The sequence below is a fragment of the Larimichthys crocea genome, chromosome XVI (assembly GCF_000972845.2).
Source record: "Larimichthys crocea isolate SSNF chromosome XVI, L_crocea_2.0, whole genome shotgun sequence".
In the NCBI taxonomy this organism is placed as follows: domain Eukaryota; kingdom Metazoa; phylum Chordata; class Actinopteri; family Sciaenidae; genus Larimichthys; species Larimichthys crocea.
Window position 1 is genome coordinate 3,433,661 of NC_040026.1, and position 72,089 is coordinate 3,505,749.

Genomic DNA, 72,089 nt, shown 5'->3' on the forward strand with positions numbered 1-72,089 from the left:
TGTAGCTCAACCCAACCCTGAGACAAACCTATACAAATACCTGCAGCTCTTTATACATCCATGACATAGACAGAGAGAAGAGGAATGAGATGGAGACAGAAACTGGTCACAACGTTGATATAGAGTGAGACCCTGCAGAAAAATAATACGAAAATACAGATAGATACACACCACTACACACTTCTACTGGGTCACACATGATGACTGAGAGGATTATTCTGAGTCTATACGTTGTTTTTCATGAAAATCCTTCTCAGTGTGCCTTTAAATCCACGAGACCTAAAGGCAAAACATTTTACCAGGACTATGTCTAAGTATTATAACCCTTTAGCATTCAGAAACACAATTGCTCCTGGATCATAACAGCGTAGTTGCCATGTGCAGATAATGTAGAAAGAAATAATTGTAAAAGCTGTCTCTGGAGGTTTTACAAAATCGTCCAATTTCAGCATTCCTGTCAGACATAGGGTTCAGTCTGACGGGCTCAACAGACCAGTGTTCCACCTTCTGAAAGTTAAACCTCATCACATGCTGACTCTAAGTGTTCTGTGAGAAACACAAAAGCTGCACAGCTACAATGAGGATTCTGAAATGTGGCAACAGCTGCGATTTAGTACAAACCGCACAACAGCGACGCCATTCTTTATGCACACTTCATTGTTCTGCGAATGTGTGAGGTGTGAGTGTGCACTTATGTGTGTGTCTATACGGTCACAGTCGGAGGTGAGAGTGTAATTATGTAAATGAATGCATTTGAGGAGTGAGAGGGATGAGTCGGCCGGCAGTATCTGTCACAGTCTGTCTGTTAGTTACAGCTGAGACTCATTCAGCATGCACATGAATCAACAAAGACGGAGAGACTGCAGAGAGAGAGAGGGAAAGGAGGAGGAGAGAGGAAGGAAGGAAGAAAGGAAGGAAAGAAACTCACCTGTAAATTTCTCCTCTTATAGTTCATGTCTGTCACACACTTTTAATCAAATAAAAACAGAACAACAGACTTCTTTACATTTATAGTAGACATCTGTTTTGCAAATCACAGCCCGGCGTGCAGGTAAGTGAATAATGAATGTAAAATCCAATCAGCGAAATGAAGCTAAAGGTGTTTTACTGCCACATAAAGTGTGCGTCTTTATTCAAATGAGCCTATTAGATCATTTGAAGTAAAATGTGACCAGAATACTGCCATCGCCCCGGCTATAAAACATTATTGCTCTCGCCGTTATTATCTTCATTATGTTAATCTATCTGCCTCAATTATGACACGTGTTAGAACGAACCAGTCAGCCACTGCAATAAAAGTGCTCTGTGAAACTGTAATTAACTGTCAATAGAGAATAAATTCTCGCATTATATAATCGTGTCCCTTATTCCAGCGTTTTATTTATTATGTGCATCAACACGTGGAGGTGAGACAGTCCAGGAAAACATACGCAGAGAAAGCAGATGAATGCCACTGCCTCAGACAGAGCAAAAAAAAAGATGCATTCAGGAACGGCCGGAAACATCGTAGATTCAGATTCTATAACCAGGAAGTTGGATTTGTTGTGATGCCACAAGTTTACAATATTTTATCAATCAACTGTGACATTTTATTGAAACATTGGATAAAGGTATTCAGTGTGTGGAGACACAATATCAAATCCATCCATTATCTGTAACTGCTTATCCTCATCAGGGTCACAGTGAGGCTGAAGCCTATCCCAGCTGATTTTTGGCAAGAGTAGCGGTGCACCCTAAACAAGTCGCCAGCTGATCGCAGGGCATAATATTAAATATGGCTTTAAAAACGTTTTTAAAAATAACCCTGATTATGCTATAATGATGTCATTGTTTTTGGCTTGAGCCTGGGTTACAAACTGAGGCTATGGAGTCTAAAAGATGTGGGCTTTTGTCAGGTAGGAGCAAGCTAATAAAGATTCATCAAGTCATATAATGTGAATTGTAGGATCCAAGGTTAAAAGTTGTGAGTATCTTGGCCTCTCTTGCATCAGTTTTACTTAGTGTGTTTCTCACAGGCCAACTTTTTGGAAGTGCAATAGTAATCGCTGGAAAAGCCCTCTGAGCATCGGATAGACCACTAAAACACTGTGAAAAAGATCATGGTTGGAGTTAATAAAAGACTCAATGTTAATTAATTAGTGCAAACTATAGTCAGCGACTATTGTTGTGTGGGATTTTATTCATCAGTGGTTAAATACGCAGGACTGTGACACAACATCCAACATCCTATGTCCATAAATGGTCATTAGCCTACAGCTATCTGACTCTGCAGAAGATTCTACATTATGTACCTATATGTTATATGGGAGTGACACAGCCCTATAGAAATGACCAAAATGGGGGTGTCAATTAGCTCAGTTGGTAGAGCATGCGGCCCAGGGTTCGAATCCGACCTGCAGTCCTTTGCTACATGTCATTCCCCATCTCTCTCTGCCCACACTCCTGTCACTCTTCAGCTGTCTCTATACAATTAAAGCTTGAAAAGGCCAAAAAAATATCTTTAAACTCAACAACATACAGCTGCTCTATATCTCAAGGAGAGAAGTCAATGTCTCCATAACAATCAAAGATCTACCTCTATTCTCTACAGTGACCTTGAGACATATGTTTGACTCTGTGTTACTCCATACATGGCATGCTGGAATAGAAAATTCCCTCACACCTATGAAGAGGTAAACTGAGTGAAATCATTTGATACGATTCATAATTCTGTCAGCTTGCTTTAGAAATGATACTTATTCATCAAAAAATCATTTTCATTGTAATTTCAGAGTGTAGATCAGAGTCACACAGCTATGAGAACAAATGGAGCAGCCGGCAGGTTGAATTTCTGATATGACGGCGAGTTCCAGCCTCTAGTACAGTGGAGACTCTGAGCAATGTGCAATGTAAGGTGTATTTGTGACAGACCTTTAAAGCTAGATGAGTGTTATTTCCAAAAGATTTATTCTTCTTCAGGGGCGCCCTTTAAACTGGTGGCGGGGTCGGATGGAAGTTTCCAAGACGTAACTATGACTTGGCTGTTGGTCTGAACACTACTTACAGAAACCGTTCTCCAAATGGGACCAACAGCATCAATTATTTCAGACGAACAACTAACAAGTTCATCAATCATGGTTTGGTTTAAAATGACTACTTTAAGGTTAGGGTATAAAGAAGGTTGACTGTCAGTCTCCTCAGATGTTTTCTTGATCCATCCCTCCTAACATCCTGGTAACTTTGACTTCAGATCACCTGACTTCTGCCTTTGAGGTCTTTGTTACCTGGACATAAACTTCTGTTGACACAACTGATACTGTCATTGTTCTTTAGAGGACAGTCACCCATGTCTGAATGTGTAAAGCAGGGTGCTGCTGGTAAACGTCACAGCGCTCTGTCATCTTTCTGTGCAGAAGATAAGACTGTGAATCACATGTATGAATAAGTGCTGATAGTAGAAAAGAGAAACTGATGACTTTCTCATTGAACAAACTTTGACCTCACCCACAAGCAGACAGTCCATCACCTGAGCCCACTATGCAAACCAGCCCAACCTCCTGCAAAGATGAGACATCTCCAATATTTATCTCTGCCTCGGTTGCCCGTACAGGGCCCCCGCAAGGTCATCGCTCGTGACGAGGATCTATCTCTCCGGCCGTCCTTGGAGCCTTTCGTCTGTGGCTTTGGGGCAGAAAAGGAGTAGAAGCATTAGAGCCGGACCTCAGTGAGATATTCCAGTCACAGTGAGTCCTCCTTCTCTCCTCTGCAATTACACTGTGGATCAACCTGAAGGTGACAGAGAGGGAGCGGTTCTCAACATGCCTCGAATCAGGATAATAGGCCTGAGGATGCAGGATCAAACAGTGTGTGTGTCACATCCATGCACTGTAACCCGCTATTGATTAGCTCTTGTGCCCCTGGGAGTGACACACACACACAGTGGAGATATGTTGGATGTGATGGGAAGCAGCGCATACATCACTGATATTAATTATGATTCTAGTTTGACGTTGGGAGGAATGTGAAGGGGGCTGAAATTGAACGACCGTATTGTATTGCTTCTGGGGGTACAGAAGCATGAAACAGCTGCACTGATACAGTGTGTGTGTGTGTGTGTGTGTGTGTGTGTGTGTGTGTGTGTGTGTGTGTGTGTGTGTGTGTGCGTGTGTGTTGGGGGGTGGTGTAGGTCAGAAGAAGGGGGGGAGGGCACAGAGGAAAGAATGATGACTTTTAATCTCGGGGGACAAACGTTGGCAGTTCCTCAACAGCCTCCTTCTAACACACACACACCCTCATGTCACTCCAACACACACACCATTTTTCTCCCTCTTTTCATATCTCAAGCATGTAGTCAGAGGAAATTACTGATGGGCATCACAATGTGCTGAACATGCAGTCATACAAGCTGAGTATTTCTAATGATAAACCCAAATATTAGTGCCCCCACTCCTTCTCCTCCCCCTCCTCCTGCCCTGATAGATTTCTACACCCCTGTCTCTGATTGAAAGCTGTCCTGGCCCCCCCCGCCCCCCTACCCGACACCAGCACATATTCCCCCGATAGCAATTACACGGAGGTGGTAACTGTCTGCTTGTTGAGTGATAAACTTTTGCTGTCGGCTGTAATTCTTCCTCTGCTTTCATGAGGCGGGGTCCGCTAAGGTCCTAGATGTTACCAACCCCCTCATATTTATGCAGGAAATGTCTGCAAACCTTGTGCTGCACTGTTTGAGAAAGAAATATATGCCAATATATATGTACTGTGTTTACTTCACGTTTGCAACCTGCAGGTTTCCAACATCAGCTCCATCACTGGTCCTTCATACAGCTCTTTATTGTTGGATTTATAATCTGAATGTTCACATCTTTTTCCTATCAGAAATACATTAGAGAGATGGAAATCTTTCAGTTTATTCCATTTTTTATTTTCAATTTCGTTCCCAGATTCACTCCAACTCAACCAGACGGTCATCTGGTTTCTCCTCTCTCAAGCAGAGTTCCGTTTTCAGCTGTGTCTCAGAAATCATGTTAATGAACTACGGATTAAAAATGTAAACAGAACGCAGCTAGAAATACATTTTCTCCAGCGTGACGATGAGACGTTTTACTGAATCTATTTGTCAAAATGTTCAACACAGTATCCACTACAGAAGCAACTAGAGCATGATTCATGACTGTATGGTGAAGTGTAGACACTGTTAAATGTCAAAGTCCTGTGATCTGTGCAGAGACCATCCACTCTGATCACCTGTAAGTTCTGTGCGGTACATAAATGTGTCACTTCCTTCACTGGGAATAAAGGTTACCTTTTTGATTCCACAGACATTAAGCATTTTCTATCTAACTGACTTGATTTAAACTTAAATCTACAGTGTACAAAGTAATAACAGAGAGCCCTTAAGGCTGATTAAAAAGAGCTGTGAACAGAATGAAACTATGTGGTGCTTAACATCTGTATTCGATACAGCTGAAGAGATTTTTCTGTCGATCGGTGTAAAGTCTGCTCAAAGTCAGAAAACAAGAAAACATAAAAGACTCAGCAAGAGATTGAGGGTGTGTATTGCATTGTGGAAAATAGTCAGGCTATCTGGATGTAGTTGCTTCAAGTTAGAGTAGACATTTTATTGTTTTGTTCTGTTTTTTTTCTGCCTCTTTAGAGTCTCCAAACTTTATGTTGACTAGTTTTTATAGGTGCTCGTTGAACAGTCTAGGAAATTAAAGCCATATATATAAAACATCCGCTGGAACAAATCATTTTTATTGACCTCATCTGAAAATAAGAACTCTGCCACCTGTTTTCAGAGCTGCATGTTTCCTGGTTCCTGGTTCTGTTCTTTGCTGGTGTTGTTTTGGATCATTACGCCTTGACGCAGGTGATCTGCATCCTCCTGCTTTGTTTCAGCTGAGGTAAGTACGTTCCTGAAACACTTCAAATGGCAAGAACTGAGTGGCAACAACAGTTCATTAAAGAAAAACAACAATTTGTAATATGATTTTTTTTTTTCTGGAGAATTTTATGGAGAGAAATAAAAAAAAAAGACCAGAAACCTTGTGAGGACCACATGAGCTCCGCTGCTCCTCTCCTCTCCACTGTGACATTCGGCTGAGAAGAGGCGTGGGTGGGTGTGTGTGTGTGTGCTTGGGTGGGTGGGTGGGTGGGGGTGTATCGGGTATGGGGGGCAGCCTACAAAATGAGAGAGCCAGCAGCGCTGGAGGAGCAGATGTGAGAGGCGCACTGCACGGGCCAGATGCGCAGTGATAATTAGCAGCGGATATATTAACGGGAATAACCGGATTATGAGGAATTGAGGGTGGAGAAGTCACCAGAATCCGGTGTCATACAAGGCGAGGGATTAAGTTAGACGTCTTCAGTCTTCAGTCCTCCGGTCGCCGTTATGGGGATTGACCGGCGGCGGAGAGCATCGCTGGCTCTCACCTTGAACTTCCTCGCTTTGTTCCTGGCCGTGTCGGCTCTCACCACCAGCTACTGGTGCGAGGGGACGCGGAAAGTAGTGAAACCGTTCTGCACCGGGCCGGTCACCACCAAACAGTCGTTCTGCATCAGATTCAACAGCTCCAACATCAACGACACGCGGCTGGTGCAGTACATCTGGGAGACCGGGGAGGATAAGTACGTGATGAGGAAGTTTCACACCGGCATCTGGTTCTCCTGCGAGCAGAACATCAACATGACCGGTAAGTTTGTGAAGACACGAACCGGTGGGGCTGGTGTTCGGACCGGAGCGCAGCGGAGAGCGCGGGGCTTGTGCGCCACGGAGATGCGCCTCGATCCAGTAACTCATAAAAACATTCCTAATTCTGGTACAAATTAGAAAGAAGTAAGCTGGCTTTAGCACATAGTCAGTCTGGGCAGTAATCTCAGAAAATCATTTGAAAATTTGATTTAGAAAATCATCACAAACGCGTAATCCAGCATCTAACACCTGTCCATGCGAAGATGAAACGGGTTTTTGTGCTCCAGAAGAACATCAGAAGCAGGACTTTGAAGGAAATGTGTTAGTAAGCTGAAGATGAGGATGTCAGATTCATAAAATGTCAGATTTCTTTCTTGATTTTGTCCGAACAACAAAGCAAAACTCCCAAATATTTAGTTTAATATCGTGTAAAAGCAAGAAAAGCAGCATTTGAGGAGCTGAAACCACAGATTGTTTATTAAAAAATGCCCAAATGCATCAAAGTGATTGCTAATTAACTCACTGTCACCTGATTAATCCACTAATCATTGCATCTTAATTTTAAAAACGTGTGTGAATCCAGATGAAATGCTTCCTAAACCCTCTTCACGGCTGATGTGTGATCCTGTCACCTCCAGCATTCACTACAGTGTGTGAAAGCTGTTCAGAGCTGATTTATGGGCCAGTTCCAGATTAGCCATCTGAGAGCCCTTCCTCACACTCCAACCCCCTCTTCCCAAACTGTGAATCTAGGAATGTGCGCACCAGCCGTTTGTTCAGTTGGCACTGAAAATCCCTCCGAATATTTTGGCCGGCTACGAGCTGGATTTGAGGCGGGAGATTGTGACATCCTGGGGCAGAGCTTGTTATTTAACAAAAACAGAAAGGATCAAATGGGTTTCTCTTTTTTTCATCACAGTTTTATTTGTGACATGAAGTAAAATAGGCTCTAACCCTAATCTCTGGGAAAATGATGGGATTCAGATAACATCCTCTTCTCGCTCTTCCGTCACTGATTTCATTTCTGCTCTGTTCCAGGTGAAAACTGCAGAAGTTTCCTTTATGTTGCACCGTCAAATGAAAGAGGTAAGCACACAATTCACACACCCTCATCATTAATTCAATAGCAAGTGGAGATTCAAGGCCATCTCTGATGCAAAGGCTCATTTTGCAGGTGTTACATATAAAGCACATCATCCGATCGGATGAAAAAGTTTACACAAGCAAAACTGCTCACAGCAGGAAGACACAAACCTATTCTGAGGTCAACTGTCTCAACGTTAACGGCTGTTTTCTGACCACTCTGAGTAAGCTGCTTAGCGCTGTGGTGGCCGCTCTGTCTGAAGTGGACATTTTGGAAAAGAAGGGGAATTTAAGATATTTTGTCACTGTGATGAAATACTGGCAACCAGACAGTTGTTAGAACATCTGTCCTCCTTCAAGAGACGCACATTTTCTCCTTTTCATCTTTAAGCCCACATTAAATGTGAAGCCACATCAGCAGGCTTACTGCTGCTTACTTGTAATGACACACTGAGGCTGTGGCTCATATTATCTCTATAAACATCTATATCATCCTCTTTCTACATCTAATGTAATCAACACCAAAGCTAAATCATCCTTGTTACAGGAGTTTGGCAAAAATCTTTTGTTGGTGGTGAGGTGACGCCACAGAGCTGTTATAAGTAATAAGTAAAGTGCTGCTCTGACAAATCAATCACAGTCTCCTGCCCTCTATTCAGACCCTCAGTCCTCCTTCTGTCCTGAAACCTGCTCTTCACCCAGGCTGTCAGTGTTTAACCTGATGATCAGTCTGAGTTGTCACTTCATTATCCAGTCCGACATTGTGCTGTTTCATACAACAATAAATGAACTAGAGGTCGGTGTCAGAAAAAAAAAGTTGGCTGAAACATTTCACAGAAATTGCTAATCTTGTTGCCAAATGCTTATCTACAGTTCTTGTACTCCTAACAGTTAGTTCTTATGCAGTTCCCGTTATAACATAAGAAATGAATATGTTTCTTACTTTTGTGTATTATTTATTAATTAATTTAATATTTCAGTTTAGTATGTGTTAGCATGTTGGTCATAAAACAAGGAATTATGATGATGTTTGCTAGACGAGACGTTAAAGCAAAGTTCATAAAGACCATAAATGTCTGCGCCAAACTACTGTCAAGACATTAACACCACGAACCACAAATGTCAAATGGTGCTAGAGAAAAGTCAGGAGATCACTAAAGACATTAAGGTCTGTACACAAAGGGCGGCAACCTCTGTGGCTGTAAAGTGAAGCAAACTTGGAAGTGGCAAAAATTGCACTTCCTCAAACGTCCACTTGAGGCTGGCTACAGCACAAGTCAGTGTCCATAAGCCCCCACGTTAAAATGTCCAGCTTAACAGCAGAAATAAACATGTTTACAACCTGGTACAAAAAACAGCTTCAGTCCATTTGGCTGCTTTCATTGATGGGTGGGTGCTGTCACAAGTGACCAGGCTTCATTTAGCCTGCCCTTAGCTCCACCCATTCACCTCTTTGCCCGTTTTTAGATCAGCCTGGAGGCGGCAGAGGCAGGACTGCCAAGATAGCGGTGGTGAGAGCCACCACACTCTAAGCTTCATTACCACTCTTTAGAAACCCGTGGCTCATAGATACTATGTCCATGGCAATCCATCCATCAATTGTTGTTCACATATTTCAGTGTGGACTAAAGTGATGGAGCGACATCCAAACCAGCCAACAGGCTAAACAACAAACACTGTCATCCCTGTGCAACCCTATTCCCCCACTCTACATTCCCCTCAGAGCATCGATCTCTTTGGTTGCAGTTTCCTCTGCATGCCTCTCTGCCACATGCTGGCATCATGATTTAAATATTAGATATCAAAGCAAAACGAGAGCACTTAATTGAATCCAGTCTGAAGGCTTTGAATGTCCTCTAATATCACTTCCTTTCAGCCTCTACACTCTCCTTCTATAAATTGAATTAAAGAGATCTTTTTACTGAAAGTGAGGAATTCAATTTAGAGCAGGTAAAAAATACTTTCTTAGCTGAAGGATGTTACTTTTTTCATAATTTATACTGAGGTATTTTTGGTAACTGGCATATTACTTGTGATTAATTAACCACACGATAGCCACCTGCCCTTGGGTGATATATGCAATTACTCCACACCTTACATTTACAGGATTTTAAATCCATTGATATTTTCTCCTACCACGCACACCGAGCAGAGCCCGGCATGTTGTACGTCTCATGGTGGATCATATATCCTTTCTCTCCCTGTGAAGGTTAATGATATGGGTGACGGGGTCAATGGTCCCCCTTTCCCGACTCGTTCTCCTCCCCGTCCTCCTTCTTTTTCTGTCCCTATCCTCTCCCTTTCGACCTTGCGCACCCATATTCTTTCTCACTTCCCCACCCCCATTGCTTTTCTCTTCCAATTCCTATCACTGCAACCAGTCCATCATTCACTCAACCGTGTTCACTCCCACCCCCACAACATGAATATGTCGTCCTTCCTCTTTGCTATTCCTTTTTTTATAACCAATTCTCTCCATAGGCGTGTTGTGGCTGTGCATTGTAGCCGAGTGCCTGTACATTCTCCTCCTTGCCACCGGAGGCATCCTCATGTCGATAGAGGTGTGTCACTTTGGCAATGTCATCGACGGCCTCAAGCTCAACGCCTTCGCTGCCATCTTCACTGTGCTCTCAGGTGAGTAATGTCTTAGTTTGATTTAACAATTGGAGTTTTGTGTTGTTGAACTGAAATTATGAAATTCCCCTCACTTTTTGTGTGAGAAAATGTAAAAATTGAACAACGCTGTGACTGTGTGTATCTGGGCTTCAGACCTCTGGGTGTTTTCTTTGGCAGCAGCTGACTGACATTTTAGGGCCAATGTCTTCTTCTTTATCTACTTCTGTAGTGTTCTACTAACTGGAGAATGTCATTGCTGTGTATAATGTCCAAATCTGAAGTTTTTTAACCAGCCCACATGGGCTGTCAACTGGTTTAAGTTACAACATTCAACACTTGGGAGGACCCATCCTACTGTTAAGTTTATATTCCATTCAGAAAGTCAACTATCTTCTACCCAGAAAGTGTTGGCTAGTGAACCTACCTTGCTAATGTTTCCCAGGATGGCGAAGGAATTACCTAACCATACCCTTAACTCATCATGCCTACCTAACCTCCTCATGCCTAAACTGAACCAACCCAACCAGCGAATGCAACAAGTACAAGTACGAGTTCAGTCCTACGAAGAGAACATTGGCATCCAGAAACGCTGACAAATGACTGTCAAGACTCACAGCAGCAAGTAGTCCTGTAACCTCTGCACTCCACATGTTACCCTGTGATTCACACCCTGTGACCTTGACAACGAGCAACATACAGGCATTGAAGTAGTTAGATTAGACTATTCATCACACACAGATTTTAATGTACTCAACCCTAATCAAAGCTGCACTGGAATCAGTGTTTTTCTAGTGGTGATGGAACGGACAACAGTGCCCCTCTAATAGACCCCGTTACCCTATTACAGCTAAGTTCACTCCTCCACCAAATTGCTGTCTTGTAGTATAGCTCCACCACTGTTAACCTCTGGCAGCACATGTGGCATGTGAATGTGCCAGTTATGTGTCTACGTTTGTGTGCAGACGGATTCAAAATTGGATGTAGAATTTTTTGGATAATTTGATACTGATGATTTTGCTTATTGGATTGTTAAATGTATTGTGTTTTTGAGAAGGTGTGTGTGTGTGTGTGTGTGTGTGTGTGTGTGTGTGTGTATGGTGTGTGTATAGTTATGTGATATGAGATGAAAGTAAATTGCAGTTTAGTCATTATCAGGCAATAGGATTCATTATTTTTACATTGTTACAATTAGAGTTATGTTTTAATTTGTTTCAAAGGCATCCTTTGGAGAACACTACGTAGGTGGGTAGGTGTAGGTGGTCACTGCAGAAAAATCTAGAACATAATTTTGAGGTACAAGGTAAAAACAAAGTAGGAGGATACATTAAGGATCTATGCTAAGAAATCAATGTATATCTTTCCCAGTTAAACATGAAAACAATTGAGTCCTTGGTTCCCATGCTGGCATGTGGCCAATAATATATTCAGGCCAGTTGCGCCCTCTCAGCCCCCTGAGAAGATTTCCAGCCAGTTTGTGGTCGGCCTCCCTCTCTCAGCGGAGGACTTAACAATGACCTTCTCTCTAATCCACTCTGTGAAAATGATCCTGACCACCACACTCTGGGCAGTGAATCAGCAGTGAAAGATACTCTGCTCAACAGCAATGACTCGCAGCATTTCAGTGACAAGACAGGTCACGTTCAGGAAACATCTACAACAGCCAGAAGCTGAAGAATTGTAGCCTCTGTAAACCCTGGGACCACTTTCTGATTATGCTGTTTGATGATCACCATGTTTCTGATGAACAGTATCTATTTTATTAGACACACTCAGGTCATTCCAGTAAGTCTGCCTTTTCACTCAAGAACAGGCTGAATTCTCGGATGCATGCACTCAGTATGGTGTTGGAAAGTGATGAGGAAGTCTTTGTCAGCCTTGAACAGTTATGTAGCGGTGCCTGGAGAAGAGTACACTCCTAATTTATGACCCAATTTTTTATAAAGCGGCCCATTGGGCACAGGATAAACCTCCCCTGTTATAAACAGTGACATGGAAGTCTACTCTTGCATATTTAGCTCACCTAAAATGGGCCAGTCGTATAAATCTGTCACTTAACTTCTGCTGCTTGACTACAGGGAGTAAGGATTGTTAAAAAAACAACAGAAGAGGTGCAAATTTTGCAATAAATACTGACACACACACAGAGGGTTGAGGCAACTACATAATTATGCATTATGGATCAGAGGGGATTTAGAAGTGGGTACACCGAAAGGTGACTAAAGATGAGTAGCTATACTCTGTATACCTGCACTATACCACTGACCTTGAACCTGAACACAACCAGACAGAGTAGAGCAATAATGTATGGAGAACATTTTATTGGGTTCACCAACAAATGTTTTATTATGCACAGTTTTCTTAAGGTGAAGACGGCCGTTCCAGTTAAAATGTTAATGGAAATGCACCAAGTGCTCCACAAATCTGAAAACCTGAAAACCTTCCAGTTTCTTGGCTTTGATGAGTTGACTGAGATTGGTTAGATTTTCTTATTAGCCTTCTTTCTGAAAGTGAGATGAGAGTGACACACACACACATGACACAAAAGCTACTTGGCTAGGCTTCGGAAAAGATCATGGTTTGGGTTCATATAAGTATGTTAATCCAGGAAGTTATCTGGTGATGTATCACATGTTTTAATTATTTTTTTTTACCTTGGACAGAACTGTACTAGCTGCTGTCCCCTGCTTCCAGTCTATGGTAGGGGATTATCTTAACTATAGATATCTCTGTATTGTCTCAGACAGGAGAATGGTGTCAATCTTCTGAGTTCTTCATTTCATTACAGTAGCTACAATAATCCTTGAGACAACTTTGTATGTTAGTTTTCAGTCGAACTAAAAGACATGTTGCCGAAATGTCTGAGATGTTTTCTGTTGAATTGTTATTAACTGTTATTGTGACCAAAAGTCATAATGGACATGTAAAGATACTGGGATAAGACTGACAAGTCCAAATTTACCTTGACTAAAATCATTGTCATATTCCCAGAATTACTTTGTGATTAGTATTATCTACTTTAGAGTATCCAGGACTAAAGGAATGCTAATCAGCAAACAAAGTTTAGATAATCTCATGTTCAGCACTTCTGACTCTGGAGAAAATCTTGGATATTTAAACCTTGCTGAGCCTGATACTGCATATTGATCAGCGTGGAATCAGAGATAGGATTCTCCTGTGCTTTGATTTTAATTATTTAAATACAGACTCAGCTAATAATATACACATAGAAATGTGTCATATGTCCAAAGTGTGCATATGGACATAACTGCAATATATATATATCTATATATATATATATATATATATATCTATATATATATATATATATATATATATATATATATATATATATATATATATATCTATATATATATATCTAATATCAGTAGAGTATTATTAACACATATCACATATGATATGAAGTATATGTTCCAGTATTTGGAGTGGAGCATTGTACAGGGTACACAGTGCAAAGGTGAAAGGGAGCAAAAGACGACAGGTAGATTATTTGTGACCAATTTTAATAATTTAGGTCATTAAAAGGCACCAGTTAGTGCCACTCACCTTACTGTGACTTATCATTTTTGTGTCACCTCTTGTAGAGCAACTACCTATCAAGTTTTAGTAGAAACTAAACAGATATATACATCTACATATTTACATATTGTGCAGAAAGCTCATAAATTAGAGCATATTTTCATGTCTAATGTCCAATTATTACACTTGATAAACAAACAAACACACAATATATTATGCTGTATCTGCTGCCTTATGTTCAGTTAAGAATATTTTCCATCAGAAATATCATATGAATTTATTGTCTCATGTCGACGTGTCCTTTGGCAAGGACAGATGAGTGTGTGAGAGAAAATGTGAGTGTGTGTGTATGGACGAATAAGGCACTGTAAAGTGTTCTGCACAAATGAAAGTACACTCCATTTACCATGTGTCATTTAGCAGCTGACGCAGAACTAATCAGGAACCATTCATAAGGTAATTGTTCAGTATGCAGATTCATAAATTTTCACTACTTTTGGTATTCATAATTACCTGTTCATTTGTTTGTACTCATTCATTGCCAGCCATTCAAAACTTTTTGTACTTTAAATTTACAACTTTAATGGCAGGATGTTAGAAGGAGAATCCTCTTCAGTCAGGTTGATAACTGACCAATCTTCAGCCTGATGGCAGGATGAGTGAAAGGAGAATCTTCTTGGGTCAGACTGGGAACCCACAGCCGGGTGGAAATGGCTAGCCCTCTTAGCAGGACACTCTCTCTTTGGCTGTGGATAGTTGGATTCCCTTTCTGCGATGTTAGGCTGCTCATCTGCTCGGTCTCTTGAGTTAAAAATTTAAGTTCATACTATTTTAAGTTCACAGTAGTTAGTTAATCTGCTTTCAGGCCTTATGATGAAAAGTTTTCCACTTTCCACTTCTAGGGCCTGATACGATACCCTTTCTGAAGATTTTAGTGAATCAGGGATCTCAACTTTCTTGACAGTATGTAACATTTCATTTTTAAGTTTTTTTAAATATTAGTGTGGCCCCTGGACATCTTCACATTGTCAAATCTGGCCCTCCTTAAAACAAAGTTTGGATGCCCCTGGCTTAGGAGCAAAGCTGTTGGCAAACAGTTGCATTTCCACATCCACCAGGAGAAGAGCAAGATTAGTGTTCATTTGGCATCATGTCTCTGGTCAATTTCACATTACATATATCCATTTGTTCCATTATCTTTGTGTAAAGAATATTGATCATTGCAGCTTTAATATGAAGTTTGCAACAAGGTTACTCCATCTCTTCTTTTGAATCAGGGTTAGACAGGGCTCTTGTACAGAAGCCAAATATTTTTGGCATTGAAACAGGAACAGACAACAAGGTGAAATGTACCCCAACCAGCTCCCACTTGACATCCCTGTTTTGGCAGACAATTTCTGGAAATATTACAAGGTCCTGGTAGCAATTCCTTTAACAAAAAAACAAAAAATCAACTCTGGCTCCTAGGGATGTAACGATGCATCGTGACACGATTAAAAATCGGTACAAATGCGTGACGACTCGCATCGATTGACAGAAAAAATGAATCGCGATTCTTGGCGAATGCGAGTGTATCGTTACATCCCTACTGGCTCCTCATCCAAACATGATAAGATAAGAAAAAATGCTGGAAAATTGGCTTTAGACGCATTTTGCATCTGGCAGGGTTGGTCCATGGGTTCATGGAGCTGACAGCACGTCCGGTCTCAGTATATTACAACAGAGAGACCATCTTTCAGTCATCCACTCGTGGCTTCCCCCATCTTCTCCTTCTTAGCTGACAGGAGTTGAACCCCAGCTTGCTCTTCTGCTGCTGAAAGCCTCTCAAACTCGAGAACGGTTGAGTTATGGTTTCACGGCCTCGCCCTGGCGTTTTGCCTGTTCTAACTCTCAGTCGTACGGTAACTGAGCCTGTCAACCCCTGTCTGCACGTTTTATTTATACCTGACTCACTGTCTGGAGAAGTGAGCTGTTTGCATAAACAGTGTTGAAGTCTTTAGTACAGACTGAGAGTATTTTTCATCCTTGTGAGAACTTTTTTTTTTTTTTTAGAATCTGTCCTGGCCTGTTGGCCTTTTAACTGCTTCCCAAGATTATCTCCAAGGGTTTAGTGTGCTTGTAAAATGTTTGAATTAAGGAAGGCTTTTAAAAGTTGTTTTTGTTTTTAATGGGGTGAATAGATTGAGAGTGGTTATGCTAATGAAGAGCAGGGGAACAATGGAAGGGACCAGATTAACCTTTATTATAGCTGTCAATCATCTGGGGAATGATGAGAGTGTATGAAGAAGTAGCGTGTGAATACATGACCAAAAAAAAGAAACAAGGAGTGTCTGGAAGAAAGAGTTTTATTGTTGAGGATGAACTTCCAGAGTGGGTGATTAATTTTACCATTTATGTCTGAAAAGAAACCTTTTTACACCTCCCAGTCTGTACTGTATTTGCATTTTTAGCACTTTGGTTATAAAGACTATGAACTACCTTTGGCTAAATGGAAATGAATAGAGCAATCGTTCAATGTTTTGGCTTGTGTTTCCTTGAAGCATTTCTACCATTAAATAATAACTAAGTCACACACCACCAACTATTTCACTGAGTATGGTGAAACTGGATCATATTTTATGGAGAAAATGTTTCCTGGTTTTCGTTCTCATGTCCTCCGGCTGCTCCGCCTGAAGTCAACTCGATTTACAGAGTTTCCTGATGGACAGTGAAGTAAACTGTTGCCAACTGTAGCTGCTGTTAGCTAATGTTAGCTCTGTTTGTTAGCCAGCTGCATGAACCATAGGCATTTTAGACTACCGGGAAGAAGAGGTTTTCAGGCCCAGGGCAAGTTGTAATGCTGACGTGGAGCCAGAACCAGAGCTGGGTAAGCGGGCTCAGCAACCTCTATGGACATAATGACCAAAGAGGACATTGACGGAAAGAAGTTGGCTGCTATGTTTTGTGTTGTTGACCTTGCTTGATGTTTAGCAAAGTTGTTGGCTCGCTAGTTTTTGATCATAAGTAATATGATCATAACAAATGCACATGTAAAGCTGTCCATATTTACTACAGTGATATTAGACTCTGACTAGACAGTGTTGCTATAAAGCTCCTACACACTGAGCTATTTTGGACTGTCTCAGAACAAAGTCAACAGTTAAGAGATGAATTTGGTGAAATCTTTCATTTCAGTCTATTGTTCTAGTTTATTCAGTTCATTTTTCAGGTAAAATGATAATACAAACTTTTTTAGTTAGCTTGCTTCATTGTGTAATTGTAGAAATATGTATATGTAAATGTAATCGATTCTGAGCTGGGTTTTATTTGCTAATTGTTCAGTCTGGGATGTTGCAACTACAATCAGCAAGAGTGAAAACTGTTTTGCATCATTAGCAGGGAAAAGACACTATTCAGCTGTTGGTGGATAGATAAAGAAGTTCTGCAGTAAATGACTTTTATCTATATGTACGTGTACTAACAGGAAAACTGTGATGTAGGTAGTAAGTGAGAAATTTATCTGACAGTACAGTCACCTGGGCAGGTGTCACATTCCAGTTAGTTGAGGCTGAGAACTTAAAAAGCCGTTCAGTGGAGTAGAGAGCAGGAAGGAGGTGGCAGTGTGCTGTGAGGCTGCAGCTTTCATTATTTTATTTTATTTTTTTCTTGCCTCATTTCATTTTGTTGAATTTCCCAGGGTACATTTTTGCTTCTGTTTCATCTTTTTGGTAATAAATGCCTCCTTTTTTTTGCATCATTACTCCGGCTTATTAACCGGCTTCTTCAACATCCCCTTTACACTTTTTCCAGTGCCGAGCAGCATCATCTGTCCTTTATGTGGGGATGCGACTCAACACCAACCAATCAGAATACGACATGAATTGGCGCAGAATACACCTGCGAGAAGTGACACTGTAAGCACAATTTGTGATGACATAGCCAAACAGAAGTTAAAGGGTCTTTATCAACCTTAATGCGATCTTAATCTTTCTGAAGAAGCATGGCTTATACAATACAGCACAATACGTCTGGCCTCCACCCAACCACACCTCCCTGAATAAATCAGGGCACAACCACATCCGTTTATTTGCCAGCTGACCCATATTGCGCTGCTAATTTTGTTGTATGTGTGTTTTCCCAACCGCTGTAGTTTCTCTTTCATTCTAAGGAGAGGATGAGGTGAGGGGGTTGCAATCACCAACTACACCACTAGGAGTCACTAAATCCCACACACTTGACCTTTAAAGTGAAAGTGTAACAGTGCCAACCTATTTACAATGTTTTGTTTACAACGTTACAGTTAACCAGACATTTATTGCACAACCTGACCTTCCTAAAAACTGATATCATACAGTCTAACACTGATTCTGATTAAGGTTTTATTAAACTCATTTTGCGCAGTTTGACATCCAATACATCTGCAAGATCACACAGTGTATAGAGGCCTTGAAATGAGGCTGCACTGCATTTTTGATGGCTTGTTAGTCGCATGTGGTTATAACCAGTTGAGAGATTTAGTTTATTTTCTTAGAGGTCAAATTATCCAGTGATCCAAAATAGTTTTTTTTTTTCTGCATTCATCTGCTGTTAATCGGTCAGACATGTTTTTATATATAGCATCTGAACCCTGAACTGGAAATAGCCCTATATATAGTCTATAGCCTTTTTAGTGAATCTCAAGTTGTGATCAAATAAATGCAAAATAAAAGTATGGATTCTAAACATTATAATGAAGACATAATATGTATAATAAAATGTTTATCATGGGTTAAACAAAATAAAAAATGAACAAGTTGATCAAGGAATCAAAAACCTTTGATCTTATTCATTCATTCTTCATTTATGTATAACTGTGCTGCCCTTTAGTGGTTGTTGTTGAGCATGACCATTTACTGATGACACTAAACTACAGTCATACCGCTGAACAATGTCAGGATGTGATGCTGTGTGTCCTTCTTAAGTGCTTCGCTGTTAAAAATAAACAACCTGAATTGACTTATTGACTTTAAATGGAATAATCTGACCTTGCGTGAGCAGAACACGCATAATTTTCATGAACGTGAACGTGCCAAGACTCAGATCTCAGATTTGTTCCACTCATCCTGAGACAAAGCTGCCTCTGATCTACATAACATTATGATAATATGGTGCTGGAATATCTTTAGGAATAAACATGAGCACTGATAGGGATGAGTTGTGAATTTAGGTGTTTGGTTCTGAATCTGGTGCCAATTGTTCAGGGATTTGGGGGGCTTATGTGGTAATCGGATTGGTAGGCTACACATGCTGTTTTTTTATTCTTGCTATGCATTAAGAAGTCCAGTGTGAGGAGAGCCAGAGCCTGTGCTTCAGCTGACAAAATCTGGAACATAACTGAGAAAAAAAAAAACACAGACAAAAAATGAAAAAAAAAATGAAAGGGAGTCAAGAAAACTAGACATGGGCTTGTAAGGATGATAAGAAGGAGAGGAGTATATGACAAGTGGAGCGCAAGATAAATAGCACCAGAACCAGCTGCAGAACCCTTAAATGAGCTAATCAGTACCATCATTTCTTGGGACAAATGTGTATGGAGCTTTAAAGTGATAATCTGTATTTAAGGAGTTTTACTTAAAATATGTGTAAAGTAAGAATAAATATGTGTTCTGAGTTTGTCAGACCAAAGACGAAAGTGTTATTAACCATCCAGCCAAATCTGAATAATTAAAATTATCAACAAGTTTATGAAATGAGGTGTCAAAATCAGGTAAAAATGAATTCTCAGCTCCAGGACTGTGGGGGCGTGAAGCCACACCCACTTATGGGAAGGTGTATGTCTTACACAAATATTGATTGGAATATAATTGGAATATAATACATAAATATGTTTCCATTACTGTATCAGAAATGTATATGAGTGTTTTATATCTACAGGCACTGCAAGTCCAATTCTTCAGAATCCACTGTGTTGAACTATCATGTTTCTCCAGTACCTTGGGACAAACTCAACTCTGGCCCTAGAAAAGATGTTTTTCACACTTTTTCATGGCCAGGAATGAAGGAGATTAAGGTGAAGGGGTTGCAATTTGGATATACACCGCAAGATACCACTAAATACTACACATTAGTTTAAGACAGTCATTGTGTAGAAATGAAAAGTTTGCTTTTGTCCACTTTTTTTCTGAAATCAGGGACCCATTGTTTCAAAAATTCAGATGAATTTTGAATAATAAGTCTGCTCCTGTTGTCATTACAAACTGCATGCACCGTGTGAGTGCAGCTTGCATAGCAACAGTAGATGTGGTGTAGCATCAGTCAAGTCTGTCTTTTTCTCTTAAACAAACACTTAAGAGACTGGATGATTAGCATATTCATCCTTCAGTATATTCCATTGCACCAGTTGATCCTGTTTGTAAATCATAGGCAGAGGCCTGTGATTCATGCATGAATAAATCATCTACATTTTTGTAGATGAAATGACAGAAATGCCTTTGATTTTTTTTATCCTGGTTTTATAAGAATGTCCTAAATGACCAAAGAAACTCTGACTGTTTTAATGCATATGATTAGACACAGCCAGCTTCTTGTGCATGTCTTTTTTTCTTTCACATAAAAAGGTGGATTCATTTTTTGGTTTTGTTGATATGGATGTCAGGTGACGATCGGGTGATATACCAAATATCTAAAATATACCAGCACTAGGTATAACTCATGTGCAAGCCTCAGAAGACACTGCATATTGCACTTAACTCACTTAAACTCCTGTTAGCTTGCAATCAGCACTGGTGGAAGAAGTACTCAGATGCTTTACTTAAGAAAATGTACCAATACCACAGTATTAGCACTATTAGGCCTTTCCCCTTGTGAAATGTTGAATAATTTAAGCTCTTTGGGCCTCAAACAGCTTTTTAAATTAAAACCATCTGAGGAGTTTAGAGGGGAAATCATCCTGCTAACAACTCATATCCCATCTTAAACGTGACAAGAAGCCACAACTAGACACCCGGTTTATGTAAGGGTCACAAGCTAAGGAAGGTTATAGGCTCTTTATGTATGGGGGGTTTAAATTCTTTATCTGTGACGTAGCTACGGCTGTCAAAGAATTGTAGGGAGGAAAAACTATAATATTTACCTCTAAAACATAGTGGAATAGAAAAGAAATATATAAAATGTCTCACACTTCTCTCTGGTGCTCCAGCAAGAACAGAGCATTTGATGTTGTGTTTAGCCATAAATACATTTTAATAATTATGAATTAATATTTATGATCCTCTCTTCTGATTTCTGAGTGACACACGGTAACAGATTATATATTACATTGTTTGTAGGAGGATGTGTGTTATATGACGGATTAAATTCAGTTTGTTTTTATTACATGACACTCACAGATAGTGTGTATTCAGCTTAGCACAATATAACACTGCCACCAAGTGGTGACTGAAAAGAAGTGCAGTGATTTGGTTTCTCTCTCATCTCTCGTCTCTCGTCTCCTCTCTGTCTGGCAGGTCTGTTGGGTATGGTGGCCCACATGATGTTCACCACAGCCTTCCAGCTGACTGTCAGTCTGGGCCCAGAAGACTGGAAACCTCAGACATGGGACTACAGCTGGTCATATATGTGAGTTCAGATGTGCAGATAGATCCAGGAAGGTTCTGTGGTACCAGTGGATGTTATAAGGAGTTATAAGGATTTTTTATTTTTAAGATATTTTTGTCAGAAAATAGCAAAACATTTGCAATTTCCCAAACTCTAGCTGACATCTTCAAAATGCTTGTTTTGTCCAACCAGCAGTCCAAAACGAAAAAAGCTATTTGGTTTGATATCATAGAAGACCAAGAAAACAATAGTTCAAAATAATATTAAGTTACAGTAAATCAATCTAAACACTACATGACCAAAAATATGTGGAAACTTCAACCATATCTGGTTGTTCAGTTCTTCCAATAGTTTGGGCATTAATCAGCTGCTTTACCAGGCTCCACTCCTCTGGGAAGGTTTCCCACCAGAGTTTGGAACTAGTCTGCAGGGATTTGATGCCATTTAGAGAAGTCCAGTATCAATATTTGGCAGTACAGGCCTGGCTTGCAGTTGGTATTCCAGTCCATCAAGGTGTTGGATGGAGATGAAGTCAGAGATCTTCATGGAGCTGGCTTCTTGCAAAGGGGCACTGACATGTTGAAATATAAGGGCCAAACGCAAACTGTTGCCACAATGTTGGAAGCACGCTCTTGTCTGTAATCAAATCAGGAAGCACTAAGTTTTAATTAGTACCTTGGCCTCAGACCAAAAGGACACACATCTTATATGAACATTGGTGTATTGTCAAAAACAGGCATCTAATTATTTATTTTAGGTTTGCTTTTCTTATCACAACAAGCTTTGTTTCCCTGTCTCACAATACTTATAAGTTGATCGTGACAAAAATAGTCTTGACAGCTTGTTATAGTGTCAAGATTTTTAAATAATAACCCGTTTTTATTAAATTTATAGTGATATTAACAGTTCGTGCTGGCCTCTGAAGACATCTGAATGAATAATGTCCTTGTTTCTTTTAGTTTGGCGTGGAGCTCCTTCACAGCATGCATGGCGTCGTCAGTCACCACCATCAACCGCTATACCAAAACCATCCTCGAGTTCAAGCACAAGCGCAGAAACATCGAGAAGAACCTGAAGATCAAGCAGAAGCTGCTGGAGCTGGACTCTCCCGAGCAGGTGTGGGACATGTACATCAGTTCGGTGCCGAGCACCGCAGAGGAGCTGCTGGATCTGTCATCCAACGGTCGTAAACTTTCCAACACCTCCATCTTCTTAGACCTCAACGACCTGCCCGATCCACAGGGAGAGGAGTACTGCTAGAGGAGCTGGGTGTAGCATTTTCAAAACATCAGCAGATCATTGTCATGTTCAATGTGGTACAATAATATTATTAACTGTAAACACAGTGAGACCGTGGTTTAGAGCTTTGGTGATTGGTTTCTAACAACACAGTGAATAACACACATGTGACTTATTCACACACTGGACCTTTAATGTGGCTATTGTGTTAGCAAGCACAACATTTAGCATATATGGAGCAACATTACCAGTATGTCCTGTTTCTGTCCACTTCATGAATGAAAATCCATGATGTACTTTACCTTTAGCTCTGTTTCAGTCTGTACTAAGTCCTGAGATTTAACTCTCCAGGTGTTTCACTATGTTCTCCAGCTAGTTGCTAACCCTGACGCTGTTTGGTGCTGTGCAGGTAGGTACTACTTATGCATTATTGACTAAACTAAACCAGGCTAAAAAAGCTCTGGGGGGAAGTTTAACCTTCAAATTCAAACTCAGATTTCAAACTCCACCACCAAAGTCAATCGCAAGTACAAGATAAAATTTGCAGTGGCAGTGGTCTCACTTGTTTACAGAAACTATACTAATGTCTCAGAATTGATCCGGTGATGATGTATTGATGTTTAAATGCTACATGCAGCACCTTTAATGACCAGTGCTGAACCACATGCCGCATCTCTCAACCACTGGAACTGGCCACGTTGACCCTACAATTGTGTTAGTGGGTGTAAAACTTACGGTATACCTCTGTTCAAGCAATACTGCTGTGAGTGCAGAACTGTCAGTACAAAGATAAAAGCTCTGTGGAAAGGACAGTGGCCTGATCTCTCTCAGCCAACTCTCTTCCATCCAAAAAACGAGCACACTCTGATGACTCTCGCGCCTCTTGGCTCGCTGCCCCGTTGAATTTTATTCATTGCGGAAAATGTACAGAAGTCGCTAAAGCTGTGTGTCTGTGACTCTCAGTGACTCACTCAGCTATATACACATTGCTGGGCAGCCCACTGACAAGAAGATCCACATTCTGCTTCTAATATGGTGTACACATGCTGTATATTGAAATGACTGTCTCCACCCAACATGCGAATCAAGCAGCATTAAGTAGACACACCTGGGGTGTTAGTCCCTGTACTACACTATTTACAGAGCATTTGTATCTGCCATGGAAGAAGGGCAGTAACAGGAGGTGGACCAGAGGGCTGTTTCTTTACCCACATGGGGATACAGAGTGTACAAAAAGTGAGTGTCACATGGGTGGAAGATGCCTGTAGAACATGCTGAGTGCCTTTAATTACAGCAGCATGCCTCTGATCAAACAGCATGCTCTGTGCCCACAACACTGTAACAAGGGCGATGCTGTTTCTCCGGCTAATAACCGCTTTAGAGGAAAACATGTAGCTGTCTGTGCAAACTGCCAAAACTCATCAGCGAGAGGAGTGCGCTCTCTTTTGAAGCTCTCTGTGTAATATCTACTTGATGACTTTTTCTTATGTATTCACAGAATTGTATTGACGGAGAGACACAGACCAGGGTTGTTGTTATTTGCGGTGTTTTTAAGTGCATTTGAAGATGTGTATTATATATTTGTGTATTTTGTTTATCAGTTCTGTTCAAAGTGAAGATGTATTGTAACTTAAAGATTTATTCTGGTTCAGTTTAAATTCTTGCATTATTTGCTGAAGCATGGACTGTTGTGTCTTTTTGTGTACGTCAGATTTATTCACAGTGGCACTTTTTGTGTAGTGTTCTTTAGTTACATTTTTGTGGATAATTATTTGCAACCTAATCTATTGATATGAATAAATTTATATGAGAAGTTATTATTTAAACTAAAAGAAAACATCCTAATAAAGAATGAACTTGTTTTTACAATTGTCTCTGCTGGACTTTTTCCCAAATGCTTCCTTTAATGTCCACAAGGTGGCGACGTTGTCTTCTGTTTTTGCTGTTTAAATGCAGGAACTTTACATGTTTTTGTCATGAAATCTGCTCTTTATATTCCATCTTTAATCCAGCCATACACACACACATACAGGGCTAGTATATCAGAATGTGTTCTGTCACAGATTCTAATATAGTTTGCCCTTTTTTTAAAATAAGAATCATCCATACACACCAACAATATAACCAATATGGGAAATTCAAATTCATCATTAGATCAATTTCATTCACATTATTAAAAGGACCATCAGACGTTTTGCATCTCATCAGCCAAGCAGCGTGTAGGCCCCACACCTATGACGTAAACACATTTACATTTGCAAAGCAATTGCACTAATGTTGTCTGCACTCACGTCCAACATAAATCCAAACCTTATTCATTAAGGCTCAATGAGACCTTTTAACAATGAGGAAAAAGAATACATGTGAAAAGAGGTGTACAATAATGCTTTGCTTAAAAATAGTTTTATTTTTTTTATGCTTTGAAACTAGTGCAAATACATGCAAACTGAAAACAGACAACCCTGTAAGCAGGCCTTCTCACAGTAACACAGTAAAAGCATGAAAGCTTTATACATGACATTCGGAGAAACGACCAGTGGATGAGGTCGACCTTCTCCTATTGATTTGACCTGGTCTTGTTTTGGTTGTCCTCCAGTGGTATGGTAGTATGGTGGTTCTACAGTCAGATGCTAACCTAAGCCTAGCACATAAATGTGCCAATAGGCGAAGAGGCAAGTGAGCCACACCAGTTCCCCTACATCCATTTATCCACATTCATTATTCAAGAATACAAAACCACTCAGTCAAATCTGAGCTCATATAAAGATTCTCTCACTCACCCCTCTGCTGCTCGCCACATAAAAGATTCATCCTCTCTTTTTCGGGAACAATGCTTGGAGGACGATACTCAATATGTATGCATTGATTGCCCTTAAATTCTTAACCAGTGAGACTGAAGAACAAACAGGTAGAAAATGAAGGTTATGGAAATTCAGGAATGTGAAAATGTTTCTTCTTCTTCTGGGTTCATTGAGCCACTACAGCCTACCAACTAGAGCATCAGGATTATATTGCAGACCAGAGACACTAAAAGCTACACTGCGTATTTCACCATTCAACTTTTTACAGCTGCAACTTATAGCAACCACAAGTCACATGACCAACATTGCACACAAATGCTTTATTTAACCAACTGGTGCAGGAATAACCTACCAAACTGAGAAAAGTGTGAAAGGACACCCATGTTTAATATCACAAAAGCACCTTTTTACTGAACATTTACGACAGATAAAATGCCACTGCTGTCATTCAAAATCTAGAACAAGATGGCTGATTGATGAAGGGTGAATGTATTGACACTTTGTTTTCATCACTAAGTCTCTGACATGTCCATCTGCTAGTCAGACACGGTTAATCAGCCCTGTTCTGAATCTTTCGCTCTCTGAGTCATTGCATCCGTTTCAGTCAGATGGAAAATTTGCACAGGCTTCTACCCAAAATCTTCTGGTCCCACACAATCAAAGGGTCACTGCCATCCAAAGTCCTGGCCCGCCATCTGATAGAAGCGCCGGTTATGCGGCTTGTAAAAATCCCTCAGTCTCTGCATCACCTCCGGGTCAATGGAGGCATGCGTCCTCCCTTTCGTTTTCCCCAGGCAGTGAGGTTTACTGCTGCCCTCCGGCTTCTTCAGGCAGGGGAAGCCTTTTGTTTTGTTGAAGTAGAAGTGCTTGTCCGTTACGATTCTCTGGAGACCCAGAAAGTCTTGGACTTTGCCCAGCTCTCCGGCCGGATCGGAGATGAGTCTCTCCCCGCTGACCAGATGGATCTGAGCCCTGGGGAACCAGGCCAGCCAACGCTCTAGGTGCTGGGCATACAGGCCAATCCAAAGTGGGCTCCACAGAGAGTCGATCTGACCTAGAGACAAAACAGAGATTTAGCAAGGCCCTCAAACTTATCATTGCTACTGACATCTCATCCAACTTTTACCTTGGAGATATTACCCTTTAGTTATTGTCTTAGTCAAGGGGTTTTTAAAAGTTTGACACTAGAGCCACACTAACAGTTTAAACATAGGACAGATAAATATATATGAGATATGAGAGAGTCACTGTTCCAAGAATATACAAAGCACTAATTTGGGGGCCATAAACAGGAAGTATAATGTTGCTAGAGTCAGTTAGTTAGCCGTGGGCTACAACTTGAGCACATTTGTTTACACTTTGACAAATTGGAACAGATATAGGTTCCTGTTTACAGTGTACCCATGAATGTACAGACAGCTAACATTGGATTACTCTGATGAAGAAACCTTGAAATTATGATGATTGTCAGGCAAGTTCTTCCTGTTCAAGCAGCATCTTTTCCACTCTTAAGTTTCTATGATTTCTAAGCGGATGCCCTTTTATTTTATCGATGGCAGTTTGGGGATAATATGATATCCTCGGGAAGTGTAAGGCGTTCTGAATCTAAAAATATGTTTCTCATGTCGGTGTGTTTGGATATACTGTCAATGTTGATATGAAATTTGAGACAAATTGTAGCGATCAGGGGCACAAAGGGTTTTTAAGTCACAACCACTGCTGCAGCTCCAACTACTGACTGTGCTAATAAGTTAATTACAGTATCTTGCTTTCAATATACTACAGAATAATAGCTGTCATTGTTTGCACTCACTTCCCATGCATCTTCATTGTCAGAACTGTCAGTGTGGCATTAAATTCTCTTTTTGATTTCTCTGCTATACCTCATGTAACAACAGCAGAATTTCTTTAATGCTCCAGTTTGGTTTCCTTTTTGTTTCCATATCGAACCAACATCCTGTTTAAATATTTATATTTTAGGAGTATATTAGGTCATTGTTCATTTCAAATATTAACTTTAATTGGTACTAAACATAATAAGAATTTCACACAAATAATATTAACTTAATGAGTTGGCACTTTAGAGAATTCTTAAGCATGATTTTTCTAATTTTGATAAATACAGGCCGTGGTAAGATAAGAACATCTCTATTCCCTCCATTCTAGTTTTTTGTCTAATAATGATTTTTTTTGTCTCATGCTGACTGTGAATCTGCACTTGGGATTTACTGTTTTCTGTTTGCTGAAGAATATCAAGTCTTTTTCTGTGTTTACCTTTACTTGCTCGTGCACAGTAAAGACACAAAGAAGATACTAATATATAAAAACCTCCAGGATCAAGTCAATGTCATGTGCGTCGAGAGCGTCATACTGAGTGTGTGTTCAGAACCCTTGAACCCAAACAGCTGGTTCAGTACCTGTGGTGCGGTTCTTGAAGGCGAGGCTCTCAAATGGGGGGATGTCGGGGGTCTTGGAGATGATCTGCGTGTAGTCAGATATGGCTCTGGTCACGGGGTCACGGACGACCACAATCAGCTTCACATCTTGCGACATGGCATGGACTCGTGCTGGCGTTTCCACAGTAACAAAGTAACGAGGTGTCTTCTCCATGACGATCTGGCCGTCCAGAGCTTTGGGCATCATACTTCTGGAAATACAAGAAAAATATGTTGTAAAAACAAACTACCAGCAGAAGAGTCTCCTATCATCAGCGGTATGGACGTTACTGTAAGCTGCTATGAACTGATCTCACTGTGGTCTTAAATTTTCATGAGCTGATATAATATATAATATAATAATTAGGCAGCATTAAATAATGATGAAATTGGTAGATTGTTTTCAATATTGTTTCAAATATTTTCTTGAAATATATATATATAGAATATACACACGTTTAACACGTTGGGAAGCGCGTTCATTACTTTGCTTTCGTACTGATGGATACCATTATTAGCTTAGCTTAGCATAAAGGCTGGAAGCAGTGAGGATGAATTAAACAAACTAAACGCAGATGTTTTTAACTTTGGACTGTTTAACCTGTTTCCTGTCTTTATGCCGTTCCCTGGCTCTTGTCCATATTTTGGCAGATATTTGAGTGATATTGATTGGCTCATTAAACTCTGGGCCAAGAAAGGGAATAAGTGTATTTCTAAAAATGTCAAATTGCTGCTTTAAATCTTTACATATAATTATTAGAAATTAGTTTACACTGTATACAGACATTTGCCTGCAACTGAAGTTGCCCTCCATGATGCCTTTGGAATGTGTTCAGCAATCAGAAATACACACACACACACACACACACACACACACACACACACACACACACACACACACACACACAGTCACTTTGCCCCATTACTCAATTTGACAGACATCATACTCTTACAGACTGAGCAGTGGCGGACCGTCTATAGTGTAGATCTCCAGTGATCCAGACACACAAACAGGTGACAGCCGTGCTACATAAAGTCTTTCTTTGAATGTGTCTGGCTCTGCTCACCTCTACCTCCACACCAGAAGCACAGCAGATGGGACTCATTTAGAGATAAATGACTCCAGAGGGCCCACAGGAGCGTCTGGGGACTGGAGGACATCTGCCAACACACCTGCCACACACCTGACTGTCTGACCAAACACACACAGCCTCAGCAGCATGATCATACACAGCTCTGAATCAGCATTTCGGTGTGTTTAAACTGAACTTAAAGGCCCGTACCGGTGTGTTAATCTCTTTAGCTACACATCATTTATTTTTGAATGTCTGTGGTACAGATTTTAAATTGATGGGTTTTAAATGAACTATTAATTTACAATAATTTTCATACAGTAAAAAAGCTTTTAAAATGAGAGCAAGACTGAATTAATTTTATCAATGTTATGTTATGTCTGTATAATAATGCAAATTGACAGCAGATATGGTACTTTTATAAAAATAAATACAGTCTCTGTGTGTACTGAGGTGGATTACATAATATGAGCCAGTTTCAACTGTTTGCTAACTGTATGAATCAATGGTTGTGTAAAATTACATTCAAATTTGTAAAACAGAGAAGCACGATTTTAGAGAATTGTTACTATGAAAATGGACCTAATTATTATGAAATGGATTCAACTGATATGGATTTAGAAAATATCAGATTTGACTTCCAAAAACCTCAAAACAATGAATTTATCTCTTGTCTAAATCAAAGACTTTTATACTGACATTTGCCACTAAAAGTTGTGCCACAAATTGCTGCTTAAATTTCCATAATCTGGCATTTAAAAATCAAAACTATAAAGCTTCATCAATTCTTCTTTTACTTCTAGGTTGTTGTTGTTGTTGTTGTTGTTGTTTTGCCACTTGGGGGCAGTGGAATGAGACATTTTCAGAAATTATATCGTTATAGCGAAAACTAGAAAACAAATGCCAATTTACACATCCAAAACCAGAGAAAGCTCGTGAGAACTGAGGTGACCTTGTTTTTTTATGCAGTCTATTCTAGGGCTATATCACAAAACTAACAGTCAATAAAAAATGTTCCCAAGGAGTTATAAATGAGCCGTTAATAAAAGAAGGACGAACAATAAGAGACCAGAGGGGACACACACGGCTGATACAGCGAGGACAGGATGCTCTGACTGTCCTCTGGTATCGGCTCGGGTTTCAGATACGCCTGCAACACGACCTTCTGTCGATACATCCACCCCCTCCAAAACCGGCCCCGCTTTACGAATCTGACAAATGCACACGCACACACAGTGATTTTATTTGATCTGATTGGTGTGAGGCAGAGCTTACCACCACTTAGCCTGAAGACTTCCCTTTTAACTCCAATAGCAGGAGGTGCCACACAGTCTGTTACACACACGGATGCATGCAGGAGGCCCATGCACATTGGCACACACACACACACACACACATACACACACACACACACACACATTCATCAAGCATTTGCAATCATGCTTCTGGCCTCCCATTGGACCCATTTCTCTCACACACACGTATATAAAAAAGATACATAAAAAAATCTCAAATTACACACACACACACACACACACACACAAACATTCTGAAGACAGAAAGGGGGGGCATGCTGGATTTTTACCAGACCCTTTAAAGGTTGTGTGTGTGTGTGTGTGTGTGTGTGTGTGTGTGTGTGTGTGTTGCGGAGCATTTGCTAGAGTGTTTTAAATGAAAGGGGTGGGTGACTGATGAAGGAATGATGGGAGTGGATACAAACACGCCTCCATTAGCAATCTGTCTGTGAATAGCCTGAGAGCCAAGAGCACCATACCATTACCTAAGCACAAAGAGGTGATTACTGCCCCTGAGAATACCATCAAAAGAAAGGCTCTATTATAAATATGCTTCTGCTCCAAGATTTGCAGACACACTAATTTGACAAACAAAATAGCTGTTAGTTTTCTAATAACTAAATATGCCCATACGCTATGTCTGGCGTAGAAAACTTTGTGATCCCGAGGCTACGTCTGTAACTTCAGTTCCATTTCATCCCTGAGTGAGTTCAGACCGGAGCGTTGGTTATGCAACATTTTCTCTGAATTAGAAACAATATCATTGGTTGAGCTGAGCAAAGACGAGACATTTTGCTTTTAAATTTGCAATTTAAAGTCATAAAATAAATATTTCATAAGTGAAAAAGAAATAGCCCACAATATTAGGATATGCAAGAATCCTCATTGCAGTTCACAGATGTTTGAGACTGAAGGTAAATATGAAATGTTATGTCGTTATATTTTATATTGTGAGGGATTTTTGATGGTGTAACCTATGTGTATGTTTTAGTTCTGACAAACTTTTAATAGTTGCTAAAGTTCATTTTAGGTATGAGCATTACTTCCCTTCATGGTTTTGTGCATATACTCCTCATTACTCCTGGTTTTCATGTGATGGACGTCTAATTTGTGTGAGTTAATTATCTTAGCCTGCTCCTGATTACAACACAAAGGAAAATATGACATATATGTAGTTTCCAAAATAAAATAAAATAACTTTTTCATTTCTATCCATGCCATGTGTCAAACCTGCTTTACAGTCATAGCTCCGCTGGCATTTTATAACCTCCTAGCAATCATGGCCACTTAGCGTTACTTAGAGTTATCCATTTCATACATTTTTCTGCTCAACTGATCAGAAATGAGGCACTTTGCATTGCATTATATTGAACACTTTCTATATGACTGTGTAACCTTGGTTACCATACCTTGGTTCCAGTCATTCCGCAGCAGGGATGTTCGACACAAGGTTGGATTTGGTCTTCATTTTTAAAAGTTAAAATGCATTTTTTATGCTCTTATTATTATTTTATTTAATATCTGAGCATGACACTTCACACTGAAGTCAGTCAAATATGGGAATTAAGAATACAATACAATATTTTAGAAAAAGTGTGGGGACTCTTGATCTGACAACACAACCCATCTAGAATTCAGGGTCACTACTGTCACACTGCATGTGGACACAAAAGTAATTTCAACTAGCCACTTAACAAAGAAATAGGTTCTTGTCAGTGTGTTACGTCATAACTCACATATAACTTTTGCAAAAAGCAGTCATGATCTGTCGTTCCTGTAGTTCAATTTTGGTCAAGTTTAAGCACCTGAAATCATTTGAGATTAAGGTCAGGAAAAAAATATTTTCATGGTCAATAGTAATGAAATCAGAGTTAAAAGTACCCAGTGTTGATTGCAGATAAGAGATGTGACTTGAACTACAGTTTGCCAAATCAAACCCAACCACACGTCCCACTTGCCTGCCAAATATGTTTTGCAAATTGCAATGGTAGAACAAACGTAACTTATTATTTTTTTACTTCCACGTTTAATACTTCGAGTGGGCAGTAAAAGTGTTCACAGGTGGGAAGCCAGTGAGGGATCTACATGTTACCGCATTAGTGACTCCTACTGGTTGGCGTGGGTGCTTACACAGTGGGGAAGTGGAATGGAAAGAAAGGGAGGGGGGGTTAATTAAAATCCAAGCATTAGAGCTCATCACTGGCAGGTGAATAGAACCGTCTGGTGACACCATGTGTTACAGAGGAAACCCCAGCGAAAAAAAAGATGGCTCAATTAATTGGCAGTTTAAAAAGCCTGTTTTACCAACATCCTTACACTGCTCATTTACCATTAAGTGCGAGATCAAACATCCAGCACGATGAACACAGGGATTATCCAGCAGATTATAATAAGCCTCTGTTTGCCTTTGAGGAACCTCTCTTTTGTCGGCCATTTCCCAATATTTCAGCAAGCCTCCCCGGTGAATTACCTCGGGCCAGCCAAGGCCACTGGCTATTGATCCTATGGGGGGCTTAGGGTAACTACGCGTAGGTCGGTCTGGATGGCGTACAACTGGGAACAGTAGGGATTGTGTGTATCAAGATGAGCGCTGTATGATGGGGTTGTATGAAGCGGGGAGAGCGTTAGTGTCAATGTAAAGGGAAGGGGTTTAAAATGGTAATGCAGCACTGGGCCTCAGCTGGGACCAAGAGTGGCAGGTGGAGACTGGGGGAGCCAGGACCCTCTGGAGCCCCATCAGTAGCATGCTGTGTCATGTGATGTGTGTGGGTGTGTGTGTTAACAAATGTGAAGCAATTACAATGTGTATCAGATATACTGAAGGAAATATGCAGCAAAGGATTGAGGGGGGATTTGTGGGAGTGCTGGATCAAAGATGTAAAAATCTGTTCAGTTTATCTTTGATGTTTGATCCAAGGAGGACACACTAACCAATCAAAGATATTGACTGTGTTCATTATTCACACCTGGCTGCTTATTAATGAGTCAGTTATGAGATTTGAGTGTGTGTTTGTTTGTCCTTATGCATGCACGAGTGTGTTATTGGGGGACCGCTCATCCATTTCCTCTATATGGGGGAGCATTAAGGGCTCCGTCCGTTGTGGTTGTGCCCTGTCCACTTCCAGGAGACATCCATCATAGAGGGGCCCCCCCACCCCCACCCCTCCTCCCCCACTTCCCAATCCCCAGAGGACAGCCTTAATGAGAGCCAGATCGCCCCACCCGTCTGGGCCTTATGGTGATCACCTTCCGTACAGTACGGAGACAGAGCAGACCACACCTGAACCCTGGCTACACACACGCCAACGAAAACCCAGTGTGGAAGCCAAAATTAAATCTGTTCCTATAGCTTTAATTGCGCCATGCTTCAAGTCGAGTCAAATTTATTTCTAAAGCACATTTAAACTAATTCAGAGCAGAGCGGGGAGCTAAAATCACAAATCTCAGAGGGATAAGCACCATTCACTGATTCAGTCCCATCAGGAGGATTCAAGTGCTGAAAATATACATTTTTAATGAGTCTAAAAATATAAAATATGTAAGTCCCCCCCTGCAGATCAACAAATCTGATTCATCTGAAAATCTGTGTTTGCTGTTAATTCCCGCCCACTGAATCCTGCTGAACATCAAATGTTTTGGCATCCATTCTTCTGTGATTTGCATGGCAATTATATTCCATTGTACAAACACAAAAACACAAGTAGCACCATGTGCTGTGTCACGGAAGGACAAAGCCACCAATGTATGGGTATGAATTTAAAAGCCTCCCTTAACGAGTTTAATATGAATTGCAAATGAATCTGTGCCATCAGAGCAGCTGACTCTGAAAAGACAGAGTAATTTCAGCCCTCCCTTTTCGTCATTGTCTGGCGTGACAGCCATGGTGTCTCCAAATTAATTAAAACTAAGCGAAGGCCTCAGAGATTGAATATATAAAGTAATTTTGAGTCCTTTGAAAAAGTAAGTGTTTAATGACAACTGAAAACACCAAACATCTAGAAATAAGGAAATAAAGGAAAGAGTTTGGCCATAATGAAACACAAGTTAATGACTGCCATTTGGTTCAAGCTAAGTTTAGCTTTAACCAATATTTTAGACAGAGCAACAAACAGCTAAAGGAGATAAATGATGTGTGGTGCATGTTGAAGTGTCAGAATGGATCTGCATTGATGTACTTAGTACTTATAGTAGTAATAGTTTACATTTACATGTAGCTGACACTTCTATCCAAAGCGACTTACAAAAAGGGAAACAATCAAGGTACGAGCCAAGGGGTATGTCCTTAGTCGGAAAAATACAAATATAGGATTAAACCATCCACTGTGTGGAAGTCGAGGAGCTTGTATAGTAGAGTTCAGAGTAATACTAGCAGCTCTGTCCTGCTCTATATTTGGCTTTTGGAAGTTGACACTCCAGTAGCTCCAGCCAAATTTGCATTAGATAATGTTGTTTTTCGATAAACTCTAAACTGATTATTTCTCACCCAACAGTTTCTTTTGTAAGTTCTGCTTGAGTCTAATAATATTTAATATCATGGCTGATTTTTCCAGCCTCGTCAAACGGTGTGTGAATTAACACAACTTTAAACATTCAAATTGTGTGTAGTTCATTCACCAAAGTCTAATTTTGCATGCAGATGATACACAAATTCTCCCCATCTACTTTTGTGAGATAATGTATTGTAAAGAGCAATGTCCACTTATAGAGGACGGAAAGGTCAAAGCGACACAAGACTTGTGACATGTGTGAAACCAATACTCAGTGCTGACCTGAGAAGTTATCATAACATATTTAACTTGAATCATGATCTTTTCTTAAACATAAGTAGTTTTTGTGCCTAATCAGAACTTAAAACTGCAACTGTTTCATGTTTACCACGTGTTCAGTATTGTAACCATGTCCACAAAGCTCACCTGACTTCATCCTTTCCTGTATGTCCAAAACCTACGTCAAGGCTAAGAATTAGTCTTTCACCTGCATGTAAAGTTGGATTTCTGCATATGCACTGCACGCAATTTGAATATGTAAAGTCATTTTATTTGTACATGGATACCGGGTTGGTATTTTCAACAGTCTTACAGAGATTTAGCATTGTCTTACGCCTGCTAGCTACAGCAGATAAAATCTACTAGAGACAGTCTTCATTTCAGCAGACAAAATCAATGTTTATCGGCTAAAAATCGGCCGTTTTCTTTTAAACACAAATAAAGCACTTGACTATAACAGTTTGTTGTGTTCTCCATGATTTTTTTTTCAAGATATGATTTCTTGGAAATGAACAGAAAACACTGACAATGCAACCTATCAGGTTAAAGCTGTGCCAGTAACTCAGAGTCAATAATATATCAATAAATCTCGCTGCACCTCAAGAACAAAATACAACCTGCCCCCACCACCGCCGGTCTCCATACTGTGACAGAACCTGAAGAAGTCAGCTTTTATACACAAGCCCAGCTCTGGTGACAGTCCCCGGGGTTGAAGCAAAGGTCAGCGGAGATGTGTGAGGTTGTGGTAACACTGGCTTCACCCTTTAACCTCCAGCTCATTCGAGCCTTATCTCTCCAACCTCTATTTTCCCTCCTCTTTTTTTCACCTGTCACGCCATCTTTCCGCAAGAAACCATCACAAGAGAAATGTGAATTTCCAGCTGAGCAATTTTAATGGATTCCTCCAGAGCTACAGCGAGAGAAAAAGCTGTGTGTAACATGACCCCTGTGTGCCTATGCGGGGGGATCATGCCAATGTAGGATAAAGCTTCCTGCTAATTGTAACAGAAGCCGAGCTGACCAACGCTAACCGCTCTAATGCTGGAGTCAACCCAAGGTCAGAGTGAGGAGATAGAGCTATCGATCCCAGACAACACAGTAAGGAGGAAACTTCCAGTCCATCTGAGGGCTCATTGCAGCGTTGTTCCAGATCCAATCTCCGCTCCAAACACCATTAGTGGATCTTTGTCAGGGGCTCTGATCTCAATTGCCCTGGTGAAGCTAAATGTTATTTTACTTAGAGAGACGAGGAGCGATTTGGAGGAAGATACGCTATATCTCATCCTCCTTGATTGTCCATGATAGGGTTTAAGAGAAAAGACTCCTACGCAGAAATGTAATGTTGATTCAGTAAGCACTTCAGTTGACCCTCCATTTGCTGTGTGATATTGCATTGATAGAAAAATTCTGGTTTATTACATCCTATGTCTTATTTTCATATGTTCGGCTATAATTTATATCAGTAATATATATAGACAATGTACTACTGAAATCTAGAAATGTGGTAACACCACTAAAAAGTAACCTTGAGAGGCAGGTGGACTTTAAGATCAGGAAATGAAGAATCCATTTTTGCCAGTCTTCAAGCTATGTGCTTGTGTCTAAACTTGAGTCATTCAGACCAGTCGGTGTCCTATGAGGGATTTCTGGCAGCTACAACCTGAAAACATCAATGGCAGTTGCTAAAGAGATTAGCTTAGCATTAGTTAAATCAGAACCTGAGAGTAACCCTTCATTCAAAGAAGAGTAAAGAGCAACACTGAAGACTTTCCTTCATGTTTTTTCTCATCTTCGACTTACTTTGGTAACAGTTTGACTATGTTGTGGTTTGTTGATGTTGTTGGTTTAAGTTCACCTGTGATAGATGGTGTTAGACAGATGGTTCATCCAATCACCTGCCAATTATTTTTGCACCTGCCTTTTTCCAACAATGATATATCGTTCTATAGTAAATATCCATCACAGTTTCAGGGACTCTTGATTGACCACTACAGTGTAAGTAAGTTATTTTTCACTAGCTTGCCTCGTTCTGTAAGAAGGTCATCATTGAAGAAGCATACATATATATATATTCAAATGGAATCAATCAAAAACTTTCTACTCTAAAAGTTATGATAGTGAGAAATAAACTGAATAAAAAGTTTACCTCCCTCGATAATATAACATTATACCCTTCATGCAAACATAACTTGTAGTTAATGAGATTTAAAACCACATTTTAGGATCCTTTCTATTCAAGTTAGTTTCCAATTTCTTTATTACAGTGAACCACTTTAATGTGTGAGTCTGACCTCCACCAACTCTGACCAGAATGTCTGGCTGGAGAAATATCAGATAATGAAGAAGCCGCCGATCAATTCCACTGTTACCCTCTTTTCCTGGTAAATAGCGTTCTCCAGCCTTTCTGTCCTGTGGGTTCTGACCCGTGGGATGTAAGTGGGCTACAATGTCTCTTTGAATAACCATCTTTAATAAACATAAACACGGTAAGACCGTGTACACGCAGCTTCACGGGTTACAGCAGATCCTCTATACTGCTGACACACACAATTGTCCCTCGTAAAACAACTTAAAAGTTTCACATATAAAATAAGAGCTTTATAGTGCTATAAAATAATTATTATATGTAATAATAAAACTTAACTCTGTAAGTGCAGAATAATATTGTGGAATTATTCCTGCTGAAATATATATGATTTACCACAGTTTATTGAACAGGTTAATAAGCAACATAAATCGGTTTGGTGAAATTAAACGTAGTACAAGTTTTTAACTGGTTATGAGTATCTCCGTTTAATACTGATGCTTCTATATGACCCACAAAAGCAAACAAGAGTGTATAGTAACTCTTAATGCCTGCCAACTGGTCAGGCTTGAAACAGTCGAAACGAGGCAGTGAACACTACCGCTTCTGTCCACAGGGGTCGCCAGATTCAACACAAAAGAATCAGTCCTTGTAGCTGCTTTAAGCAGGCTAATCAAAAGAACCTCAAAGTGTAAAGTGTACAAGGTTAAAGCTACTGTAGAAAAAATAATAATTTAATAAAAATGTAATAAACACATAAACAGAAACACACTGAAATGGCTCCTGTGATTTTTTAGTAAAAACTTGTCAAACGCGCGCTAAGCTTCGTCTATAAGAAGACAAAACAGCTCACAGAGCCAACACTGGTCAGTCAGCAGTTAGCTATGTAAGGCTATGTTGTAGCAGTTTGCCATGAGTCCATTTACAGTTTACTGACTGACTTTCTGGTCCAGCTTTGACTTTTTATTCTGTGAGTGTGTGCTCCTGTAAAATGAGCAATTGTGATAAACCTTTGGGGTGTTTTAGAGCTGTATGAAATAGATTAGTAAGTTCTGCTGTCTTGTTAAAAAGCTGTCTGGCCATTTGTGTTTTGCTAGTCATATTTTGTTGTGCGTTCCCAGATGATTTTGGTGAGATCAATATTATCATAAATAATAGAAAGTAGAGAAAAAACTACAAAAATAAGATACAGGTAGTAAAAAAACTATAGATTTATCCACTAAGAAAACAGGAAGATATGCTGAGTTGAAAAAATACATTTTAAGTAATTTGACAACTTCTTCACCACAACCAAACCAAAACCACATTTCCTTTGTTCCTTTGTGTTTGTGTGTGTACTCTGGGTGTGTGCTGTTTGTTATGAAGTGGTGTGAACACATCATTAACTTCCAGCGTAAAGTGACCTGGAGTCAGAGGTCAATTGACAGAGCTGACAGTGATGTCAAGTGGCTCGACATGCAGCGAGCCCCATCTGGCCCGAGGGAAAGACGTGACAATCTGGTGTCACATTCACATCACCTGGTGTGACACACACACACACACACATAGACAGATATGCTTGGACACCACAGAGGCTTTTCCAGTACCTCCAGACTTTATGGATTTCCTCAGCTTAGACATGATGTAGTGTGTTTTTCCATCTGTCTAACGTGAAAACAAAAATTCACCCGATCACTTTATCTTCATCATGGGTTAAAGAGGCTCCCAGAGCTGAGCCAATGCCACTATTGAGCCCCAGTAATATACTGTAAGCTGGTTAACAAGCACTCCACATAGTCCAGATTTGGATGCATTTTTAATCTTCAATTTTTGGAGCAGTTTGTAGATCTATAGGTGCCATGCAAATCTAAAATCCGGGATCTGCCTGAAACCTTTCCTTTCCTTTATCCAGCCAAACGAACCTCAAGCAGTTTCAGTTTCTCGAATCTGGTCCCCCTGTATCTCATGTGTGTGTGTGTGTGTGTGTGTGTGTGTGTGCGTGTGTGTGTGTGTGTGTGTGTGTGTGTGTGTGTGTGTGTGTGTGTTCAGAGTATTTCCAAGTTTTCATGGAACAGGCTGAGAACAAAGCCACATGACAACAGTAACATCTGGCTCAGGCTCCAGAGATGATTACTCTGCTGCTCCATAAGAACTCATCCTCTCTGTCTCTCTCTCTGTCTCTCTGTCTCTCTCTCTCTCTCTACTGTACACACACACACACACACACACACACACACACACACACACACGGCAAGCACACATGCACAGATTGGCATAGCCAGATGGCAGAGTCTCTTTGACTGTCACCTAAACCTCCGCGGAATAGCTGTGGATATGTTTGGGTATGCAAACAGCACAAAGAGATTCATTTCTTCCAGAGGACGCTGGAGGCTCGTATCTGCCAGTTCGACTTTAGAAAAAAAAATACTTCCACCAACACTGAAAAAGCAAGATTCAAGTGAGAACCCATCATTTAAATGACGAGGAGGGTCAGTCACTAAGCAGACGAGCTTTTAGTTGCATTTTGTGGAAGTGAAAAAGTTGCAAATGAAGTGAGGAAATATGTAAAATAAGACAGATATTCCTTTAAATTATGTTTTAAAGTTTATAAAAGAAAATAAAACTTAAATTTTGGACACTCTGTGGTAGATTCAGTGACTCTGCTGTGATAGATTCCCTGCGTAATGTTTGCGTACCTGTACCAATCCAGTCCCCGTGCGTAATGCCGGTCGAAGAAGTGCGGCTCCGACCCCAGGGCTCGGATGTCCGGGTGGAGCCGCAGAAACTCCAGCAGAGCCCTGGTGCCTCCTTTTTTAACCCCTATGATCAGAGCCTGGGGTAACCTCCGACTTGCTGTCCATTCTTTCCCCGAACTGTTCGCCTCCAGCCCGGGACGACCGCTGAACGCGCCTTCGCCAAACGCGGTGGTCACCTCCTTGGCACCGCTGGTTTCGTTTCTCTCGAGCGGCCATCCTGATCCTGACACGAGGAAGTCGCGCGTGGGTGGCCTGATCTCAGAGTTTTCTGTCAGCTCTGACTCGCAGCATCCGGTGAGGAGGTAGACCAGGGAGAAGCAGAGGATGCTCAGAGAGGACGCGATGGTGAGCCGGTGGAAGAGCCGCCGCAGGTCCGCGCTCGGATGGTGGTGATGGTGGTGGTGAAAAGCTGCCATCCCTCAGACACCCATGTGGGATAAGGTGCCATTCTACCACAAGTTCAACTCACATTTCTTCATACTCTATCGCCGTGAACACACCGCTAACTCTTGGAGAGTCTCTCTCAGCGCGCTCCGCTGCTCTCCTCCTACTTCATGTTGCGCGTCCAGAGCGCAGTGAGCCTCCCACCCCCCCTTTCCCCCCCTAGAAAAACACAGCCAACCAGCCGGCTTTAGTAAACCAAAGGAACTAGTTTTTGCGTGACATCCAGAACGAGCGCCCACTTACTCACTCACCCTGGCAACGTGGGGGAAATAAAGCTCTAATATCCGAGCCGCTCTGCTGCAGGGATCTTTCTCTCTTCCCACTCCACAGGATTACTCTGCGTCTCTCCAGCACGGCTCATCTCACGGGGATTCGCATTCAGGGATGTCCCCCTCCTCCGTCTCTCTCCCGCTCTGCTTAGATACCTTAGATTGGAGGGTCATGGCCTGAGGCGTGTATAATTCCAGTATTATTTATTGGGGGAACCTGGGATTGGGATGGATCCAGTGTCCCACACCTCATATGTGCCATTATCACTCTCATCTAATATGATTGATTGAGATTCTGGCACATAACTGTGATACTCTGCAGCTTTGTGTATCTCATACACTGCCTATACAAACACTTAAGTGCATAGAATTGCTCTGATCAGTGGATCCATCAGTAGGTAAACAAATGTGGGTCATTGGTGCCATTTGGAACTGGCTTTATCACACTCAGCTGACACTGTGCTCTCTAAGACAGATCACATAATTGGCTTAGTGGTCAGACAGTTTTAGACTACATGGTGCAGCTGCCAGTAGTCTGCTGATCCTGACCCCAAAGGACAGTGTGTGTGAACCCACATTAATGCATCATGTAGAAATGTCTCAAAACCTCACATTCATATCAGCAACACTCGATTTTCTGTCAGATTCCTATAACTTTAATGAAAAACAACTCAAACAAGATGAAATTCTTAAACAAATGAAACGTGCTGTGTCAGAAACACTCTGCTGATTTACTGATTTTGATCCAAGTGGAGGTTTGCACTAGATGAGTGGATACTTTATCACTTGCATTATCAGAGGCGTGTGTTGTGTTGCAGACTCCTGTTAGGGAGCTCTGCAATGTTGGCTTTTATTATTGCAGAGTGCGGAGCTAAGGTACGGATAATAGCTCATAGGAGACTCATTAGTTCCCCCTTCCAACCACATGTGCACGACACACGCACGTACACATTCACTCACACACACACACACGCGCTCACCTACTTCATGTTCCATTTGGCTTACCCCTGTCATTATCCCATAGCAGATGTGACCCGTGCCATAAAACCACTGCATTGTCCTGCAGCGAGAGATGAAACAGATCGGCCGTCCATTTTCAACAACAAGATTAAACTTTGCGTTTGTGTGTTGACAGTCCTGTGTGCCAATCACAAGACAAGACAGGAGTTACCTGTAGATTTAATGTGTGAGGTGTATTGTGATGTATATTTTATGACAGTGGAAATGAATCTGCATGCCGTTACTTAGAATCAAGCTAAATAAAAAGCAGTTATAGTCTAATTTAGTCTGATAAAAATGTCTGTTAGCTCCTCTATCGATACAGAGTTTCCTGTCTCATTAACACTTTATTGACCAGTTGTCCCAGTTGCCATCAGACTGGACACATTGATTTACCAAAAGAGCTCAAATCCCATGAATGTCGAGATGAAGAAGTGCAACTGAGAACCCGGATTTTTATTATTAAGGGACCAGCGAGTAGGATTTAGTGCCGTCTAGTTGCTGATTGCATCCCCTTCGTGTTACCCACTCCTTCCTAATGTAAAAAAGGAACAGTGGCCACAAAACAGGAAAGACTCTACCTAGAGCCCAGTGTTTAGTTTGTCTATCCTGGGGTACTGTAGAAACAAAGCATGGTCATAATGGTCTTTTCATCCATTTGATAGTTTGAGTCTTGATATCTTCTTGGAAAATTAGTTAGTCAACTTGAGTCACTTTTAATACTTGGTTGAAGTACATTAGAGGTACAAAGAAATCCCCAGGTGGCAATTATTTCCTTAAAGGAAGTTACAGTAGTAGAAGAAAAAATTATCTTGGCACATGTCCTGTTTATACAATGAATAATTTATTTGATTCTAGTTTAAGAGGGCTCACTCAGCCTAATGATGCATAGAAATATACTTCAAAAAAGTGATGGAATAATTTCTTAAAAACTCAGCCAGTGGAAATGCCCATGGAAATGCTATCGAATATACAGTTTTCTCATTCTAAACTATTATTATGAGTATGATAAATCAAATGTTGTTCTATTGTATATTTCTTCAATTAACCGAATCAGTAGAATTATAAATTATTTCATTGCAAATACAGATCAGTGAGATGGGTCCATACTGGTAATAATAAGTCAACAAAGTCAAATGGTTGTGAATTTTGGCACACTGATAACTGAGGATGGTGTAACTTCTGCCTTTTGGGTGTCTCCAGATTATGGAAAATATTGTTTGAATACATGTCCGTAATGACAGCGATCCATCACACACAGATTAAACACACTTTTTATTTGACTTAATTAGAGAAGAAATATGCAGAGTTGGAGGTGGGGCTCGGTTCATTCTTATGGAAGCTGCTCAGTGGCACATGAAACCAAAAAAGTTTGATTCTGGGTGTAAAATTAGCCACATCTTCTGCATTGTGGGGCCCATAGAGCAAGCACTAACCCGAATGAGCATAAAATTATTAAATTAATTATTAAATTAATGATTTAATGACCAAATGGTTCAAATTCTGACTGAACGAGTCCTTTCATGGTGGTTGTGACACTCAAAAAAATGTATCAACCCTTTCACAGCCGCTTCTTATACAATGTAAGATTATGGGGAGGTATTTTGGGGCCTCTGTGCATCACGTGGTGGACGCCATTGCTGTCACTACATGGTTTGGTCGCTAATGTCACATTGGCTTCAAAGTCCGGTGCTCTTCTTGGGGATTAGTAGATATTCATATTCCATAGAATTATTTCTGGGTGACACCATCAAAAAATATTCCTGCAATGAGAAATGTCCCAAACTGACTCTAAAGTTGGTTATCAGTCCAGTAAAAACTCTATGCAGTGCTAAACTGACCCTGAAATAAGACTCATTATGAGCCCCAATTACTCAGTAACACTTACCACCAAAGTCACCCTCAACTATCTCTTTATTCCACTGTGACATGATAAACATTTATGAAGAGAGGTAGAATTGAATTTATACACGGATATAACATAGTGTCCATGAATAAATCTATATCTTTCTTGTTATTCCCTGTTTATTTTATTCTCTAACCTCCCTTCATGGATCATAAGGCAAGGTCATCAGGTGAGGTTGTGTGTCTTTTGTCTGCAGTCGCCCTGCAGATTGTTCTGTGATGAAGTGGTCGTCTATAAAAGCGGGACCCCGGGGTCAGGGCCGGAGCCCGGGCAGTGATTCATTATCTGACACGGGGCCAGAGCGAGCTGATTAATACGCTCCTGCGTCACAATGTTGGAAATGAAGAGCTCTGAAGTGTGTATATTTTAAAACTGAACACATGTCACTGTGCAATTCATTCACTGTCAATTTGGATAATGTCTCTGTGACTTTACATTTCCGGTCTATCTCACTAGTTCTCGGAAGCTTCTCTATTTTAATGCACTAAGATCCTCTTTAAAATCAACATATGAATCCCTTAAACAGAGTTAGTCTGCATCCTTCGTCCCTCCCTCCCCTGAGTGACAGTCTAATTAGAGCTAAAGTAATGGTGTATGTAATCAAGGCTAAATTACAGCCATAAGTCACTCAGCGGAGAGCCTTATACCTTCAAGCCAATCACAGTCGCAAACTAATGAACCGCACTCACTGACCGCTGATCTCACCATCCATTTCAAACATAAAGACCCCGGTATTAACTTCTGTTCCCTCAGCACCACAGGCTGGTTTTTGTGTGGTGCTCTTAAAGGGTCACTTCACGCAAATGACAAAAAAATCACATTTTCCTACTTATATCTAGCAGCACAGAGCCACACAGATACAGTAAATTGAGGGGAAATTTTTTGCTCATTTGGGTGAGCTGACCCTTTAAAACCGATCTGCCACGAGTGACGTGTGTCGTGTGTTTTTTTTTTTTTTTAAATGACCTGCTTTAAAATTCTTGGAATCGTTTTGTGAGCAGAAATTATAAAAAATGAGACACTGCAAGCAAAGAACAGTGATGCGTAAAATAAAACAAACCAGAATGACTTGTTGACTGAGAGCTAACGAGAAGATCAACATTAGGAGCTGTTTTTTTGTGCCATAAATGGAAACCACAAGAAGGATTAGCTATTACCATCTGGCAATCTGATCAGCCTTGGATTTCAATAAGGTGTTGAATAGTTTTAAGGTAAGATTAGTTCACACTGTTACTGTGTATTTATGGCTTTGCGATTTCAAATTGCAAATGAGGCTTTCAGTATGTGACAGCTGATAGAGGTGGCTGACTGGCTTTGAATGGGAAACACACCACAATGAATATCCTCACTTCTTTGTGTTTCATCAAAAAGATATACAAAGTCTCGATCATGATTATGTGCGGATGATCAATTATGTTTATAATCAAATTAAATACTGCCTGGATTTTCATCTAGGTTGATATAACATCCAGAATGACAGCAGGTAGGATAAGCTCACATGACATATAACGCACTTGTGTGAATAGAGCTGTAGTGCTCTATAAACAGATATCTGTATATGAATGCAGAATCTGTAGGCGAGGGACTTTGGCATCTGACGTGTTCTCGTTTCCGTCTGTAATCCAAGTAGTGTTGACCGATCACGTTCTAGTGGATATGGGGAGTGGGTTGCAACAGTTGAGAGTAAAAGAGGCGGAATGCATGGGCCGAAATGCAATCTTCTAACTATCGTCTAATGGTGATTTATGATTTATGTGTTTATTAGCTGCAGTTATCTGCATTCATATCCAGATTTCAGTTTAGAAAGATGAGCAGCAATGTGCCCCCCCCCCCCCCCCCCCCCCCCCCCCCCCCCCCCCCCCCCCCCCCCCCCTCCCCCCCCCCCCCCCCCCCCCCCCCAAAAGGCTAAATCATTGTCAGACGATGTGTTCTTATGAGTTTGGCATACATTTCCTTTTGATATATTGATATTTTCAGGGCACATTAGTCATTAGTCATCTGCGTTTTCTTTGCGTATTCTTTTTAACTGTCGTGTTGGCAAGCTAGAGCCAACGTATACAGTAGCAAACTGAGACATGTAGGCAGGGCCGGTCCTAGCTATGGGCAATGTGGGCGGCCGCCCAGGGCGCATTCTCCGTGGGGGGCGCACGAACGCCCGAAAAAGCAAAAAACCTCGGTAATTTTTCGATACCGCTAATTAAGTTAGCGGAGCGGGCGCCCCGGGAGCGGGGTGTTGACAAGGCAGAGGGGGGCGTCGGACAGACCGATGGGGGCGCACGCATCCAGGGGCGCACGGCGCATCCAGGGGCGCACTGGCGACCGTGAGGGCGCACGGGAAAATGTTCGCCTTGGGGGGGGGGGGTTCGCCCAGGGCGCATATGTGGCCAGGACCGGTGCTGCATGTAGGTAAACAAAATTTTGGTAATTCGAGTGCCACAACTCGAAACAGTTATTTTACTGGTTTCCGGCAAGTGCTCCTGTTCACAAATACTAAAAATTTCCGTATGCTGTCATAACGAGTTGCCCTGTTGCTGCAAGCACAATATAATGTCTAAATACTAAACCTGTCCATACAACAAACAGTTCAGTTTCCTGTCGATATTTCAGAGCTCAGTCATTCTGAAACAACACATTCTGAATGTGTCGTAAGTAACATTTAACACTTTTGCAGGGTGTTAAAGAGACAGTGAGTTATATTTGTTCTATGTAACTTCACTTTTGTTCATAAATAGGAAGTATTGTAACAGTAGTGGTGTAGTAGTGGCCTGATTACTGTCACATACACTCGTCTTTAAGAGCCTTGATGTGCCCCTTGTGTCCCTAGATTGGAGGCCTGTAGAGTCACAGCGTCTGAGCCAGAACCACACCCCAGATCAGAGGCCTGCACCTCCTGCTCCCCCTGCACCTTCTCCACCTGTCATTGATCCACACGCTGGCAAAGAAACCACACAGTGCCACGATGAAGAGTGAGCGTGTGTGTGTGAGTGTGCATTTGACCCATAGGGTGAACAGGGATGAGAGGTGCCAGATCAGATCAGAGCACTCCAAGAAGGGATAAGCTCTACTTATTCTGCTTTGGGGAGGGCTGTTTGCATGTGTGTGTGTGTGTGTGTGTGTGTGTGTGTGTGTGTGTGTGTATGAGCAATTCCTTTGTGTGAGGCCTCAGGCCTTTTCATGTGTATATGGTTTTGGTTTTAATGAGCAAGGTGCTTCTTTGACCCCTCCATGTCATAGCTGCAATGAGGTTATTGTGTAGTTGTAAAATAAAGGTCATGGTCCACTGATCCACTGAGCTGTTTCAATTAAGTCAGTCGTAGGCTGTGGACAGGTTTTATTAGTGAGCTTTTCAAAGCTGCAGTGAAATATGACATTTGTTTGTCGGATGTAGGAGGTAAATGCTGCAGTTACTCAGCTTTCACCCTTAGATCATATTTCTGACATTGGCTACTTGCTGTTGTTCATCTCCGCAAAGATGAAGGTTCTTCTGCGACCCCAGCTACGTCTCTATCTCTCTATTATCAATTCCAAAAATTTGAAGACCTCAGTCGTACAAAGCCGATCACCACAAAAAGAAACATGCATAAAGTCAAATCAGGGGAAGAAAGGGTGTTAAGACATCCTGTAATCTGAGTTTTTGGCAGTCTAAGCACAATTTCTGAAGATGGATGAGGAAAATTAAAACTTCACCATTTTATTGCCAAAGTCTGGTGATTTACTAAAGCTCAAGTCCTGTTCATTCTCTGCGTAGAAAATATTGGTGACTGGCAGTTGGAGCACTTCCAAGACTTGAATAGGCTTGAAATCTTGCTGCTGGTTGAATATAAAGAGTACAAAGCTACTGTGAAACAAAGAGTCTTTGATGAAAAGTCAAAGGTACAAGCCTGGGTACATAAAAAGTTAAGGAGAGAAGTCAAAACTAAGACTCCCAAGAGCATTTTGGCAAGACACCCTGAACTCCAAATTCTGCTGTGTATGCTGTTAATAGTGAAGTTTTTTTTTACTTCAGTGTTGAGGTGTGAAGAAACTGAATGTTAAATAAATTTTAACCTCATGAAAATCTGGCTGCTGGTTTGTTTCTGGATTGCTACAGCCAGTAGCTAGCACGCTAGCTATCAACATACCGTCCATGTGTGTGGAGGCAAAACCTCTACTCCAGAATATTCTATTCTTTCTGTTTCTTCAACTTCTTTTCTTTTTTGGTCTTTATATATATTCATGAAGTGCAGTCATACAACCTCAGAATAGTTGCAAATGTTTTGAACACATAATAACATAATATAACACATTGATCAGTTGCCATGCCTATTAGAACAGTGAGATGACCAACTGATCTGTGTGGGAGAATTGATCTAATTAGTGCTGCTATGTAAATGGAAGTCTATGTTTGTCAGACTGCTGTTGAAGAAAATCGAGTTTCCTTCCAGTTCTGTTAGTTCTTCACACTGTACATTATAAGGTGGTCACAAACAGCAGATGTCAATTTACCCAATGCAATGCAACACTTCTGGTCCAGACAGGGACTTGGATAAAAAATACACCAGGTATATATCAAGTGTTTTATTGATGGTTAACACTAGGATTTTCATGCAGGTTGATATAACATCCAGAATGAGGGGGATCTGGGCTCTTAACTGGCACAGCAGGTACTTTATATAAGGTCACACAACACTTCTATGCTAATGTTACTTGAGTGTGAGTCGTGTTTCCATGGTCTGAAAACTATAGTCATTAGAGTCACTATATATATCTACATGTGAATACTAAAACTGTATACAAGGGACCACGATTTTGGTTTCTGTTTGTAGTCCAAGTAGTATTGACCAATCATGTTTGATTGGATTTGGGTTGTCCATGTAGAGAGCAGAAGTGCAATCTCGGAACTTACCAGCTATTTATTCAAATTATTTTAATGTTATTTTCCTTCATATGCAGATTTCTGTTCATAGAAATGTATATTGTATGTATATTTCTTGTCATTTCAGGTATGAAGTTGCTAATCGCACTACAGAAGAACTCTCCATCTCTATCTCTATCTGCATATTTTTTTCTGCATATAAACTGGAAGCCCAGAAACATCAGACGTTGTCCCCAGAGACAAGATGGGTTCTGAGTTTGCCGTATTCTTAATTAGTTTTATTCTTTGATATATTGATATTTCAGGACTCGCTGGTCATTTCTGATGCTGGCTAACTAAAAGCAGTTCCTGGTCGCAGGTCAGTACTTTGAATAGGCACGTCCGATTCATCAAGTCTGACTCTGTCTCTGTGAGGAAAGACAGGTCCAGTCAACATGAATCACCATATAATGATGATTTATGAAGGCTGAATCCAGGCTACTTGATTTGTACCCAACTCTGAGTGAAGCTCAAAGTGCTCTGCAGATGGCAAGTTTGGGATTGATGTCAAAGTCTTCACATGTCATCAGAGACCTATTATTTTACTTCTCTTTCCATTCAAAGTGTTGGTTAAGTAATCCAACAGTGTATGAAATCCTCTTTTGGACAGTGAAATCAGAGGAGGCTGTGTCCATGTATGACCATTTTTGGTCTATCCAAAACAGGCAATGCAACAGTCACATCCACTTTACAAAGCAAAGTGTGAAAGTTAGGCAGGATCTGAACTTTCTCTCAAGGGTACAAATCGTGGGTACAATCGAGTGAAACACCATGAATGCCTTCAAGGAGACAGAAAGTGTGCACCGATATCCCCATTGGTACAATTCATTACTTTGAGACTACAATGACATGGGAAGGACACAGAGTTCTTGGAGAAATATCAGGAAGGCAATGGGATACAGGAGAAATCCATGACGGAAGGTTTTCTCCTTGTCTCTGAGTGTGACCACGAAAACTTTAGAGGTGGCTAGACAACATGCTGTATGACCTATTTTGTTTGAAGCCCAGTGACCTCTTTACCTCACTTTATCTTGACTTTCCACTGCCTTGCTCATGGGTCATACTTTGTCATGTCTGCTCCAGAGCTCAAGAACCAGCAGAGGGGTTTAATGTGTTTGGTAGGTCGACCCTAATCTTTTCTAATGCCCTGCTGCTGGTGCGTCTGTCAGCAATCACTACACAGTGCGGCAGAGTCGGGCTAATAAGCCGAGCCACACCCTGTAAACCCTTCAAGTTACAAGATTGAAGGGATGAAGGTTTCTCACATGGAAGGACGGACAACATTTACAGTTTGTTCCAGATCTGCAATGAGCCTGCAGGTGCTGCATGATTCTCTGTATCGACAGAAGAGTTTCTCTATGGATCCTAATGGAATAATAATGAATTGTAATTGCAAAGAGCCCTTCCCTGCATCTCCATGCATTTTTGGTATTGACCCGTCTGCAGTCAGCTGAAGCATGAACACCTTGCATTCCATATTGATTGGGCTTTTACAAGGAGAACCAGCGGCGTGATGTATTTTTCCGCATCGTTTTCTGCCATTAAAATGTATTATTATGCTCACGCCACAGCAATCGTATGCACATGCATGAATGCTCACCAACACACACACGCATAAATGATAGCAACCAACCTCACAGAGTCACAAGACCGGACTCTAACTGCTAGAGACAACAGGTTAATGTCCTGGCACTCAAAGGCAGAGAGTGGCGAGAAAGACAAAGTGTGAGTGCAAGAGAGACAGATGAGGAAAAAAGAGATTAAGACTACCTGCTGGAAACCCTGTCCTCATTTCCGCAAGCCTCCAGACACATCTGTTAGCATTGTTTAACATCCCTGTCGTAAAGAGAGACGGATTATTGCTCCCCGTGGCCTTTGAGAGGAGGGAGGCTATGTAACAACATGGATGTTATCCCAGATAAATCTGTTACCCGGGGTTTGTACAGGGATACCCTCTGCAAGGGGATTAAAGACAGAGAGAGACTATAGCAATACAGGAGTAATACCATCTAGTTTACTGTTTCACCTTTTATAAAACCCGCTGTCACGGAAAGAAGGACTTCTCCCTATCAAAGTACATCCACAAGGGTGTGAAATTTACAAGCTCATTTTAAGGTCCACAGACGTTCTCCACAGCTAATGGATGTATCATCGGCGTGAGTCCTGTTTATTTTTCTCATTCCACATTTTCATTACAATAAAGAAAAATTAATCCTAAAAAGCGCTTGTATGGATTTGTTGGAATTATTATGCGCTCTGTCTGTCTCCAGGCTTTTATTTGATTACAATAAAAAAGGATTTGTTATGGATATAAACTGATTTAGCATTTTGGACTGTTTGGATTTACCAAAATTTAAAAACAATAAGACTTTTGTTCACACTCATTATCATTCATTTATTTGCTTCAAGTGACCCGTTAGCATTCCATCTGACAGTGTTTTTCTAACAAGAACACAGAACATGCTGTATATTAGCCCATATTCATGTGCCAGATCACGAAAGTGGGCTATGTTTAATCACAATTTATCATGCATGGCTGAACTGTGGATTAAGTTTTCCCTTTTGTGTCTCCTACTACTAGATTAGCGCCCCCTTTGACCCCTAATCTCAAGCAGGATTACACCCCTAATCTATTTAGCTACCTTTCATCACATTTGAGCCCTCCTACAAGTGTTGATGAGTGAAATATTTGGAGTGAGTCTCATCACCTCTTCAAAATCCACTCACATCAGGCTGTTGAATGATTCATTTCATTTTATTTTCTCCAAAATTTGGCTCAAATACAGATGATTTTTCTGAATTTGAAGCATTCAGTGTCCACGTCCACATTTCAACTCACATATTGTTCACATCCCCCAAATCAAATCCCTCTCTTCTCCCCCTTTTCCCCCCTGACTCAGGTTCTGACAGCGGCAAGTAGCCGGAGACTGATGACCCTGTTCATTTAGCCGGCCCCTGGGGCCTTCATCTCATTGGCTCTTAATGGGACACACGTATGGATACACAAAAGTACACGCAAGTGAATACACACCCACACAGTGACACATTTGGACCATATGGGAGTGTCTTTCATTCAGTGGCTTGTAGCTAATGTTTAAAGCACAGTATGGCTTTGCATTCACCATTTACAACATGGTGCCATATTCTACTGCTGTGTGTTAGTCCTTTTAGTCCTTAGTCCTAGTCTTTAATGCTGTAACACTGCGTAAAAAAACCCACTTTCAGAGTGTAATACCAGTGCTCGGCCTCTGTCTTTCAGCATTTAATTTCACCAAGCTCTCACTTTACTTTTGTTACTTCTTGCTCTCTCACTCTCTCCTTTTCTCTTCTAAGCTTCCTCTGTCGACGTCCCCTTCTGTCTTTTCATCTCTGCCATGATGTCCATAGAAGCTGCTGAGCTGGTGCTCTGCGCTCTAACTCCTGGCAGCCCGGCTAACAAAGTGGGTTAGCATTAGCTAACAGCAGCTGTAGTTCACAGCAGTTTATTCTATTGTCCATCAGGAAAGTCTGTTGATAACTGAGAGTTTAGGCAAAGCAGCTAACATTTCCTCCCAAAAATATGATCCAGTTTCACCAAAATCAGTTAAATAGTTGGTATGAATTAGTGCTTCGCATGGGGTTGTGGGTCTGCTGGAGCCTTAAGTTACCAAGTGCAAGAACAGACATACGAATAACATAGACACCATTCACCTGATAACAGTGCAGAAACAAAATGATTTCAAACCTGTTATTTAATGGTACATGGGGCTAGCTCAATGATGAGTCATAATATCTGTATGAGCGGCTTTCTGTTGTGTCTGCACTGGAGCTGTTTAGCCTGCCCGGCATTTTATTCTCTCATTTTATTCTATTAATACATTTTATTGAAGAGGAGGAAAAATCTCAGTCAGTGCCAGCCAATGTCAGTTAATAAGCTATTACGGTCTGTTGGTACTGTGACAGTAATCAGTAAAGATGATAGTTTGTTATTGGTCAGTGGCAAAAAATTGTCCAAAGGTGAACTCAACACTAAAAATGTATTTTATTTTGTACCATGCTAGCTAATCCACTAATGCCATAATTTAATTCAAATGAATGCAGCATATTTTTTGTTTAATTTTTAAACATATGTTATAAGCTGTCTACAATGTATATTGAGTATATTTGATGTAACAAATGTGCATGTTTTAAGCCTTATCTTATTGAACAGCTAATTAAGTCAACAAACAGACATTTTGTTGATAGTGATCATTATGTTGATAAGATGCCTTTCAACTTGGTATTACTGTATCTGACAACACAAACAAAACCACACAACAAAACCTTGGAATATTTTTGTTGTTAAATGGATCCACTATTCCTAATTAAACCGTGAAAATAATCCCATCTTGTAGAGAGGTAAAGCATGAAGGACGGCTTTACACATTTTTTCCTTGTGGTTTCCATGTGCCTGTGTGTGTATTTTCCCCCGTGAATGCCAGCTGTAGGAAGTGTATTCCCACTGAGACAGAAGCCCATCTGACTGAGCTGTGACATATGCTGCTCTCACCTAATGGACCCGCACATAGAGACACTGCTCACTTGTCTACAGACGCACAAACACATGCAGCCTAATGGGTCTATGGTCTATTTGCACTTTGTATCGTCTTTATCAAGAACCATTTACAGTCAATGACAGACGGTTATTGAGGACACCACTGTTGTTTACCACTGAACCACTCTGACTCCCTGTCTGCACAGCAGCTTTACATGTAAAGATTGAAAAAGATAGGATGAAGGAGATCTGTATTATCATATATCTATTATCAATTTATTTTAGCCCGATTTAAGATTCAGTCATCATCTTGCTAGCTACAAGTTGGTCTCAAATCATGACAGTCAAGTCTAAAATCAAGTCCCAAGTTCTAAATATTGAGATCATGATTGATTGATTATTTAATTATTTTTAATCACAGGGTTAATTTAGGCCACCAGAGATTTTTTTTTGTGTTGCCAGATATCACCAGATATTCGACACCAACCAGAGTGACATAATGACCACTGCTCAGTGTAGAGAGAACAGACATACAGAGCGAACCATGGATCTAACCAACCATGAGCAACTACTGACAGAACCAGTGGAGCTCTGACAGTCTTTATAAACATATTCACAGAGTTCCTGTGTGATACGTGTGTTGAAGTAGCTAAGTTAGCAGCTCAAAGAGTCTAAGAGTCTAAAAATGTAGAGTAGGCATACGTCACATTCCTGTCTTCATAACAACCACACCAACTTAAATATACTACATTATCTTGAGATCCAGTGAGGTACATATATATATATATAACGCTAATTGTTGTTCAGAAATAAACACATGACATAATTGTTTCATTGATGAGCCATAGGATTGGAGCTCCTAATAACTACAAAGGATACATGATTCTTATTTTATGCTAATAACTGGCAAAGACCTTTGAATTAGCATTTTCCATCAGATGGGGCCATGATGCAGGAGTACCGACACTATTATTTATCTATGAGTGGGAGAACAGTTGTGTGAGTATGTGGAGTGGAGTTAGGCATATTTAACATTTATTTTAGAGATGCACAGCAAATTTCATTGTACATGGTGCAATGACAATACATTCTTTTCATACTATTCAATTCTGTTCCAAAGTACTCACATGGAGTGCTCTCATCTATGATGGAAATTAGTCCCAAACGGTTGACTCAAGGTCATCATTGGCCTTGGAAGGTAGATAAAACAGCAAACAGTACGTTTGGTATTCGTTTGGTATACCATAGAATTTGGTATTTGACAATATTAACACCAGCATTAGTGTGTTTCATCACAGTACAGTCATAAGAGTTTTAGTTTACATTCATTACATACAGTCATTTAGTTTACAGCTCAAAAATATGTTGATGTCTGCAGTATCTCTGTAATCTGTTTCAGGGGCATGGCATTGTGCATGTTCGCTCCCTGGCTTAGCTTTTTCTAATATGAGAAAGCATGTAGCATCAAAATGTCTGCTGTAAAAAATAAATATGTGGACCCTGGAACTAGCAAACCTGAATGAGTGTTTGACATTCAAAATATCTATTGGTAATGAACAAGATGTGGGTATAAATGGTGCCAGAACAAATGGTCAGTCTGGACTGAAGTGTTCCAGGGATGTCGTGGGCAATCTGTGGGGAGGTTAGAGAGTTTGAGGAGTGCAGTAGCATCAGTAGGTGTCACCTGGAACTGCATTTCCCAAGAACAACAGATGGACTTTCTTTTCAGATTCACAGGATTATTGAGTGACTTGAGGCAGAACCACCTCCCCATGAATATGTAGGTTCCTCCAGGATTTTGTTGTGTATCTTTATTTTTTTAGATTTATAATAAGCCTTTTTGGGCACCCAAACACTTTCTGGTCAGGGTTTTTATTTAGGGGCCTAAAGTTCCAGGGTGACATCAACAAAAACTCTCAGCTGCCTGACAAAAAGTATTCAGTTTTTTGGTATTGTCAGGTCTTTAGATGAGGTCATGTTCACCTCCGCCCTGCCTCTGCCAAGAAGGGCTTCACTGCTGAAGACTAAGCACATTCTGAGAACCTTGCAGTCAAACACAATACAACTCAAGTCAATCAAAGATTATTCCAGTCTCCGGCCTTGCCCCTGAGAAATGTTTGTTGAGCTAAAATCCTAATCTGCCAATATTTACCCTCATTCATGTTGGGTAAATGAGTAAATAACATCATGGGATTCTAATCTAAGCATTGTCTTTTACATAAAGGCTAATTTTGAACTCACTTCATTATAATTTTATATATATATATATGTATGTATGTAAAATACAGACATTTTAGAGAAATCAATGTTATAAATTTTGTTTCAATAATTTTCTGCAAGATTGTCATTTCTTTGTTTAAGGCATGTCTAAGCCAGCCAGCCTTGCCATTATCTACATACTCTAATACTCCCACAGAGACCAGAGCGGTTTGCCATTATCAGCTGAGCAGAGGAGATCCCAGCCAGCAGTCCCTCCATCGATCCCCAAGTCCCCTGAGTCCAACACTGCTTCTACCGACGTCCCTATGGTGACCACTATAGCCAGGCCTCCATCAGGACTGATAACAATCCCAAATTCATCAAATTCTAATAGGCTGTTAGAGTAACATCAAGTATGCTGCCCTACAAAGCCAAAACACAATACTACATATCTGACTACATACACAGACTTCTTGGCTTTGATGTCTGCTTTACTTTGACGTATTTTTTTTTATATAAATGACAGATAAATGTACAAATTCTATGCTAACAACATGAAATACTTGCAGTAACTACAAAATCACAATTTTGATCACATACTTATTAAATATTATAAGCAGTATTAAGTAAGATTTTGTATTTGTTGCAATTTGAAGCTTACAGTTTCAGAGTGCAGTATTGCTGTCAACTATGCTAACAGCCAAACATTAAGCAAGGTCAACAACAGCAGACACAGCAGCCTGCTAGTATTACCAGTCCAACAGCAGTCAGCCCAGCTCGGCGTCTGTCTTTTACACTTTTATTTCACCAGGCTCCCCAACCACTAAAAGTCAGTCCCAAATTTAATCATCTGGCTGCTTTTTACTTAGTGACTCTCTTTCTTTCCTCTTCTTAGCTGTCCGTCAACGTCCTTTACCTCTGCCATTACATAACACCGGTGCCGCTTTTTGTCAGCATCCCTCCTCCAATGCCAGGCTGGAAAACTTCCTCTTCCTTATTGTCCAATGTATTACTAGTATAAACACTAATACTCCCCCAGTGCTCTGAGTTCACAATCCAAGCAGCCTGGCTAACAAACTGAGCTGCCAGCAGCTACAATTGGCAGCAGTTTACTTTACTGACATTGGGAAACTCTGTAAATCACAGATAGTTGATGTGGAGCAGCCATAGGACATCAGAGGAAAAACCACAAAACATTATATACAAAATATGATCCAGCAGTTTCACCAAAATCAGTGTGACCTTGCACTGTAAAGGCCATTGTAAAGGGCGCATAGTAAGAATTATAAATGCACTATTCACCCTATTAGTGTAGCATCAAAATGAATGCAAAAGTTGTTATACAAAACACTGTTTTAAATTGTAAACTAATTATTTATATTGATTTATATCTCAAAATACAGTATATCTGGTTCTGGTTGCATCTGTTTGGAAAACTGCCCCTCATGATCCCACCAAGGTTACAGAAATACAATGCTGTATTACTCTTTTACATAGGTTCAATAGTAATAATGTTTTTTTTTGTAATATAATCAGCCTAGGAAGGCATAAAAGGTATAACTTGCTGTTACACAGTTTTCTAGCCATTTATGTGATCATAAGATCATTTGCAAAATCATATTGTAATAGTAGTGGTTCGTCAATATTTAGTCATTATTTGCCAGCATATCGTCTTTCCTCTGGTTTATTCAGTTGCTCAAAGGTGTGGGAAACATGTTGAAATGTCCCTTTAAACACCTTTAAACTTCTTCTCATGGCACAAAGAAACCTGCTGAATAACAGCTTGGTGAATGAAAGCACAAGCACACAACAGAAGCCACGTTCTTTGGTCCATTATACAGTCAGGTCCCAGTAAGTCGTCACAAAGATTTCCCAACAGCCCGCATGGCCTCCATTCACAGATCCAAAATAACCCTTCCTGCCTGCAGCGGCAGCACCAATCCTGCCAGCCAATCAAACGGCTGTGTTCTACCGGCAGAAACACAACGGTTACCAGCCGCTCTTTTCATAACCAGTGATCCGAGACCTGTTAGTGTCCATATAAAAGACACACACACAGACACACACTGGACCTTTTAGTGAGTGAATAAAGAAACATGCTGTCAGCCCTGTGCAAGAGAACAAAAGTCTTCTTAACAGACAATTAGAATTCCTGCCTCTGTCCTTGTCTACATCCATGCCTGCCTTCCCTCTTTCTCCCATATTCTCCCTATCCCGCTCTGATTCCCCTCCTACCGCTCTGCACCCCCTGAACTGAACTTCCTTCAGTCCCTGTTTATGCTAACTGTCAGCTCCAGCTAGGGCCAAAGCAAGTGAGTCTGAAAGAGACAGGACACCAAAACAGTTTACACAAGGGCCAGCGGGGAAATGTAAAGTGATGTGGCTGACAGCAACACTTAAGGCTTTACTAGGACTAAAACTGTAGTGTGTAAAGTTTCTATGAAAGACAGTCTGGATGTAGAAGATGAACAGAAACTGATTTGATGAGTCAGTGAGGACTTGTTTTGCAGAGGTAATTTTACCTTAATGTTTCCCCTGTGCACTGATTTTCCATGTTCCACTCCACGAGGCACAAGAGCCTATTGTTTCCAGTTATGTGTAATTTTGGTTCACACTCGATTTCAGATGATTGTCCTCAGTTTTTGTGGAAGAAAATATAAACTTCAAGGGTACCAGAGGTAAAAGGAGGGGAGGATGGACACATTTTCATCTTTTCTCTTTGAGTGGATATTTTCCATGTCATTATTTCAGTTTCTCAGCTTTGAGGACATTGGGGTGGATCGCTCGCATCTCTGCTGGGCGGTCAGGGAGAATTAATTATGAATTATGATGGTAATAAAAAAACATAAACAGAAGACTTTTAAACATTTATTGGAAAAACTGTCCATTGTGATCCCACCAAGGTTAAACTGTTAAATTAAGTTTATTTATTAAATACAAAACTACTACTAATGGCATTATCATTATTAATATTATTAATTTCTGTCTTGAAATGTCCACTTGTGCCCACAAGGAATAAAACATGATACTTTAAAGAACCAGTATGTAGGTTTTAGTGCCATCTAGTGGTGTAGTTGACGAATTCAACAAATTTACCAAAACTCCTAAAGGCCTTATCTAGAGCCAGTGTTTAGTTTGTGATGATGATTCAATATGGCCGACTCCACGGAAGGGGACCCCCAGTGTATGTAGATATAAAAGACTATGATTTTCAGGTGATTATATACTAATGAAAACATAGTTTGGTATATTATATTCCATTCCTGCCATATTCTAAAAATAGAACACTGGACCTTTAACCTCTAAATATCATCTCCGCAATGATATATGTATACACTATACACATCTTTGAATTTCACTGAATTTTTAATAATTGACTTTGTTAATATTAATATTATAGTAATAACAAGAGTCATCATAATGATAAATGATTATGTGAGACTAACCTTGCTGCTGGCAGTGGAAGAACGTGATAACCTGTTGCTAGCTTAACATTGCTGCTTGAAAGTGAACTATGGTAGCCTGGTAGCTAGCTATTTACCCATCTGAGTAGAATACATGTTTTAACCACCACATCAGCTGCAGATGCTTCATTAGTGAGATAACCACTAATGAAGCCAACAAGACAAGACAATTAACCCACAAGCTCACACAAAACGAGTATTGTTAAGTAGAGCTGCTGCTTGAATGACACACGTGGGACCCCAAACTCTTTTTATAATAACTGATATCATTATTTTCAAGGGCTTTAATACATGATTTTTTTTTTATATATGGTACTATTCATAAGACATCCAAGGCTGTATCCTTGCCCAGGCCTAACAACACCACTGGTGACAACTGACAGGCGGTGTTGCTAGGAGATGTGCAGCATGTCTTCTTTTTCCAGCAACAATTCACAGAAAAAGAAAGGAAGCAGCAAATTAAATAAATAAACCAGGCACAAGATATGAGCATAAACTGCAAAAATGAATTTTAAAAAATGGAATGTATTCAATTTATGAGATACAAGAGACAATTCAAATAAACATCTTTTTGTTCATCTTTGATATCAATTTAAAAATGTAACTTTTGACAAAACAGAACAAAATGGACAAGACATAAATTATATATCTGAACGTGATATTTACCATGTAAAATAATCATAGATCCAGATCTAACATTTTAGTTTTTAAAAAAAGATTTGAAACTAAAGAAGATCTGTAACTGTGGAACCACTTTCAGTATAAACACAGACAGTAGCATTACACAATCTACCACTGATGATTTAAGCTATCTGTCCTTTTACCACATAAAACATTTGCAACATGAACACTGCTTAGCCAAGCTTTCTAACATTTGCACCATAAACTGTATAAAACATGGACGTGGTCTCCATGACATCACCCACAGGTTTCTGAAGAGCAGTTGTGAAGGCTTCCGCCATCTTGACAGTTTGCCCCTGCCACCTCACAGCTAATCCAGAAATGAAACAGTTTTTTTTACTAGGTTGTAAACATGTTTATTTCTGCAGTGAAGTTGGACATTTTAACATGGGGACTTGGCTTGATGGAAATTGGCTTGTTCTGTAGCCAGCCTCAAGTGGCTGTTTGAGGAACTGCAGTTTTTGACACTTCCACATTGGCTTCATTTCACAGCCACAAAGATTGCCAATAGGTTTGCACTGATTACCCCTAGATAGCTTATTCTTCCTGCAGGATATTTTAACATCTTAAGCATGATACTAGCGAGGTCACAGTGTTTGACATGCATTATATTAACCAGAGTCTTATGTTAGCTGTCATTGATCAGACAAGTAAATATCTCGGAGTAATATATGGGATCACAAGCGTACGGCATGCTGAGGCCACTGACAGTTATTGGCATCAGGTAACAACAGTGACTAGGAAGCTAACTCTAGCAAAAATATGTACACTAGAGAACACTAACGTAGGGGTCGCTGTCACAGCAGAAACATAAATAAAACGTACATTTCTTCTTTGATTAGCACAATTCTTTGCCAAATGAACAATCAAATATGGAATTTAATTTCAGTTCAGTTTTTAAAAAATGTTAATTGGAGATCAGATTATTGTTCAAAATGATCAAAACTGGTTATCAACAAAGAGATTTATCCATTTTATTTTCAGTGTTGTCATGGAAACATTTGTCAAAACAGTGCCTCAAAGGGATTAAATCAGATCTATAATGTGTGACTGAGCACTACATATTTAAATTTCACTGAGCGTGTGTGTGCACAAGTATGTTTTCTCTTGGAGTGCAGCTTATGTAAGGCACTTTTGGGTCATCCAGGGGTCACCTACAGATATGATCCTCTAGAAGTTGATAGCTATGCTGAAGCACACACGCAAGCTTCTTCGTCAATCACGAGGCGAGGGGCTGAGAGACGCAGGAAAAAAATCCAATCAAGTCCTTTGAAAAGCTTCTGCCTCTCCTTGAGCCTTGTTGGTTCAGAATATGGTGGCCTAAGGAGGCCAAGAAGGTGAGGTACTGAGCTGGGGTCAAGGCATCCAAAGACGGCAGGCTTTAGAAATCCCTGCTCGCTCAGTGCCCCTTCTGTTTCATTAGCCAGCCCCTCCTCCCATTATCACCCCCCTCTAATTTAGATGAGGACCAGGGAGTGGGTGTGTGTGTGTGTGAGGGTGGGGGTGGGTAGATTTGGCACTGTTTGTGTGTGTGTGTTCAAGTTTATTTGCTTGTGTGAGTGTTCTCCCAGCCATGCAGGATTCCAGTGATGCAACTCCTGCTTTTCTTCCTCTAAAATAGCAGCAGACCTAATGACCCCACTCTAATTGCACAGTGTCAATATTGTTGCATTTAGATTCCCATAGCTCTCATACAATATGCACAAAGAGGGATGGCTCATCAGAACTCAATACGCCGGAGCTTAGCAACTTAGCTGGGGTGCATAAACTCATATCACGTTACAGACTGTCACCATCTGTATTATTCTGCAATTTGGTTGAAATTTATGTGTGTGTCAAATTATATTTCTTTCTAGGAGGGTGTCTGCTTGCTGCTTTGGTGAAATCCAGCAATGAAGAGTGTGAGAGACTCTTTGGCAATCTCAGGAAAAGGTTACAGATTTGTCAAACAAAAGCAAATATTTGTGAAACTGCATATTCATCCCATAAAAGTCATGAGCTGCAGATTCTCGAGGAGTTTTGTGCAGTCAGAGAAAATAACTCCTGATTACGTCATCAGAGTTACATCAGCTTTGATTTAGAGCGTACAGATTTGTAACAACAAACAAGCATTGCATTATTGGAAATGGAGGATCGTGTGTTTTTGTTGACTGAACCAAACAAGGGCTAAAAGTCAAAATATCTTTTGCAATAAAAAGTACATAAACATGAGTCCCTCTCTCAATATTTTCTGACTTTTCTGACACTGGCCAGTGTTTAGTTTGTCCATTCTGAGCTGCTGTAGAAACATGACTGCTCTCTCTGCATTAGGAAAATGCTTCCTGATAAGTGCTCTGGAGCACTGGGGAACCTTTTTATCCTTAAGAACAATTCTTTGTGGTTTAAGGTTCTCTGGGGAACTGAATGCAAAAAAAATGTCTTAAAGTCACAGTTGCACTTTCAGAGCTATGAAGAACCTTTTTATGTTTAACAAACTTCTTTTGCTTTTAAAGGTTCTTTGGAATATTGATTACTGTTTCTCTAAGTCATCCTTTGCAGCAATATGACCTGATTTTGACAAACAACAACAACAAAGGAACAGATTGAACACGTTTGAACAGAAGTTTTTTGTGAACCTGAAATACGTATGTATTTGGCTACTATATGCCGAACCCAATATTTTAATACAAATTATTATATATCGAATATACTCATGGACAAATACTATTTACACTTAATTTTGGGAAGAAATGGTTCTTTGAAGAAACAATTGGTAAAAGACCCAAAATGTGTCCCCTACAGCATCTCTATAAAGAACCACTTTTTAAGTTCTAACTAGAATCTTTATTTTTAAGGGTATAGATATAAAAGGCTCATTTTAAGGTAACATGAACATAACGATTCTTATTTTCAGGTCATTAGACACTAATGAAAACACAGTTATGCATGTTAATTTCTGACACACACTGGACCTTTAAAGCAAACAATAACAATGGTAATCAATACAGGACGTACATCATCATCATCAACTAAAAATGAAAAAAAATAAAAAGCTTGAAGTAAAAAAATACTTAGGTCACGTTCTGACAACTGAGCAAACTCTGTCTATCGATAATATTATGATTATGAGTAAAGTGTGCTGAAAAAGTTTTAATAAGTGTTAATAAGTATATCATATAAAAATATTAAACTGGATGTTGTTCTAGAGATCCACAGTTCACACATGTACCTTGACAAAACTGCTGTCACAGTGGATCCTCAGTGAAAAGACACAGATTACACACTTCTTTGTCAATGGATAGTAAAATAACACATAAAGTTCTTTGTGTGTAATCGAAAACAAGACTTGGTTATTTACAAGGGCAGCAATAAAGTCAACAAATCAGCTCAGCGCCTGACATTGAACATTGAGTTATCACCCAATATGTTGACTTATAATAGGCAGACAATCAATAAAGAGACTGGAACTTTATTAACACCTCCAGTTAGACTCAGTCAGATCAATAAGGGCTCTGACATTCTAAGAGCTGCTCCCGATGGTCCAAATCAAACCCCCAAAAAGAAACGATAAGCTCTGCACTCATCAAATTAATCCACGTCCATTTTCTGTAGCATTCGTGCTTCGCTTTGGCTTTTGTTGCATTGGCACATAAAACTGTAATACTTATTCCCTGAAGTTTGCGCTGATTTAAATCTCTCTCCGACATCCGCTGGTAACATAATTATATTTGTGGTCTCTCCTGATTTGACGGTCATGAGAAACATTATAATACTTCTGTCCAAAAGCTAGAAAATTGAAGGATTACGGTCAGCAACATTACAAGTCTCTAATCTGTAACTGACCATGCAGTCTTATTCTTGTGGACACTGTTTGTGTGTCTGTGAGAAAGTGTTCTGGAGTGAAAGGACATGAGGAGCAGTGCACCCTGGGATTTATAAAAGATTAAAGCAAACTTTCGCTTTAAGATTAAATATGTGTAATCTTTAAACCAAACAAGACTGAGGGATTAGGAAGACAACTATGACTAAAAGAAAATCCCTTTCTCAAGATGACGTGTGATGCTTGAAAGAATAGTTTAATCCTGTATTGTGCGCTCCGGCTGACACGTCAGGTCGTAGCAAGGAATTTCAAAAGTTATATATTAAAGAATAATATCAGTGCAGTGTAAAAAAAAAAGATAGTCATAACAATAGAAAACATAGAAACAATAATGATGGTTATTATGGAAGTCATTGAAACTAGTAAGTAAGTAAATAAGTAAGTAAACGTCATAGAACTAAATAAGTATTAATAATAATAGTAGTAAATAAGTTGTAATAACAAAATAACAACTATATACGAGTAAATAAGTAGGTCTGTATGCATCGCTCTGTAAAGTGTTGCCATACAGTGTTTCAGCACCTGTTGTATATTGTATAAGAAGAATGTATTTGCATACTGTAATTGCCTCTATATTGTAGTTTCTGTTGTCAGTGGTGGATTCCGACATTCCCTCATAGGATTCAAATTGGACACGATCCAAAAAACACCAGCCAAAGTTCGAAGATATTGCTGATTCATTAAAGCAGCATTACCTGACTTTTTTCTTCTTTTTTTTAACACATATTTTCGTATACATAATCTATATGCTGAGCTAGGTGTGTGGTTCCTTAACTGGGTGTAGCTGGTGAGGCATGGCCATCATCACCTTCTAGTTTCCTTAAAAGCTGGAGGTTCCTGATTGGACCGGCCCTCCAATCCGCATGATGTATATTGGGGTGACAAACAAGGTTACTAAAGTTTGGGCAGCCTCATGGCAGCTATCACTCAGCTTGCCAACCTGCATCTTGGTAAAAAATTGGAAATGTTTATTATTAAATGAACTTGTTAAATTAGGTACTTGCTAAATACTTCAAATCACTCAGTTTACGGTGTTTTCCTGTTTTTTTGGTTTATCAAGTAAAAGTTAGATAGTGAGGTTTTTCTTTCCCTTTTTCTGTCAGAAGTTAAGACCCTTTTCCACTTGTAGTCTACCTCTCTGCATTTTTGTATTATTAATCCAAACTTCTGGCAATAAAACAATAAAAGAAAAAAAAACTGCGACTGTGTTTTTGTTGTTAGAGGTGACTACTTCACATTACACCTAGTTACTTGATCCACTGATAACTTATTTATAATATAAGTGCAGCTTAAAAACAGTGTAATGCAATGATTCCTCTCATCTTGTAAACAGATACACAAACTGCTCTTCCTCTGTTGTGCTTTCGACAGAGTAGCTATTGAAATGAAGTGTAAAATGAGAAATATAAATAAATATATAAAAGCCATTCCTTCTTTTATTGTTTTTCACGCTTGTTTGGATAAATGCTGATGCTTTAGGGGCTCAAGCAGCCATTTACTTCCCTTCAAGCCTCAAGCTGGGTATGTTTACATAAACGATTTATCTGCTCATCTATCTCAAAAAAAAAAAAAAATTGAAAAACATAAATGTTGAGTGTTTTTGAAGTATTTTTTGGTATAGTTGAAGGGACCTTCATCATGTAATCAGCCTGACTGGTTTAGAATGGCTCAAATCGGCAGGCTGATTGCTTTTAGTCGTCTATATGTCTCTTTTTACACTTACACCACAGGGCAGAATACAAATACCCTGCACAACAACAGATGGACAAAGAAAACCCCACTGTGCAGACATTACCTTAATACTCATTGGAGCAATAAAGTCCGCTATCAACCAATATTTTAAAATAAGAGCTGGCCCCTCTGGTGTCGTACGTGAAAGCTTAGGGAATCATTACCATGGCCTCTGCATAACCTCCATAAGTCAGGTTAGTGTCAATAACCTGAGCTTTAAAAATTGATAAGGGTGATCACCTCGCTCATGGAAAGACCATTTCTGAGCAGCAGCCGTCCCAGTGAGGTGATTCTCATATATAAGTCATGCCTAACATTCAGGATGCATCACTCTGAATATCGCTTCAGGACAATCATCTTCGCCGTGTTTGGGTCTTATCAACATATTGCTCACCAGAGAGCCCAGACAGATGATTGAGAGAAACTATTAGGCTTAGATCATTCTCAGATATTACGCCACACCTCGATGCATTTCTGTTTGATTTACCTTTAAGCAGGAATGAATCTGACAATTTCATGGCTGATAAAAGACAATGTGCTCACCATTTCACCGGGAAAACTCTTGTTGAACAATTCATATGTCGGACCGACCTCGGTTACATGCAATGAAACATACATGATCTGGCAGCTCTGCGTGACATATGTAAATGTGTCATATCAAACTGCCAATTTGGAGAGTCCAGCTGAGTACTCGAAAGAACTCCTTCCTGTCTGACATGTGGAAATGTCATAGAGCTGCATTTATTCATGTGAACATTAGAGACACATTCCTATCTGCCGGCCCCGGAGACAAAAGATGTTGAACTCCCCAGAGGAGAGTGACCTGGAGGACAGACTCACGCATACCAGCTGGACTTGACGCCAATACACACACACACACACACACACACACTCATTGAACCAGCACTTACTCCTCATTTACATGACAGTTGTCACTTTGCTTTTGTCACAGAGTTGGAGTTCTGTGACATTTTCTAACACAAATCTACCAAATGTGTTATTTTTATACATCAAGTGATCGCCAAATAAAATATCCATCATGTTTAGAGGACATGGGCCAGCATTGATCCCTACAGTGTAATCCTTGTAGGATAATAGCAGCCTGTCCTCCAGTCCTGAAGTGATGAGTGCAATAAATCCATGAGTGACATGTAATTGGACGTATTGCATCTGTGTAAACGTCAGAGCTGCCTGAACAAGCATTGTTCAGCTGTCTTTGGCACACAGCATTTGTTGTAGAGAGATCATTTATTATGTATATCATTATACATAACGTTATTATACATAACGTAATTGTTCTTTTTTCTTTGCAACTCACAAGCAATTGTTGAAACATTGGAAGGAGTGACACCAAGACACAAAAGAAAATCCCTGAAAAAAATTAAAATGAATGAATGTCCATTATTTAGTTATGTGATATATTTGACAAATTAATTGGGATTGTTAATATTTTCAAAAGAGCAAATGATAAATTATGCTCCACATAAACAAATCTCATCTCTTCGGTCACCCAGTATCATTAATAACTGTGTGTTGCTGCCACCTAGAGGACACACAGAGAGCTCACAAGAGCTGGCTTCACTTTGTGTGCCTTAAATGTGGAAAAATGAGTATGAAGTGGTATGGAAGCAAAGAAAGGTTGTAAAAATGACAGTTTTATAATCAGCTGAAGTTGTGAAATTGAACTGCAATATTGAAATTTATTTCAATAAATTAAAACAAGTGAAAATGATCTCCTGGAAAATTTCACTTTGTGCAATGACAGACTGAACTTTCTTGAATCAAATAATTGACAAAATGTAACTGAAAAAGAAAAACCTCTGATCAGTTTGATTCTATTCTATTTGATTCATGGGATAGGCTCCAGCCCCTCTGCGACCCTAGTGAGGATAAGCGGTTACAGATAATGTATCAGTGTATGTAAGTTAGACTCTTTCATATTAAATTTTGGTCTGTTTTTGTTTTGTTTTTTTCATATTTTTATTTTGAATCTCAGCAACTTGAATGTTTTTGACATTTGCACGTCTGAATTTAATTCCTGTTTTAATGAATTAATGAACAACATTAATATTTTAATCCTATATACATTGTGATGTTTAATATTAAGTATTCAGATATAATTTTAATTTTACTTGCTCAGAAGATCAAAGTCTAAGTGTGGCACTTTTTTCTTCCATAAAGTAGCTTGAAATGGAGATACGTGTTTGTGTACAATCTATAGATCTGATTCAGTGAAAAACTTACAGTGCACACATGGCAAGAATATTTATTCCGTTTATTTGATTTGTTGTTTTTTTGTATTTAGTTAATCCAGTGTCACACATAGTCTGAATAACAGAGTTTGATTTCATGAATTCCTGAAGAATTATAACTTTATTTAAATGACCACAAACTAATCTCCACATGATGAACCTGAAGTCATCGAGGGTCTGGGACCCCGAGGCAGTTGCTCACTTTTCTCAATTAGTGATCCATCCTCATGTCGAACTCATACGTTTACATATCTAAAACCATGCTTTCTTGAACATCTCTGTATGATTCCATCGTGTATTTCAGCCTCTTCTTCTTCTACTGCTCAGCCAGGACTGAGTCCTTCACTCCAGCACCCAACACAGCAAAGAGGAAGGAGGGCAGGATGGAGCGGAGGTGGAGGGCCACCCAGGGGATGGGGTGGGCCAGCACAACCTCCTTCCTCTTCCTGTTCACCGTTTGCACAATCTCATTAGCCAGGACTGACGGGCGCACTCCATTGGTCAACTGCTTGGCGATAACTGTAAAAGAACAGATGTTCATGGCTACAAAAAAATTGACATTTTAAAGATTTGAGAAGATTTTCTGTCCTCTAAACACAACAACACATCATCAGCAAAGAAACATTCTCCCTCCTGTCAAAGTGGAACACCTCTGTAATGATTTTTATGTCTCAATCCTCTCAGTCACCATACCAGTTCTGTTACTCACATGCAGACAGGGTGTTTGGTTTAGGGGCGGGCTCCTCGACAGGCGGCGGGTCGGAGGCATTGATGAAGGTGTGACTGATGGTGCTGACGACTACCTCGTACTCCTCCACTTCAGCCCGCAGGCAGTCGAAGAAGGCCTGCGCCGCATGCTTAGATGCAGCATCTGACAGGTGTTGACACACACACACACACACATACACACATTAACTCTTGTGCAAACTCAAAAGAGGTGTGACTCATTTGTAAAGAACTCTCATTCCATACATTGCAGAGGACATGCCTTGCTTTAATAGTTTTCTGTGGTGTCATAGGAAGACTTCCTGTCTGTTACAGGTTGAGTATGCAGAAGTGTTCAAGGGAACAGTGAACCGAGTTTCCTTTAAAGAATACATGACACAAGCGTGGCTTCACTCACATACTATCATAGTTTACCCTTTAGACCTACCTTGCTGAGTCTAGTTCATAGTTTTGGTTTTATTTGTTAAGATATCCATCAGTAACCACATTACAATGGAAGTGAATGGGATTTTATTTGAAATGTTACAACACATCTCTCTGATACTGTCTCTGATACTCTGAACATCCATACAATATACTGCCAGAAAGATTCACAGGGATTATTTCTTAGTAGCTCTAGTTTAAGTTAAGACTTCATTTCTATTGGTTTTAGGGTTAACTAAACATCTAAGATCACTGTAAGCAGGGGTGTTGTAACATATCAGTCTTTATGATAACCATGAAATTTATTAAATGAAACTGTGTGAATAATCCAACATGAATTAGACAACAATTTGACTTTGACCACATCCAATTGGATGCAGATGTGGCCCAGGAGGTAGAGGCAGACTGTCCACTAATCAGACGTTTCATCCCCAGCTTCTCCAGTCTGCAAGTGTCCTCGGTCAAAATACTGAACCCTAAATTGTGAGTTTGTGTGAATGTGATTAGCTTGCTTCTCCCTTGTGATCAGAGCAGTTGGCACCTTACATGGTACATAGTACCAGTGCCGTCAGTGTATGAATGTGCATACAAATGGGTGAATGTGATATAAAGTGGAAATATATATGTTATTTCCCTCCAGTCTCTCTCCTTTTCCTATTCATTGTACATTTATGAAACTGTATGAAGCCCTGTCATATGCACAGTCACAATTCATCATCTGTGTAATTTGCATTTAAACTGTCTTCACGTTGTCTTTTATGTAATCAGTAGATGCAATACAATTCAACAGCACCACAAACTCCCTCCTCCAAAATGGATCTCTATGAGAAAAAAATGGACATTAGATCCTTAAGGGAGGCAGACTTTATTTCAGGTTGTGTCTGTTACGTTAGACTCAATTACTTTTATATTGGTGTAGCTAATGAACTGACAACTGGTTAAGTAAATATTTAACAAATGATGAAATCAGGAGATGATGTGATATTCCATTACTCATGGTTATTCAGTATTAATGTTTAGTTTCAGCAGATACTTTTGTACTATCAGCATTTTTTCCCCTCCATTTACTTCTACTTTCATCCTTAACCATATGCCTCCAATGGCTAAATTTGTAGGAGGTTGTCAAAATATTTTTTTCCATGATTGAGATTGAACCAACTTTTGAAATTGAGCTGACAAAAGGGTCATAAGGACTCACATGAACTTCTGAAGGGGATAGCCAGTCTTCCCTGGATGCTGTTGACCAGCACAATATGCCCCGACCTTCTTGAGATCATTGTTGGGAGAACACCTGCCACATTATTTGGAGATTTTAGATAAAAAAGATCACTAAGAACCAACATCACACATACATTCTCAGTAATGTATTTGGTGGTGATCTTGCTTACCTTTAGCCAGAGTGCTGGGGCCGAAGTAGTTAATGTCCATGATGTTTCTGTCCAGTTCCAGGGAGGTACTCTGGACGGGAGCCTTCAGCTTCATGCTGCTGTTACAGATCAGCACATCCACGCAGCCGTAACACTCCATCACCTCAGCCACCACGTCCTCCATGCTGTCCATATCACTGAAGTCCAGGATCACCAGCTTTGGGGCAAATGTCTAGAGATACACAGGATTGTATTACTTCCCTTCTTTTCTGTATGTGTATGTTTTCTCATTACAACACGTTTTCATCAAGATATGTCCGTGCTATACTGACATATCTTTCTCATTATTTGTAGATATAAAATGATCCCACTTTAAAGTGATAATTCTACATTGTGTGAAATATGTTTTCTTGCTAATAGTTAGATGAGAACACCATCCTGTCCAATGCCGAGCAGCATGTCTGTAGAACAGATCTAGGCTCACAATTTCTCCCTAGTTGAGTGTTTATGCTAAACTAAGCTAATCACTTGCTGGCTAGCTTCATATTTATTATGACAGTGTAAGGAGTATTGATCTCCTCATCAAGCCAATTTTTTTTCCTAATCTGTCAAAGCTAAGAAAAGGAAAATCTTGTTACAAATGACTTTATATTATTGATTATATATTTGTTTGTATTGACTTGGATTTGTGTCCACATGGTCAGCATATTTCTTATCTTTGTTTACATTTTGGTTCAACCTTCATTATGACTTTGATGATAATGTCACTAAGTCTAAGTATATAAAGCTTTATCAATCCATGTAAACCAGCTATTGTCAATGTGTCTAGCTTATAAAGGAGACTGTCTTGTTCTCATTACAACAAATGGAAGGTTCCCATCAGATAACACACTGACTTAACATGTTTTATTGAGACAATGATCTCTTGATTCAGGTGCGTGGGGTCCAGACTCTGACCATGAACCACAACATTCCGGGTTCACATCTGGCCTGGGAACTTTGTAACTTATAATCCTTTTCCTCTTTCTCTCTCTCTCTCCCCTCATTTCCTGTCAACTGTCTACTGCAAATTTCTTACAAAGGTTTTAAAATGCTTAATAACAATATTTTTCAAAGTTTGTTGTCTTAAGGACGCACGTTGGCATTGTGTAATAATGTAAAACGCTTCATGATATATAATGTGTCATTATAACAAAAAAGATTTCTTGTTAAAACTGAATTATTTAGAACAATGGAATTGAATGGAATCAATGGCCATGTGCGTTCATATGTTTGCTAATTATATGATATTGTTGTCTATTAATGTGCTTTTTCCATAACACAGCTGCTCTGGACTGTGTATAAAAGATACATGGGGGACAGTGTGCTGTCAGGGAGGATATCCTGCTATTGTGTTGACACAAGGAGGAAGCAGTGATCTGGGACGTAGCAACAGAGCAGAGGATTATGATAAAAAACAAGGACAGAACCTGCTGTCCTCTTGCTCTAAACTTTAAACCCAGCATGTCATGTCAGTGTCATATGTTCATTCTTGGAGGCTATTTGAGGGATTCTGGGATTATACTAAGATCTTTGCTCTCTGATAAGAATTGTCACTGCACTGCTTAAGTTTCCAGTGTACATTAATAGACATGAGATAGTAGTGTTTACTTGAGCAGCCATAGTGAAAGATTTGTTTCTCGGCTGGGTAGTTTGCCAAAAAGATGACTCAGCACCACAAAAAGAGTAATGGTTTTAGTTTGGAAGGATTTACTCAGAGTCTGGCATATTTATGATGTTTCAAACTGAGACGGCATGCGCAATTTTTTTATTTATTCAATTTCCTCACCTCTCTGGGGTCAGCGTCATTAGTCAGAGAGTCATACAAAGACTCCAGCTTATCCCAGCTAGTCCCACACAAGATCAGTCTGGCACCACCCTTATGGAAGAGATGGGCACACTCTGGACAGAAAGAAAAAGATTTATTGAATACATTTTTCACTTTTTCAAGAACTTTTTGTGAAATGCACTTATTTGGTTTCTGGCTGAGAGTAACATGTAGATTGAGTCTTGTGTCTGTGTGCTAAATAGCTACAACCAGCAGCCAGTTATCTTAGCTTAGCATACCGACTGAAAACCCTGTCTGAAGGAAAACACACCTACCGGCTCACTAATCAACATGTTTTATCTTGTTTTGTGGGGTTATGAACCAGATTACTTCTTGTAGTAACTTCCTGCAGCCTTATTGTTATTTTTACTACTATTGTTGCT

General features: G+C 40.1%; 3 protein-coding genes across 3 annotated transcripts in view; 1 reads left to right on the forward strand and 2 right to left on the reverse strand.

The window, feature by feature from the left end:
• Nucleotides 1–6,158: 6,158 nt before the first annotated feature.
• On the forward strand, nt 6,159–24,476 carry gsg1l2b (gsg1-like 2b). Its single transcript, XM_010741462.3, has 5 exons — nt 6,159–6,674; nt 7,712–7,759; nt 10,238–10,390; nt 21,373–21,484; nt 22,423–24,476. Exons 1-5 carry the CDS (start codon nt 6,374–6,376, stop codon nt 22,721–22,723), a joined length of 915 nt encoding a protein of 304 aa, XP_010739764.1. The 5' UTR covers nt 6,159–6,373; the 3' UTR covers nt 22,724–24,476.
• Nucleotides 24,477–25,920: 1,444 nt separating this feature from the next.
• On the reverse strand, nt 25,921–40,863 carry hs3st3l (heparan sulfate (glucosamine) 3-O-sulfotransferase 3-like). Its single transcript, XM_010741470.3, has 3 exons — nt 40,053–40,863; nt 27,921–28,150; nt 25,921–26,557 (listed from the first exon to the last, which is right to left on the reverse strand). The coding sequence occupies exons 1-3, from the start codon at nt 40,526–40,528 to the stop codon at nt 26,169–26,171; spliced, it is 1,095 nt and encodes a 364-aa protein (XP_010739772.1). The 5' UTR covers nt 40,529–40,863; the 3' UTR covers nt 25,921–26,168.
• Nucleotides 40,864–67,332: 26,469 nt separating this feature from the next.
• The window catches only part of dhrs7cb (dehydrogenase/reductase (SDR family) member 7Cb), a 7,433-nt gene continuing 2,676 nt past the window's right edge, over nt 67,333–72,089 (reverse strand). The window contains exons 3-7 of the mRNA XM_010741463.3: nt 71,668–71,780; nt 69,861–70,071; nt 69,671–69,763; nt 68,033–68,194; nt 67,333–67,842 (exon numbers count right to left, since the gene is read on the reverse strand). Of these exons, the coding sequence (XP_010739765.1) occupies nt 67,640–67,842; nt 68,033–68,194; nt 69,671–69,763; nt 69,861–70,071; nt 71,668–71,780 (782 nt within the window). The 3' untranslated portion in view covers nt 67,333–67,639. The remainder of the gene's footprint in view (nt 67,843–68,032; nt 68,195–69,670; nt 69,764–69,860; nt 70,072–71,667; nt 71,781–72,089) is intronic.

Coding starts and splice junctions, on each gene's coding strand:
- gsg1l2b (XM_010741462.3), top strand. CDS start 6,374: ATGGGGATTGACCGGCGGCGGAGAGCATCGCTGGCTCTCACCTTGAAC. Junction 10,391..21,372: donor CATCTTCACTGTGCTCTCAG/GTGAGTAATGTC, acceptor TCTGTCTGGCAG/GTCTGTTGGGTATGGTGGCC. Junction 21,485..22,422: donor GACTACAGCTGGTCATATAT/GTGAGTTCAGAT, acceptor TGTTTCTTTTAG/TTTGGCGTGGAGCTCCTTCA.
- hs3st3l (XM_010741470.3), bottom strand. CDS start 40,528: ATGGCAGCTTTTCACCACCACCATCACCACCATCCGAGCGCGGACCTG. Junction 28,151..40,052: donor CGGGGACTGGATTGGTACAG/GTACGCAAACAT, acceptor TTGTATTTCCAG/AAGTATGATGCCCAAAGCTC. Junction 26,558..27,920: donor CTTCAAGAACCGCACCACAG/GTACTGAACCAG, acceptor TTTTGTCTCTAG/GTCAGATCGACTCTCTGTGG.